This window comes from Mercurialis annua, linkage group LG8 (assembly GCF_937616625.2).
Source record: "Mercurialis annua linkage group LG8, ddMerAnnu1.2, whole genome shotgun sequence".
NCBI classification, from domain to species: domain Eukaryota; kingdom Viridiplantae; phylum Streptophyta; class Magnoliopsida; order Malpighiales; family Euphorbiaceae; genus Mercurialis; species Mercurialis annua.
Genome location: NC_065577.1, coordinates 43,017,940 through 43,090,028, shown reverse-complemented (window position 1 = coordinate 43,090,028; position 72,089 = coordinate 43,017,940). Strand labels below are relative to the sequence as shown.

The 72,089-nt window shown below is 31.8% G+C and overlaps 4 protein-coding genes across 7 annotated transcripts; 3 read left to right on the top strand and 1 right to left on the bottom strand.

Moving 5' to 3' along the window:
• Positions 1-32,716: 32,716 nt before the first annotated feature.
• Positions 32,717-35,441, bottom strand: LOC126662240 (pentatricopeptide repeat-containing protein At5g16860). The gene has a single exon (XM_050356149.2). The coding sequence runs from the start codon at positions 35,389-35,391 to the stop codon at positions 32,866-32,868; it is 2,526 nt and encodes an 841-aa protein (XP_050212106.1). The 5' UTR covers positions 35,392-35,441; the 3' UTR covers positions 32,717-32,865.
• Positions 35,442-42,757: 7,316 nt separating this feature from the next.
• LOC126660291 (potassium transporter 2) lies at positions 42,758-48,612 on the top strand. 3 transcript variants are annotated; one of them, XM_050353704.2, is made up of 10 exons: positions 42,758-42,865; positions 44,416-44,510; positions 44,709-44,943; positions 45,023-45,265; positions 45,351-45,404; positions 46,180-46,440; positions 46,564-46,616; positions 46,715-46,832; positions 46,970-47,224; positions 47,359-48,612. In XM_050353704.2, the coding sequence occupies exons 2-10, from the start codon at positions 44,472-44,474 to the stop codon at positions 48,465-48,467; spliced, it is 2,367 nt and encodes a 788-aa protein (XP_050209661.1). In that variant the 5' UTR covers positions 42,758-42,865; positions 44,416-44,471; the 3' UTR covers positions 48,468-48,612. The 3 variants fall into 3 exon arrangements, with proteins under 3 accessions (XP_050209661.1, XP_050209659.1, XP_050209660.1); XM_050353702.2 differs by lacking the exon at positions 42,758-42,865 and adding an exon at positions 43,648-43,959; XM_050353703.2 differs by lacking the exon at positions 42,758-42,865 and adding an exon at positions 43,999-44,309.
• A 16,408-nt stretch (positions 48,613-65,020) lies between these two features.
• LOC126660891 (uncharacterized) lies at positions 65,021-66,183 on the top strand. The gene is made up of 3 exons (XM_050354596.2): positions 65,021-65,357; positions 65,561-65,624; positions 65,786-66,183. Exons 1-3 carry the CDS (start codon positions 65,076-65,078, stop codon positions 65,950-65,952), a joined length of 513 nt encoding a protein of 170 aa, XP_050210553.1. The 5' UTR covers positions 65,021-65,075; the 3' UTR covers positions 65,953-66,183.
• A 664-nt stretch (positions 66,184-66,847) lies between these two features.
• LOC126661423 (mini-chromosome maintenance complex-binding protein) lies at positions 66,848-71,339 on the top strand. Of its 2 annotated transcripts, none has more exons than XM_050355278.2 (14): positions 66,848-67,141; positions 67,254-67,367; positions 67,525-67,632; positions 67,795-67,926; positions 68,202-68,246; positions 68,432-68,551; positions 68,661-68,807; positions 68,900-68,974; positions 69,115-69,228; positions 69,348-69,550; positions 69,663-69,798; positions 70,009-70,236; positions 70,875-70,942; positions 71,049-71,339. In XM_050355278.2, the coding sequence occupies exons 1-14, from the start codon at positions 66,974-66,976 to the stop codon at positions 71,161-71,163; spliced, it is 1,773 nt and encodes a 590-aa protein (XP_050211235.1). In that variant the 5' UTR covers positions 66,848-66,973; the 3' UTR covers positions 71,164-71,339. The 2 variants fall into 2 exon arrangements, with proteins under 2 accessions (XP_050211235.1, XP_050211236.1); XM_050355279.2 differs by having other exon boundaries at positions 66,849-67,141; positions 67,795-67,920.
• The last annotated feature ends 750 nt before the right edge of the window (positions 71,340-72,089 follow it).

Sequence of the window (72,089 nt, the reverse complement as noted above, 5' to 3'; positions counted from 1 at the left end):
TCTCATATATATAAATTTATTTGTAAATATAGTCTACTATTGGATGGATATATACGCTCTGATCCGGCTTGTGGAGCAGCCGAGCTTATAATCTAGCAACGGTTATACCATTTGATCTATAATTTATTGATAAAATTTTTTTAGTTTGAATCGACTTTAGAATAGTAATTATTTTATCAAGCTCAACCCGACTCTTCATAATAAATTTATACTAATTATTTTTGATAAAATTCCATATAGATCTAGAAAATTTCAAGCCCATTTGTGATCCATACTCGTCTAAACCGGGTCCATGATCAAGCCTATTAGTTACTTGTAGAAAATTCATTGTTGTTCAAGTTTAGACCCACAATCACTTAGGTGTCATTAGGGTCCAATTTCAAAAGTTGTCAATTATACAGTCTTAATTGTTTAATCAAAGGATTATACTTTATAGTGTCCCACACCCTCTTCTACTTTGGGTTAGTTGTTTTTCTTTTTCGATCAATAATATCATCTTTTTTGCATGCAATAATAGAAGGAAATGTATGCTAATTGTGGAATGGTTTTGTTTACACTCAAAGTCCAATAACATTTGAACCAAAAAGAAAATGAAAGTGTGTCTCAACAACTGTACATAGATGATCAAATATCATGTCAAAAATATATATCCAATCTTTACTCAAGAGGCAATGGATCATATTTTCTATCTAAATTTTAATTCGGACTCAATTTGGTCAAGATGTAACTGCTTTTTAGCGGTACTTACATCATTGTTCGAATAATTATTAAACGCACAGTTATGTCATGTCGTTCGTATAATAAACAAATAATACGTTTATAATATTTAAAGTATTAGTGATAAAGAATAAACAAATGTTAAGTGTTCTCCTATATATCTCAAACATCTCATTAATTAGTTAGTTGTAGGCGGCACAATCGTTGCATATAACAATTACTCTCAAATCTCATCGTTTACATTACATTACTTTTTTGGTATGGGTATATAAATTTAGATTAATCTATCATAAGTGACTCTATCTAAATACTAATATAAATATTCAATATTCGTGTGTAATTAATAGATTGATTATATGTGATTCACTTAATTTCATGTCGCATTAAATTCAGTTATGAAGTACGAATATACAGTATCTCATGCAATATAAGTAAGGACTATTTTTTTTAATATCAAAATTTTACAGGTGTCGTCAATTATAATCAAAATTTTCAAAATCGGCAGGATTAGTCTATTATGGGACAGTAAAAACCTTTTCTAACTATTTAGACTACTTTTGCATGTAATAACTTAGGATTCGATTTTAAAAACAGCTAGCAAAGGTCTTGAATATCTTAAAATAGACTAATTCTACCGATTTTGAAAGGTTAGACTATAACTGCAAAGATTAGGTATTAATTAAAAAAAATTAGCCATTTAAGTAAATTAGTCGAATAAAAAGGGAATCTTTGATCCGATTGATTTATAAATAATCTATAATCGTATAGTAACCATATATATACACAATCTAACATAATTGATCTTAAAACCAAAAAACAAATATATAGTAAAACAAAATATATGAAAGAAAAAAAGAATAACAAATAGAAACAGAAACTTTAAGACGCCAAGTCAAACATTTGTCTTAGTCTTTCACGTCATTTGTTCCTCGGCTTGGTCCCGACCCAGGCACTGGCCCTTTAGGAAGCATGCTCAGAAATGTCGACGGTGCATACCGTCCGATAAGTCTCACCGGAATTTCCACATCCTCAGGACTGTTCCTTTTAGAACCCATCATTTCATCATATAGTGACAATAAACCAATATTCTCAATATCTTTCTCCGATGAGACACTGACCGGAAGCACAAGATTCAAGGCTGGTTCTGTTGCCGGCAGGGTAAAGCGATCATTTAGTAACCTGAGCCTCGCTGCCGACGACGGTGAAGAAAGAATAGTTAAAGAAATGACGAAGAACGAGAAAAGGAGTGGTTTTAGATTTGGTTTAGACGCCATTGATATGAAGAATGAGATAAAGAATGTGAGAGAGTTTGTTTGTGTTTTTAGTAATAAGGTCAAGTGTTGCTTAGGGTTGAGGGTTAGGTTTAGTTTTATATACAAAGTTAACGTATGATTCGAAGTTGACCAAGTAAAAGGGAAGGAAGGTTTGATATATAGCAGTCAAATGATGTAACAATTATTGTACACTCACGCGCTTATTGACTCCATAGCAGTCGTCACCAGATGGAGTCAAGCCGAGCCAAGTCGAGTATTTACATATATTTAAACTCGAATTCGGACCTAATTTATTAAATTTAATCTAAAATTATCGAGATTGATAAGATTATCTAGCTAGTTTTTAACAAACTTTAATCGAATTTAAAAATTAATGGATTTGACAATGTTATTATAAAAATTATATTTTAATGATAATCTTTTTTTTTGTCAAAGGTGGTAATCGACTCTTTAGAGTCTCAATTGTTAGTTTGTTAGTTATCGAGGCGTGGTTAGCACCCACAACCTCTTATTATACTTAGAGACGCCTTAGAATTATTACAACTTATAAAGGTAAATTCCAAATTCAATAAATTCGATAAGGCTTACGAGACTATGGAATTAATTATTTTAGAGCTCGAGTTCAATTCAAACAAAATTATAATAGCTCGGGCTCGGAACCCTGACCTTGTAATTTTTTTAATAACACCCTATTTCGTATTTTTCGGTTTCAATAGCACCCTAAATCAGCAAATTGAACTTTTTTTCATTTGGTTAATATTCAAAAAAATCCTTCATATATATCATAAGTTCTAAATATTCTACAATATTTTAAATTATACATAAAGCCCTCTTCTTCACAATATAAAAAAAATATGAATAAATATTTAATTAAATTAGACCTGTGGCCGAATCCTGAGACGAGCTACTCATCTTACATGGATGAAGACCAGCGAGCTGGTCTTCCGAGGAAAACGAGCTGCTCGTCTTCCTCCGGAGTGGGTTCGTTCTTTTTTAAAATTTTAAATTAAATTATTAATATAAATATATTTATTTATTTGGATTTATTTGAAAAGTTTTTAAGTTAAGGGACTTATTTGAATTTTTCCAAGTATAAAAAAGTATAAAATGACCCTTAAATTTAATTATTTTAAAAAGTTTAATCCTTATAATAATAAAATCATTTTTTTTTAAATTTAGGGTGCTATTGAAATCGAAAAAAACGAAATAGGGTGCTATTGAAAAAATTACAAGGTGCGGGTGCTATTGAAAAAAATTGAAAGGTCGGTAGTTTTTCCAGACCTTTTGCCTATTTAAAAATATGTAGAATAATCGATTTAGAGGAAAAAAGAGTGTTGTATATGAAAGAGAAAATGTGAGTTATTATGAGAGAGAGAAAAAAGTGTGTGTATGAGAGATAAAAAGTAAAATAAAGTGTGGGTAAAAATAAAATGTGTGTAAGGGAGAGAAAAATGAACACATAAGATGTAAACATGTGTAAAATGGGACCACATAAATATTCTTTTGACAAAAAAGAAATTTTTTAGTCTAATTTTTCTGAAAACCGGGTTTGGCCGGTTTTGGTCAAAAACCGGATTTTTCCGGTTCAATCCGGTTTTTGACCGGTTTTTAAAAAAGTTGACTTTTATATCTAACTGGATTGGACAGGAGTCCGGTTTCCGGTTAATCCGGTCGGACCGGCCGGTCCAGTCCGGTTTTGATAACATTGCTTACATCCCTCACTAGTAGTGACCTTACTTGGCAGTTGCTTAGGAAGTTGCTATTGTTTCATGGACCATAATTAGGGGAAGAATTGGGGTTCATTAGGAGAAGAATTGAGGTTAATTAGTGGAGGTTGGACTGAATGTTTGTCTTAAGTGTGACTTAGTTTTGATATTGCAGTTGGAGTAAAGCATTTATAGATAGACTTTGAAATCTGACTCCTCCCAGTCCCACCAACCATAAAATCAAGAAAATAATTCAATTTGTATATAAAAGCTATATAAAGTGATTATAAATTCATATAGATACCTAAACATGGATACTCTATGAATTTACTACAACAGTTCTATAAGCTATAATCCTCTTTAAATCATTTTTAAATTGCCAACATGGCATAATAACTTATGTATATTAAAATAGAAAAAGAATACTACATTTTTTTGTAAAGTTTATATTAATGGTCAATAAATTATTTTTAATATTCAAAAAGAGTATATTTATATTTCATGACTGAAATTAAAATACTTGAACAGTTAAATAATGAAAGGGTTTGAATATTTTTAAAATTATCTAACTATAATAAAAGGGGACAAAGAATGATCTGACTATCTCTCTGAACATAATATATTACCATTTAAATATTCTATTTTCTTTTTTTAATAAAAGAATTAGTTAATGTTGATAAATATTTTTTTATTTTTTAGAAAAGAATGATGCAATACAAAGTCGGTCTCTCATGATAAATACCACAACACGTCACCGTTTGACTATTATAAAAGTGAAAAATTTACTTAACGCGTTTTTGTAAAAATTTGAGACTTGATGCCCACGTTTCTCCCCTCTAACCTAAATCTACCTCACCGACTAATTACCATACAATAAAATTATACAGTTAGTCATATTTCCAATTCGTTACCAATGCATTTAAATAATTTAGGGTATAAGTACTAAATGAATCCTTTCTTCCTTTATAAAATAAAATAAAATTTACATATATCTATAGAGACATTTTCATTTAAGAAGCAAAACTACGACTTGATTTGAAATATAAAACTGATTGTATGCAAATTTACAATTAGGCTTGCAATAAATCGAACCGAAACAAATTTTAAACTGTTTATATTAAACTTGTTACATAAATAGAGTATTTGGCTCATATTCATTCGAACTTTAAATAAAGTGTTCATAATCTGTTCATTTAAATGCTTATAATACTCACGATCGGTTTATGTCTAATTCATGTTCGTTCGTTTAGCTGCTAAGATTTTATTTGTGTTTACTTCGTGTTTGTTTAGATGTTAAACAAGTTGAAGTAATGTTCGTTCGTTTAGCTGCTAAACGAGTTGAACTCGTGAACAAGCTCATTTAGCAGCTAAACAAACGAACATTACTTCAACTTGTTTAACATCTAAACAAACACGAAGTAAACACAAATAAAATCTAAATTCAATTTTAAGATTAGAGATTTATAAATTCACAATATATAACTATTAGCATTTTCATGTAGCTAATTTTTGTTGTATCAAAACTACATAATTTTACTTAAAGCTATGTAGTTTTAATGAATTAAAATTATTTTATATTACGAGTTAGATCGCGAACTCTTTATTGAGTTTTTATATATGAGCTCATTTGTAAATTATTTATCAAGCTCATATACGACCAAATTTACGAACTTTTAATCAAGCTAATATACCAGTTTGGTCAAAAAAATCAAATGACTTTATATACGAGCTATTTGTGGACGTGTAACTACTAATATGTTAATATTCAACTCTTTTAAATAAATAAACGTAAAACTTAATTTATTTAGGATACAAATAAACACAAACCGAACTCTTATCGAGTCAAGTACCTTCGTCTTTTATAGCACTAATTACAATGCACAATTAGCATTTTTAGTATTATCATAAATAACTCATGAACTCTCTAAATATTCATGTTGTGTGAGTCAATGAATCATGATAAACCAGTTTTTTTTGTCAAAAGTTAAAATTTCTATTGATGATAATGAAAATTATAGAGATGAATAGTTCCTCAACAAATTGAGTGAATTGACGCCAACCTTTGAATTTTTTTTTAATTTTAAACACCTGAAAAAAAAATGATTCAACCATAAAATCAAGAAAATGATTTAATTTGGTTGGATTGGATTCACTCATGAGAAACTTGTTTCTGATAGTCTTGCAAAAACTTTAGATTGGTTCAATGACTTTAAAAGGGAAAATAACTTAAAATGTGTTAGATTCACTTGATACTAAAAGTCAGGAAAATTCTTATCTAAAACAATTTTTCTAATAGATTCTCTCTTAAAAACTCTAATAGTAAGATCTTAATAAATTTAACAGAAAACGTTTTACAACCTCGCAAGGGCGGAATTATCCTGAGATTAGGCTAGGCTGAAGTCTAGCTGAGATTGATTTTTTTTTTACAAGATCATATAATACTGAAAAATTATTGCACGTAACCGTTGAGACATGTCATCCGTGCAACAGACCAATGATGCGTTAGTCATGTGGAAAAGTTAATGATAAAAAAATTAAGTTATAATTAAAAAATTCCCTATCGCAAATGCTCATTGGCTTGTTGTAAATATGACATGGCGGAACCATATAAAGCTGAGCACCCAATTAACTTTCAATATAATTATGACAAGTGGCTTCCTATAATCCTGCCATATGTGCTTCTATTTAAAACACTTATATAAAAAACGGTTGCCAATGTAACGTATAATCCTTTGAAATTTAACCAGCAAGTTACTTTCAGACCTTTGCCATTCACCTACAAGTTCTGCCTTTTGGTATTTCATCTCCAACCGTTACAATAACATATAATTTCTTAAGTGTTGATAATATGAATTTTACATGTAATTTCTTTATATGTTATGTGTGACTTGTAATTTCTCCCAAATGCATAGTTTAACATTTATACTATGAAACTACCTTGTCCTGCCGATCCATATCTGTTGGAATATGCCTAGAATTCTAATTCCTATTTGTATTAGGACTCTATTAATGAAGTGTTTGGGAGAAGGATAACTTTGTTATCATTGGCTAACTAGGAAGTATAAATCCAATTAGGATTAATATTCCTAATGCCATATAGACTATTTATTCACTATATATACACTACCTTATTCACCTTTTAGAAGACACCAATAACCGAACACACAATGTAGACATTGATGTGAATAAGGGGAAAAGGGGGAGTGTGTGATGTGAGGAATATAAGTTAATTCTTACCCTTTTGGGTACTTCTTGTAGAGAGAGAAACACTTTGTGAGTTTTTCTTCTAAGAGCATATTTACTAGAGATGTTCTCTATTTGGTGATTTTCCACCAATTTTGTACTCCTTTTGATGATTAGTGGATGGCACGAATTTTTCGCCCGTGGATGTACGCTTTAAAGCAGAACCACGTAAATCTCTTGTGTTATTTATTATTTTGCTATATTATTATTTGTTGATCAAATCCATTATTAAATACCTACCAATGGTTTCGATTCCGCTGCGCATACCAATCCGGTCACGAACCGGTCACGACAATTGGTACCAAAAATTCAACATCGGTATCAATGTTACAACAATTGGTATCTGAGCCAATTTGGTTTTTTCAGATTTAATTTTGGATTATGATTATTATGGCAAAGTATTATTTGGAGGATTTCGCAAGACGAAATTACTTGGTACGAGAAGATTATTTGGAGATAGAGAAGCCACCAAATTTGGAAGTGCCGAAAGTCGTCAATTGAAGACAGACTTGGATATTAAAATTCTTAAGGAGATTTTTGTGATGGAGATCAATATGCTACTTTAAACTACAAAGAAAAAGGTATGACTTTTCTAAACTCACAACTATTTGAGGATTTTATAGAGCCTTTGTAAGATGAATGATTGGGGTAATCTCTTTATACTCTCATGAAATTCTATTAGTGATTTGAATTTAAAAAATTGCTTTTAAGAGTTTATTGAATGAAGAGTTTGTTTGGGCATAATCAGATTTTAAAAAATCATGATATTGCAAAAGAGATTTTGTTTTGAATAAGTAGCAATCTTAGACACAAGATGGATTACAACGTTTGTAATTTGGAATGACGTCACTATTGGATCACTCATAAGTCAATTTGTTTGGAGATAATTAGATGAGGACTGAATGCTAGCGGTTACAAGCGAATCAGGTTAGAGAACCAGTCTACGCTTAAAATTGCAGCATAATTATATTTTATCCGAAATTTATGCAGATTCAGGTTGTTCATATCACATTTGTGCCAATTTCGATTGGTTTTCCGTCTACAATTGAGTTGATAGTGGAGTGTAGTTATGGGTAACGGTCAATACATGCAGAATTTTGGATTTTGGTTCAGTCAAGGGCAAGATGCACAGTGAGACAGTTAGAACAATAATGAATGTTCAACATGATTTCTATATGCACATGTCTGATATCTCAATATATAAAACTACGAGTTTTATGGGTTATTTGGCAATGAAGTGAGATTGGATGCTGCACTTGTGATGTATGCTCATTGGGTTGGTCGACTTATGAAGATTAAGGGATATGCTACGACCTCAACATTTGTTTTTGATTTAATCATTATAGGCTACTAATGACGTTTGTTTCTGGTATCAGTTTTAAGACCAACAAAATTCGAAGCTTCGTGAAATTTTGATTGATACACCCGAAGATAGTAAATCTTCAAGTCATTTTGGTTTCAGCAAGTTCAAGATGTTCTTGGAGCTTGTATGGTCCTCCTCAAAGAACCGCTTTTGGAATAAGTTCAGTTTGGACTTAAATGGAGAAGGTGGAGCACAACAGTAATCACAATTTATTGGAGAATTCAAGTCAAGGTGGAGATTGTTGGAATATGCCTAGAATTCTAATTCCTATTTGTATTAGGACTCTATTAATGAAGTGTTTGGGAGAAGGATAACTTTGTTATCATTGGCTAACTAGGAAGTATAAATCCAATTAGGATTAATATTCCTAATGCCATATAGACTATTTATTCACTATATATACACTACCTTATTCACCTTTTAGAAGACACCAATAACCGAACACACAATGTAGACATTGATGTGAATAAGGGGAAAAGGGGGAGTGTGTGATGTGAGGAATATAAGTTAATTCTTACCCTTTTGGGTACTTCTTGTAGAGAGAGAAACACTTTGTGAGTTTTTCTTCTAAGAGCATATTTACTAGAGATGTTCTCTATTTGGTGATTTTCCACCAATTTTGTACTCCTTTTGATGATTAGTGGATGGCTCGAATTTTTCGCCCGTGGATGTACGCTTTAAAGCAGAACCACGTAAATCTCTTGTGTTATTTATTATTTTGCTATATTATTATTTGTTGATCAAATCCATTATTAAATACCTACCAATGGTTTCGATTCCGCTGCGCATACCAATCCGGTTACGAACCGGTCACGACAATTGGTACCAAAAATTCAACATCGGTATCAATGTTACAACAATATCTAAATAGAGTATCATGTGATTGATGCCCAATGCTGTTATAGTTTCACTTATGAAATCAGGTTAATTAATAGTTCCATTGTTTTCTTTACTAGAAGCACATTATTCGTTTCCAATTTGCATATCAGAGATATGGATATTAGGATTCAATTTCAACTTGTCCACAAGTCCAGTCTGACACTCAATTTTGAAGCTTTTCATTTAGTATATAATCTCCCATATTCTTTTTTTAAGAGTGCTGCTTTCAACTTTGATTAACGGTTTTCAATAATTCATGCACGGATAATTATATCAATATCTTAATCTAATTTTATTTCCGTTCTTTTATACAAAATTTCTTCGTCCATTTATGGTCAGTGTTATATTTGTAGTTTCGACATTTTGCTATTCTAGATTTCAACATATCAAGTTTTCCTTTTCTTCTGTCATTTAGATTGCATAATGCTTAATTAAAAAGTTGATGTGCAATTGTGTTTTTTTAAATCTTATTTTCCTAATTAATGTTTATGTTACTTTTGCAAAATTTGCAGTTCGGTTTTCCCTCATGGTCAAATAAGCAATGATGTTATTGAGAGACCTCAAATGAATTATGAAGTGGATGGGAATGTATAATTCATTAAAGATGATTTTTTTTAAGAACATTAAAGATGATATAGGTACCGTAGTTGTGTTTTGTTATTTATTTAACCTGTCATAATTCAATATTATATTAATTTATGATAAAGTTTAATCTATATTAAAAAGTTAATAATTTAATATAAATTAAAGAATTAGTAAAAATCTAATATTGAATTTTAAAATATATCTTATGCGGAAATTAAATTTTAAAAATAAATTTTAAGAAATTAAATATAATTCTTTCTCACCCGCGCAACGCGCGGGCATCGACCTAGTTATAGTAAATTCAGGACTAGATGGAAGTTAGACCAAGCTGAAAAAATTAGTCTGCCACTTATAGTTATAACCACAGTCAATTGTCATATTTATGTGTCAATTCTGTCATTTATTCAATTTCTTTTGAAAAAATAGCAAAATAAAAAAATAAATTTCTTTCATTGTCATACCAGGTGGACTAAACCATGTGGTACAATTTGTTGGATTGTATAGAATTATCCATATTTAAAATATGTATACATATAAGTTTTAGAGGGTAATTGATCCTGAAGATCACTGAACTTTCGAGTTTTTTCATTTCAGTTACTAAACTATTTTTTTTTTCATTTTGATCACTGAACTTATATTTTTTTTTATTTTAGTATTTTCAAGCCAAAAATGCTTAGGTGGCAGTCGGAATTAATTTTTTTTAATCTGAAAACTTGCCATATATGCATTATTTGATCGAAAAATTCATTTTCAAAGTAAAATTATGTATATATGATAAATTTTCAAAGTAAAACTTATAAAATCCAGTTGTCACATGTCAATTTCCGGCTGTCACCTAAGCATTTTTGGTCTGAAATATCAAAATGAAAAAAAATGAAAGTTCAATGACCAAAATGAAAAGAAAAATAGTTTAGTGACTGAAATGAAAAAACTCGAAAGTTCAATGATGGTCAGGATCAATTACCCAAGTTTTAGAACTTAAAATTATAAAATTAAGAGTTGCATGTGATTATATTATAGACTTATCCCCTTAAAATCCCCCCAACTTTTACCCCCAATTCGTTTGCACCCTCACGTTGTAAAACCATCAAATATACCCAAATTACGACCTTTCACTTTTAATTGTACCCTCAAGCATTAAATTGATCTCTTTTCACTTGAAAAATGTTCAAATCAATACTTTAAATTTTAGCATATATTTTAAAATAGGACTTAATATTTTATTTAAAACAAAAATAAACCTATTTTTTCAAGTGAAATGAGATCAGTTTAATGCTTGAGGGTGCAATTGAAAGTGAAAGGTCGTAATTTGGGTATATTTGGTGGTTTTGCAACATGAGGGTGCAAACGAATTGGGGATAAAATCTGAGGGATTTTTAAGGGGATAAGCTTATATTATATCCTGCAATTAAATTAAAAAGATTCATTGTATGATGAAATATTTATATTTAAAATGAACACTAAATTCATTTTCTTAGTTATAAACAATATTAATTTCATTTTATTTTGACAAAAAAAATGCAATTGAAAGTCGAACAAAAGATCATTTTGACCCCTCAATTTGAGTTAAAATATCAAAAAAGTCTAAAACCAGAAAAACATATCACTTATACTCTGAACTTGTGTAAATCGAGTCAAAAAGCCCCTTTTACTGACGTGACATTTTAATTGGAGAGTGAGTTGCATAAAAAACAAATTTACCTGAATTAATTCTAATTAAATTTTAATTACTCATAAATAAAGCCTAACTAAACATAATTAGACACCAATTGAAACAAAACAAATTCAATTTTTTTAAACTTTTTTACATTCTCAGACGAGGAGCAACGAGGAGTATCTGCTCCTCGTGAAGAATAGATCCAGAGATGCTCCTCGTGAAGAACAGACCCAGTTGTTTATGTTCTTCGTTAACAAAGATGAGACCCAAGAGCTGGGTCTTTTCTTCATGAGGAGCAGATCTACTCCTCGCATGAGAACGTAAAAAAAATCGAATTTTTTTAATAAAAAAAAGTAAAAAATCCTCCATATTTTTAGTTAATATTAATTTGATATATATAGTTTTAAAATTAAAAAAATTAAATTGTTTTTTTAAATTATTATGTGTTAAATTAAAATATGAAAAAATATTTAGGACAATTTTGAACTTTTTTACCATTAAAAACTACTTTGCCAAAAAAACCACCTTCAAAAATCGGAGAGTGCTCTGGAGTGAGAGTGGGGAGGGGGGTTTTTGACCAAATTTACACAAATTTAAGGGATAAATGATTCAATTTTTTAGTTTTGGATTTTTTTATACTTTTATACAAGTTTGAAGGGTAAAATGATCTTTTGTCTATTTAAAGTCGGTCTCATTATTAAGTATTACACCATCAAATCCTCTCCTTGAGTCATTGTGATTAGAAGAAAAGTGGCAAGCAACACGTCACCGTCTTTATTTTTTTTTGCCAAAGATAACAATATATAAATGTATAGAAGAATGACCATCCCATGAAGAAAATGAGCCATTCTTTAAACAATAAATAATAAGTGGACTTTGTAGCTACTATATGAGCCATCCAAATACACATCCATTTAACAAATTAAGATAAACCAAAGTTTAATTAATTTGTTAAACAAACGGTAGAACAATAAAATAAATTGACAATATTAAAAAACACATACCATTATTAGGAGTAAGATGATAATAGTAGTACCTTGTGAGTTTATAGCAACATTTAGTACTTAGTAGCGTAGGTTGAAAAATTATCCAGAATGAATTCCCAAGTATAGTATACCTGCTCATATATTTCTTAAAGATAAAATAATAGTTTAGTGTAATCATACCTAAAGTTGGAGAAGACTTCTCGAGATATCTAACATCGGAGGAGTCTTCTCGAATCATACTTGAGGGGTCATTTCTCCTTATTTGAACCGCTAGGTTCCATAGGTGCCACATTGGTGTCGTTTTGATGAATAAGTGCTGAACATGATGTCAAAAAATCCGGTTTGATTCACAAATGGCCATAAAAGAATCCGAAATATTCAAAAATGGCAATTTGTGCCGATTTTTAAACGTTTGGATATAACTGACCCCTCACGCATACGTTTGGCATTTTACTGTGATTAAGCCTTTCTTTTATTAAGAGCTGCATCAAAAGTAATCTTCATCAAACCAGGCTGGGGGGCCTCCACTTCTGCACCTCCTATTGAGTACTATAACCTCATAAAGAGTACATTAACCTCACAAAGAGTACATTAGCCTCACAAGGAGTACAAATTCTCACAAGGAGTACAATAACCTTACAAGAAGTATAATATTATATTCATTTTTCTTGTTCGTATTTTGCCTTATAACAGTTTTAGATATCAGACCATTGAAGTATTAATCTTTTAAAAGTTTCAATTTGACCGTAATTCAAGTTTAATGTGAAGACCAGAGGATATTCATATCCATTGTCTTGCTAATTAAACTATCCAACAATATTTACCACAATAACTACCCAACAATGAGAGACCCAAAGATTACCAAGAAATAGATGAAAAAAAAACCAAAAATATAGTAAATTATAATCAAAATCAACGTTAATTGAAAAAAAATTCAATTTTTTAAGTAAATGAACGAGTAAAATTTAAATTATGTTAAATGAAGAAATTAAAAAATGCTCATAAGAACTTTAAACAACGGTTGGTAAAATGCAGATTACCATCACCAAATGATTTAGTCAAAAAATCAAGAAATTAAGATATATTTTAAAAAATTATGCCATAGAAGAAAAATTAATTAAACAACAATCTGCAATCTAAAAATCCTAAACTAGACATAAAAACTTATAAAAGATATCATAATTACTCGACTAAACAATCATAATCTACAGAGGACTGCAAGTAAAATGAACTGATGAGAAGTATTAAAGAAGATGTAAACACATCATGAAAATTGAAAAAACACAGAAAATGAAAGAAAAAAATTAGAGAAGAGGCAGTTACCTTCTTTTGCCAATAGTTTGCATCATATCCATACTATATAAAAAGAAACAAATCCAAAATCTTACTTGTGACTTTGAAACAAAAAGGAGAGAAAGACGGTTAGTCTTCTCTACTATATCTGATCTTTGATAAACGAGTGGCAGTTATTAACTTGGCTGAGAAAGATCAAACCATTGCATAAGATTTTGATGTTAGTTATATTAAAAAGGATGAAGTGTGGTGGCATAGATAATTCCGACCACAGTAGCGTGAAACTATGTTGATAATCATCAACACGTCACCGTTTGATTATTGAAGCATTGCTATTTTTAATTGCGGCTTAATGTTTTAAAAAAATTCCGAACTTTTAGTCTCTTTTCAATTCTACCTGATGTTAAAACTAGTCAATTTTATCCTATTTTGTATTTTATCGCTTTAATTATACTCAAAGTTTTTAATTTTTATCAAATTTTTTATTTAAATTATAAAATTATTCAATTAATTGAGTATAAATATAAAATTAAATTCATTTTCATATAAAAAAGTATAAATAAGTCTTTTATTTTTAAAAAACTAACTAAAAATCATAATCAAATTAAAACTAATTTATATTTTTTTAGTTAATTTAACTAAATTTAAATAAATTTTTAATGCATACAATTAATATATGCTAGACATGGAGAACGTTTTTGAATTTTTTTTCGAATAAAAAAAACGTCACTTTTAATATTTCAGGGTACAATTGAAACGAGAAAATGCAAAATAGGATAAAATTGACCAGTTTTCAACGTTATGATAGGATTAAAAAGGGGTTAATTAAAAGGTCGGGTGCTTTTAAGACATTATATCTTTTTTAAAAGTTGTAATTTTATTACAATTTGACCAATTTGCTAAAAAAATTATTTAATTTTATAAAGTTAATTTGATTGTGCATAAGAGGCAACTAAATGTGTAATTTGAAAAAGAAAACAAAATATTGTCAATTGAGATAACATATAGTTTGAATAAATTAATTTTAAAAAATATTAAATTGAGGAGATAATATATAATTTTTGAAAGATATTAATAGATTTTTAAAAAGTTAGAATTCATTAGACCTACAATGACCATTACATATGATTCGATTAAGTTTTAAATAGTTAGAAATCCTACTTTCTTTTTTACCTAATATATATATATATATATATATATATATATATATATATATATATATATATATATATATATATATAAATTAATATTGTGCTAATGTTTGATATGCATGCACAACGCAAGGGTGACGCCAACGAGTATGCAAGATATGGTCAAAAATGGTACTGCTCTTGGAAATGACACACTGGTTGGGTAAGAAAGTAAGCCAATAAAAGTGAAGAAAACACTATCAAAAAATTTAAGAACAAAAAATGAATAAATTGATTAAATCTTTATTAGGTGTAGAAATTGCATGGCCGAAAGTTCATGATTAAACAGCATTACTTTGGAAGAAGTAGAAGAAGATACAAAAAAGAAAGATGTTGACAATTTACAAAGGCAGAATTGTGAGCCCCAATTAATCTTTAGCTTTTCATCATTTTGTTTCATTTTAATCTATGCTCAACTTTTCATTTTAAGGAATATAAAGATAAAAAAGTTCAATGTCCAACACATTAATTTCATATCTACTCATTATTTATAAATATAAACCTAAAATATTTCAAAAATACACTAAAATATTAACTTAGAATATATATACTTCTCCGCCCTAATTCAATTATCCACTTTTATTGTATTTTCGTCTCAACTGTTTTGTCTATTTCTAGTAACTAACAAACCTTAATATTATTTCTCCTACGTTACTATTCTTATTTAAAATTCACTAACAAACTAGTATTTATTAATATCCATAAGTGAATAGAAATGTGTGGCTACATTTATTATATTAAAAAAATAGAAAGAAATTGTAAGAGTTCATAACACTAGTAATTGTGTTTTACCTTTTAAAAAAAAGTAAATGTGTTTTATTAACCTATAATATTGACAAAGCGAATAAACTCTATTGGAACGGAAATAGTAGTATATGAAGAGTTGACATATGTGGTTAAAGATCAAATATTAAATGAGCAACTCAATAAATTAAAATTGTATCCAATCAAATTGGTCCAAATAGGACCATAAGAATCAAACTGAATTGGCAGTTAAACCAGCGATGCAACATGTTGAACCGGCAGTTCAGTCACGACCCACACAAAATTAGGTTAATTTTTTCTGTTTTACGATTCTACTGAGTTAATTGAATTAGAAACCGGTGGCCTCGCCGATTTGGCCACTAGTTGTTTTTTAAAAACACTGGTTGAGAGTAAACACTTCATGAATCAATTAAGACATTAAGTAGGAAATTGTAATCATCATTAGATTAATTGTAATCAATTATAGTTGACCAATAAACTTTTGATTTGATCAAACATATAATAACTAAAAGGAGACAAACAAAAATATTTGTTTGAGGATTCACATGAAGGTGAACCATGCAAAGCTTAAGGATCCGTTTTGTCTAAATTCAAACTATGCCAATCCTCTTTGAAAAAAGTAGAGTGAACTCTAAGTTTTTGCATGCCTAAGCTGATGATCCCATGTGCTATGCATGAGAGTTATCAATTTTATGGAGTTCCAATAAGCTGCAGAACTTGTTTAAATGAAGGACCATACTTCAATGCAAGTACTAACATTGCATTTCCTTAATTACAAACTATTTATAATAAATCGAGAAAAGAGTCGATCTGACCTTTAAATTTATGTTTCAGATCAAATAAATCACTTCCAATCTTTTTAACCAATTAGATCTTAAAATTTGCGTTTCATAATCAAATAAATAAGTCACGAGTTTGAGATATACTGATTAAGAATTATTTGACCTAAATTACTAGATCAGTTTGAAATCTAATAAACTAAAAATTAAAAGTGACTTAATTGATTTGATGTACAAATTTGTCGGATTGACCCTTTGCTCATAATAAATTTACCTCAAATTTAAGGTGAGTGCTAACTTCATGATATTAGTTCAGACATGCCTATTGGCCCATTGGGGAAGAGCATGTAGCTTATAGAAGTATGCAAGCAAATACTTATATTAATACGTAGTATGCCATTATATATGCAAGTCCAAAGATGGTATTTACATAGAGGGTTAAATATACAAAAAACCTTCTAAATTAGGCCACTTGTAATTATAGGTTCCTCCCTAAATCTTAAAAATTAATTATTTCTCCTAAAAGTTAATCAAATTTATTACTACCCTCTTCTCACTAAATTCTAGTATTAGTTAACTTAAGTATAAAAGATCTGCTTGTGTCAAAAATGAAATATAATTTAACCCCTAATTTAGAATTCTTTCAAAAATAATTTGTTTTATACAATTAAAGCCAAATCAATTATTAAAGTTAGCTGATGGAAATGATAGCAATGAAATTTGATCAAATATAAAATATAGAATATTTATTTATATCAAATCGCAACCTTTTATTCTGTATAATTATAACATCTAAAATTCGGTATAAAATAACTCAACCTTTAATTTTTTGACATTTTACAGTCTAAAGATCATTATCTGACGTTGTTTTAGTCATTAAATACCATCAGAATAACATTGTTTGTTGAAGAAAGAAATGCTTTGATGCTAGAACAAGGGGCGGACCCAGTCTTTTAGGGTGAAGTGACGTCCGCTTGCGCAAACTTTTAAAAAAGATTAATTTTAATCTTTCAACTTTTTTTAAACTATAGTTATTACAAATTTTACCAACATTCTAACTATTTAGTTAAGTTTGATAGTATATATTACTATTATTTATATATATATAGTTAAGTTTGATAGTATATATTACTATTATATATATATATATATATATATATATATATATATATATATATATAATTTCTATTATGATTAGCCCCCTCATTTTAAATTTTCTAGTTCCGCCCTTGGCTAGAACTGCTTAAAACACGCTTCTTATCAACAATATTATTAATCAGGGATTATACCAATATAGCTTAGGAAGTATGAAATTGAAGAATTACAATTATCATGCATGTTGACTACTCCTAGATATTAAATGTTTTAGGCAATACATTTTTTTTCATGTACTAATGTGTTTATCTCTTCATAGATTTCTTATATGGAGCTAATTAAAGGTACCTCCTACCTATATATTAAGCTCAGTGTAATCATATCAATACCAACTTCAAGTTCAAGATGCTTCCCAAATCACAAAAGATCGCAATGACCTAGGGTCAAAAAGACAAACTCATAAAACTCATAATTTATTATTTTAATTTCTTCCTCATAAATGCTCACTGCCAAAGAATAAAAAAGAAAAGTTGCAAATTAATGTGACCCTACATTAATAAAATCTTATACTACTATATAATACACCTTTACCTTTCTAAAAATCATACCACCTTGTTAGTGCCATATAAAGAATTCAAATTTTTATAGCCTTTACTTCTCCTAGCATCAAGAAAAAATTACATTAGTTTCAAGAATGAGCAATAGGGCCAATGGCAGTCATTCTAATTTTCTTCTGATACTAATTATGATCTTTTTTTCTTTGATGTTTCAATGTGAAATGGTGGCTACAAGATTTGGCATGGCCTCATGTGGTGTGGCTTGCCATGGTGAAAGAATTTCAGGAAGAGATGATGATCAAAAACTTGTAGACATGGAAGATTATTCAGGATCAAATGGTCAAGATTATGACTACTATAGAAGGTATGGTGATGTTCCTAGTCCTGGTATTGGTCATTGAAGAGTTTGAGAGAGTTTTTAGCTCCCTTAGTTGTATACCTTCTTTTTTCCTATTACGAGTTAAAGTTTTTTGCGGTTATTGACCTATAAGATTATCATCGTTCGTTTTATTATAGTTCGGTAACAAATTTTTTATTTTCACATCAACTAAAGGTTACTACAACAATTCATGTCAATAATTGCTTATGTGGAAATGAAAAGTTGACTAATCACATAATTTTTCGTTATCATATAGCAATTTATTTGACAAATTTATTATAGTAATCTTTCGTTGATGTAAGAATGAAAAATCAGCTACTAAAATGTAGCAAATTCACCGATGGCTATAGTTCAATAATCGTAAAAAAGATTAACTGATTTCCTACTTCTATATGTATATATACATAAGATTTAATCACATATGTTTATTGGTTAATTTTCATCTTGTTCTTGTTCATCATATATACTTGTTGTAATCTTCTGTTAATAAATAATAATAATAATAAGCATTTTCTATAAGGGTTTTTGCAATTCATTGTATAGTATTTCAAGGCACCATTAGTTCAAAACACATGCAACAAATAGTAGACAGTTGATATTTCTTTTGAATTTTTTTATATTAATTCCATATGTTACAATCTTCTAATTATTACTAATATATATTGACCATATTTTTCAATTTTATACTAAATTATAAAATTTATCTCCTTTTAAAAATTATGTTGGTGAAATCCCACAGTTATGATAAAAATGGAAGAGTAGGTAGGTAGCAATATCATTGATGCATGGCCCTATGGTCTATGGCTCTTATTGTTTGTTTTGAAAAGGGATAACATAGTTGCCTTAATCCACCTAAATTAAGTGCATGCTTAATGATTTTTTATGTATATTTTTTTTTCAAAAACTTTATTGTAAAGGAAGCAAGACCCATCGATCTTAGACTTTTTTCATGCACATTAAAGTGGGATATTAAATTTTTAGCAAATCATTATTAGGTCCTCCATATTTATCATAATTCACACTTTACTCCTTTTTATTTGAAAATCAGATGATTTGATTTTCTATTTTTAAAGTTAAGCAACGGAGTCAAAAGGTTATAGGGGTAAATTAATTTTCAAACATGAGGGACAAAAGGTTGACAAAATTAAATGAGGGATAAAATCGTTGACAAAAATAAAAATGAGGGCCATATAGTTTCGTTGATTAGGTTGACTGACACTAAAAATTGACGAATGATTAAATCGTTGACAAAAATAAAGATGAGGGACCATATCGTTTAATTTTCAAATAAGAGAAATTAAAATATGAATTTGCTCTTATTAGCTTTTTTATAATTTTTGAGTTACTAAAAATTGAGATGTCCCTTCTCTTTAGCCTTGTAACAAACATAATCACCATTTTCTATCTAAATTTTTATCAATTAAAACTTTAACAGTTGATAATTCTTCTCCTTCTTTTTTCATCTATGTTTAGATGCATAGAAAAAAAATAGCTTGATCAAGAATTTTTGATTTGTTTGTAAATGTTTTTCTTGTTAAATCAAGTTCATTTTAATTATCAAAAAAAGTTTATTTGAAGCGGTTCGACACACATGTCAAAAACAAAACTATCGAAGACTGTTTAAATATAGGCTTAATGGCAAAAACACCCAAACCTTTACGACTTGTTGCAATTATATCCAAACCTTTTAATTTTTATAATAATATCCAAATTGCATTATTTTGTTGCAATAATATCCAAATTGCACTTTTTATGTGATTTTTTTTGAGTTTTTTGCCATTTTTTGGGAGTTTTACTACATTATTATACATCAAAACATAATAATAGCCTAATATCTTAATTGAAAACAACAAGTTTAGCCATCAATTTGACTATTATTGATACAAAAAATGCAATTTGGATATTATTACAACAAAAAATGCAATTTGGATATTATTGCAAAAATTAAAAAGTTTGCATATAATCGCAACAAGTCATAAAAGTTTGGATTTTTTTTACCATTAGGCCTTAAATATATAATTACATGTTTGGATGTCTTTTGTCTCTTAAAATAATATCCAAAAAAATTTCCAACGAATATGAAATTACAACTAACTTCGTAACAATCTAATCGAGCAAGATTGTTAATTAAGTTTCTTGCTCTAACCGAGCATTGTTCACGATTCATTTTTCTTTGATCACATTTAGTTATTGAATTTGAATTTATAAATTTATATGCAAAATTATATATTATGACTTCATGATTGTACTATTTTCATCTTTAATAAACTCCATCTTCACAAAAAAAATTCCTTATTCGTGATTTACATAGATAGAATGAGCAATTTTTTTTTTTTTTTTTTTTTACCAAAGGCTAATATTCATTAATAGAATAATCAAATGTACAAAAATAAGTGACTCCTCAACAAATCTGAGTGAGCCAGTCTAAATGTAAATGATGATACCGCATAAAGCAATCATCCAAAAGGGCTTTTTCGACCACCAGTGGGCCACCCAAATATGTTAACAATGTAAATAAAATTATTGTTACAAACAATTCTGTCATCACTAGGAGAATGATTTTCTGCATTGTGAAATGATGATAGTCTTGTGAGTAACAACTCTTCCATCATCGCTAACGCCATAGTACAATAATCACATTTAAAAGAACGCCAAATTTTAACCATTTAATATATATGCTGCCATCACATGTGTATATTTTCTATAGTTACTTTATTAATTTTAACAAAATATATTTATTTTATCCATTACTCACCATTAGATGAAATAAATTCATCTAATGGTAAAAATAGATAAAATAATTTAACAATAAAGTAACTATAAAAAAATTAATTATAGCCAAATTAATAAATAAAAATTTATATTAGAAAAACATAATAACTACTTTTAGCGGTTAACATAATTATACTACAAAATAATAATAATAGATGTACTATTTTTTTTGAGAAGATAATAATAGATGTACTAATTTGCATAGAATTTGCCAGACAATTAATATTGGCACATATTACTTAGTCCTATCTTATTATCTCAATAATTTACGTTCAACTATTTAATAACACATTCCATTATTACAAACGGATCATTATTAATAAGACATCAACCAACATTTCCACTGTTATAATTAATAAAGATATTGATTTTTATTTAAACATCTTAACAATATTAAAAATGCCATTTGAGAAAGATAATTTAAATTATCCATACAGATTAAACATGGTAATCTATATATTGTAAGACAAAAATACTCGAACTAGTTATTTTAATTAAAGTTCAAATTTATTATCATTAGTTTAAAAGTTTTAGCATTTATAAAGAAATATAAAATATAATACTTAAATATATCATATTGATAAGAAACGCCAAAATTTGTGAGTTAAGATCACGCCAAGATTTGTGATACAAGATCACGCCAAAATTTGTGATATAAAATCACGCCAACAGTTATGATATAACATCACGCCAATAATTGTGATATATAATCACGCCAAATTCTAGGTAACACAAATACGGAAATGAAAATATTAAAATATATTATTTAGATATACTCGAAACATCCAAAACGATATTAAGCAAAAACGTATTAAAATTAATATATATGTTAACATCAACATAAGATATTAAATAAAAATATATTTATAATTCTTTTATGCACTTCAAAAATATAAAAGAGAATATGATTGATATTATTTTATAGATTTATGAACTTAATTATTCATATATATTAAATTTGATTTATATGAGCCCAAACTGTAAATTTTAGGATAAATAATATTCTATCCGTCTTAAAACAATAGTCTATTTTTCTCTTTTTATATAGTTTAAAAAATATAATTAATACTCTAACTTTTACACAACTTTATCTTTATTTTCCTATCATACCCTTATTAAATGTTATAATTAGTTTATTTTTTAAACGGCTTAATGTCTCAAAAAACCACGACCTTTTAACCCCTTTTCAATCCTACCCTGACGTTGAAAACTGGTCAATTTTACCTTATTTTGCATTTTTGTGTTTCAATTGTACCATGAAATATTAAATTGACATTTTTTCGTTTGAAAAAAATTAAAAAAACATTCTCCATGTCTAGCATATATTAATTGTATATGTTGAAAATTTATTTAGATTTAGTTAAATTAATTAAGAATTTAAATTAATTTTAATTTTAATATGATTTTTAGTTAGTTTTTAAAAATAAAAGACTTATTTGAACTTTTTTAAATGAAAATGTATTTAATTTTATCTTTAAATTTAGTTAATTAAATGATTTTATCATTTAAATAAAAAAAATGTGAAAAATTAAAAAATTAGGGTACAATTCAAACGAGAAAATACAAAATAGGGTAAAATTAAACAGTTTTCAACGTCAAGGTAAAATTGAAAAGGGACTAAAAGGTCGGGGGGTTTTGAGGTATTAGGCCTTTTTTAAACTAATGGCAATACATGATATACTTCAAATAAGGGTAATATGGAAAAATTAACACTATAAGTTTTGATTTAGAAGGAATATGAACAATTATTTGGGACAAAAAAAGAAAGAAAGTGGGCTATTATTTGAGATGAAGGAAGTATTTTTTATTGAGAAAGTTTCACTCTATACTTTTAAAATGAAAATAATTGCATTTATATTTATAGTGTTTAATTTTTACATAAAATCAATCAAGCTTGTAAATTTGTTTACTTGAATCAAGAGGATGTTTACTTCTACTTTTTAGTAAAATTTCTAGCTTTAGATTTCTTTTAAAAACTCAACTTAAATATTTGGTAAACAAAATTGTTAGTTTTGAATTTTGAACAACTGATTGTTGTTTTAATGTTATTACTTATTTAATAATATTATCCCTGTAAAATTTAGAGAAAATTAAAAAAAAAAGCTAAAAGATGAGGTACTTTTCATGCGGTAAGTTTTTTTTTTCAATTGTTTTCGTGCGGTACTTTTTACATGATGATTTTTTCATCAGCACGTACTTGCTGACGTCAGTGTATGTCACTGACACTGACGTCGGTATTTGTCGATTCTGCAGTACACCTACTGCAATGACCTACGCGTGATGGGTCATTCTTTTGATTAGGCACATAATTCACGCGCGGGTCATTTTTTTCATTAGGCACATAATAATTTGTTGGATAAACATTCTGACACCTTATTTCTTGACTTGCATTTGAATTTTTCAACCCATATCTCCTTATTTTTTTACAGTTTCATCCCTTCAATTATTATTCTCCATCTTCTCTTCAATTATTATTCTGCATTCTCGTAAGCAAATTATCCGACCGGCTAGTCTGATCAACCAAATTAATACTAGTTTTTAATTAATTTAATTTGATTAAAATTGAAGACAGATTTAGTTTTAAAGTAACCATATACACTTTTTGATTTTCTTTCTAATTTAATTTTTATTATAAATAGATGATAGTCAAAAATTTATATCATAGATATATTTTAATATACATTTTTATACATATATTATAATTAATATGATAAAATTGTCTTCGCAAAATATCTGTTATATATAGATTTTAAAAATATTAATATTTTAATTTAAAATTATAAATATAGATATATTAATTTTTGTTATCAATTTATAATTTTTGGATACATATTTGATAAATTTATTGTAGTTAATATGATTGAGTTGTCTTCGCTAAGTATCAACAATGGAGGTGGTAAGGTTTGATTTATTGATGGGTTATATTTATTTAATTTATATTTGAAAATGTGGAATATGTTACTTTATATTTTAAATGTAATTCAGATCTCGTAATTAAATAATAAATACATGTGTGATACATATTTGATACATCTCCAATACATATTTGATACATCTCCAATACATATGTGATATATATGTGATACATATTTCATACATCTATGATACATATCTGATATATCTCCGATACATATTTGATATATCTCTAGTACATATTTGATATATATGCGATATATATTTGATATATCTCCGATACATATCGGATATATCTCCGATACAAATTTGATACATATTTAAATATATATATTTTTGATAAATATTTGATGCATCTCCAATACATATTTCGTACATTGATGATATATATTTGATACATACTTGATCGTTCAAACTCTTTTTTTATACATCTTTTTATTTTATTATATATACATATATATATACTAGTTTTGCATTACGTGCTACGCACGTGGCTCGTAATGTGACTCGTCAATTTATATATTAGTTAAACTCATTGTAATTATATCAATCTTTCTACCTATAATCAATATTAAATTAGTTTAAATTTTTATTTTGAATAAATATAATACTTTTGTTTATTACTTTTTAAAATTGATCGACGTCAATAATTTTTATTTATAATTTATTATAACCAGTGGCAGAACCATAAATTTTTTCCAGCCCGAGCTAAATAACATGTAATTAATAATAAATATTTAAATTATAAACAAAAAAAAATAATAAATACTTAAATGATGTATAGATTTTTTAAAAAGAAAATAGTAAATATTAGAGTAGACTCCTACATTAGTTTCGAGAAAATAAAATAAATGATGATAATTAGAAATACTTATTGTAATATATCCATTTTTTTATTTTTTTCATAAATAAATTAAGTTCAAAAATATAAAAAATTAAATTATTGTAATTATTCCCACAATATTACAAATAAAATTAATTATATGAATAAAATATAAAAAGGAAAATACTTACTCACAATTGAAAATTGTTTGATTTTGGAGGAGAATTTGAAATTAGAAAAATTGGATTGAAAATTAGATTAGAAATTGTGACAATTAGGTCATACGAATTAGATGAAAAGTTTAGTGAATAGATGAAAAATTGATAGATTAAGTGAAAAAATTAATGAAATTAATTAAGAGTTTAATAAAAAAAAATTGATTGGTTGATGGTGTGGTAGTGGGGCTTGATGAGTATAATTAATTCTCAACTATTTCTTTAAGTTTGGCGAAGGAGCTGAAACGGGACAAAGCAATTGTAATTATTTAAATTTTGTTAAGTTAATGAAGGCCAAAACGACATGCGTCAGCTACTTCTTTACTAAGAAAATAGTTAAATTTTGATATGAATTATTCTAATTTTTTTTCCCTAAATAGTAAATATTCCACTGCTACGGTTTAGGGCATGATCATGAATACAAGTAAATTACACATAATACAGCTGTATGCCTGTATCAAGATGAATTAATGTTAGACAATAGTAAAATATAAGGAAAATTAGCCATGAAAAGAGCCAACAGAAACCTAACATTGTCTTGTGCGAATAGTGAAGCACTTATATTAGAATTTTGAAGTTATTAAACATTTATAGTTTGCGTGGATAAAATTTATGTAGTTCAATTTGATTTTAATTATGATTCTAATTCAAATATATTTTTAATAATTAATTAAATAACTAATGATTATAAAACTTTAATTTAGTATAAATTAGAAAGAATTATTCCGTAAATTTGCCTGCCCCCCCTCCATCCGTACTTTTATATATAGTACTAGCGTTTTCCCACGTACTACGCACGTGAGCGATATTTATATGACCCGTTATATATATTAATATTAATTAATCTCTTAAATACAATTTATTTTAATAAATTTAATTAATTAAACTTTTGCTTCATTTAAACTTATACTTTTTTTTATTCAAAATTTCTCTCCAATTCTAGAGATGGAATGGAATCGCTCGTGCACTTTTTTCTGACTGATTAAATAACCGATGGATTTAAATCATTGCTAATGGTGGGTTTCATGCAGTGTTAGTTATTGTTCATGAATGAGTCTCATTACAAAATAAACTTTAATTACCAATATTACTTAACATATATTTATAATTAAATTTATATTATCCTCTCAAAATCTATTCCTTATATAATTCAAATTTAAACTCATGCACTTACATGCATATGTGTTTCCTTGTTAAAATTGAACTCTTATTTTATTTTTTCTATTATTGAATTTTAGTTATTTTTATTTTTAAATTTAAATTTGTATTTAATGTTGTATTTATTTAATTATTCAACTCTAGCATTATAACCCGTTAATATATTCTAATTTTTAAATATGATATATTTTAGTATTTTGTTAGATCCTATGCACGTGAGCGATATATATATGACCTGATGTATATATTGAATACTAATAAAGTTATATATATTATTATTTAATTTTTAATAAATATGATAAATTATGTTTTACTTAATTTAAAATTATAGCGCGTGAGTTATAGTTCTACGACCTGTTAATATATTAAATAAGATATATATTGGTTTTAAATATGATATATTTTAGTATTTGGTTACGTGTTATGTACGTGAGCGATTTATTAGTTGATCTTTTAAAAATTCAATAAATAAATATTATTTATTTATTATTATAATTTATTTTATTATTAATTTTCTTTTCGATGTGGATTAAATAAATAAAATCATCATTATTAGGATATCTTTTTTAATTTATGCTTAACACATTTTTTATTAATTAATATATTTGTTTTTAATAATTTGGTGTGGCTTTAGAAAAATTCTCCTTGGCCTTAACATCATCTCGGGAAAACCAATTAATTTGATTCCTAATTAACTGTAACTTTCTAATAAATTATCCTTTCTTGTTATATTGAAATTAAATACCTAACTAAGTTATTTTTATTTGTTTTTCTTATTAATTTGTTAAAAACCTCCCTGGCATCCTATTAACTTGGCAGTTTTATCTGACATTACATGCAAACAAATAGGTCATAGTTGTTTGGCTCTATCTTAACTATAAATTAATCAAATTTACGTTTGGAGCTATTTTTTTTTGTTCAAGTTAAAACTTTACTGAATTACTATTACCTTGATGATTTTTACCTTTGAAATTAACTTCTTTTTTTTTCTATTAAAATTAAACTTATACTAAATTACTATTATCTTAATAAATAAAATTATACCCTTATAAACTCTAATATCTTAATTTTGCCTATCCCCCCCTTCCTACATGTAAGATAATTACTAGCGTTTCGCCACGTGCTACGCACGTGAGCGACATTTATATGACCCGTTATATGTATACAATATTAATTTTATTAAATAAATATCTTAATTTTTATTAACTATTATTAATTATTTTTTATTTAAATTAAACCTACATCATATATTGATATTAATATGACCCGTTATATATAACAAATTATTATATATAGTACTTTCATTTGGTAATAAGTTATTATAATCAAATTCTTAAAAAATATTAAATAGGCAAAGTTTATAGCACATAAATAATATTTATATGGCCCGTCATGTACATTAAATTATTAAATATAATATTTTTATTATTTAAAAGAAATTAAAATAGCCACATACGACGCATGTAAATGATATTTAAGTAATTAGTTATATATTAAATTTTAATTAAATATAATATTTTAATTTTTGATAAACAATTTTAATATCCAATAATCCAACCTAAGGAAGAACAATTCCTACGTTTATTACATAACTTACAAAATGAGTTTGTTTGTTAATGCTTAATACATATCATTGGAACCAAATTAATTCATTGTTTGGGTCCGCATCTAACGTAGGGTGAGAAAGCCATGTTGTTTTTCACGAATCAATGTAAATATTAATAGAGTTTTTTTTTTTTGAAATAATATTAATAGAGTTTTAAATTTACCTAAACACTAATCTTTTTTTTGTATTATTTTAATTAAATTAAATTCCTATTAAGATTATATATTTTTAATATAAATTATACCCTTAATGAAGCCTATTACCGTAATTTTGCCTGCCCCCCCCCCTTCCCCCCCCCCCCCCCCTTCCCACATATAAGATAGTTATATATATATATATATATATATATATATATATATATATATATGTATATATATATATATATATATATATATTTGATACATTTTTCAGATGTGCCAGAATTTGTTTTACATGTATTACATATTTTTATACATATTTGATACATCTCCAATATATGATTTGTATATGATAGATACATTTTTTTTGTTAAATGTATACATGGTAGGTACATTTTTTCTAAATAGATAAATCATAAATACATAATTTATATATGATAATTATTATTTAAATGTATTAAATATATACATCATTTATACATAATTTATACATGATAAGTACATTTTTTACCACATCATTTATACATGATATATATATTTTTTTTAAATATTTAATAAATATGTCTGATACTTAATAAAATTAAATTCAGTGTACAAATAAAATTTATTATAAAGTATTTTGATAATTTATAAAAATTAATTATGATAACATATGCTTATTTTCTATAATTATAAAAATATAGTACTGGTATTAATTTTTGTGAAATACTAAATTGAAAGTATTTTAAAATATAATTAAATTATCTAAAAAGCAAAAAAAGTCACCAAAATTAAACCCAACTATATGTCGAGAAATTCTTATGTAGACTCGGTCTACCACGTCATCCGTAGACTAACCTATCACATTATGACACGTCATTAAAATGATGGCAATCTTGTAAATTCGTTTTTTTACTTATTTACACTTTTGAATAGTAATATTACAAGATTGCCATCATTTTAATGATGTGCCATAATGTGATAGGTTTGGTCTACGGATGACGTGGTAGACCGAGTCTACCTAAGAATTTCTCCTATATGTCTATATAAAAGCATCAGTCCTTAATTGATGGGCGCGTCACGCGCGCGTCAAAAGGACTGGGTTATGTGTCAGTCCTTCTGACGCGCTTGTAAAAGTGAAGAAAAAAAATGTTTACGTGCCCGTGTAATATATAGGGATTACTAAACCCTATGACAGTTCCTGGAGTTGGAGGAACCTGCTAAAAATCAGACTTGCTATTAAACCTTTCTTTGTCTACAAGCTTGGAAATGGAGATCAGTTTTCATTCTGGTATGACCCTTGGATGGAAGGGAAGAGTATGACTGAAAGATATCCTAATATTAGTATTCCTGATGCTGATATTAATAGAAATGCTGTTGTCAAAGATCTCTGGAGGAATAATCAATGGGCCTTACCTGACCCTATTGATACCATCACCCAAGAAGCTTGGAACAACCTCAGGGATAACTACCATGTTAGGCCTGATATTGCTGATAGCATCACCTGGAATGCTCAGACTAATGGTGTCTTTACCATTAAAAGTCTTTGGAGGAAATTAAATCCTGAAGGCAGCAAAGTCCCTTGGTGTAAAATTGTCTGGTATTCAGGAAACATCCCCAAACATTCTTTTACTACCTGGCTAGCTCTAAGGGATAGATTAAACACTAAGGAGAAGCTGTTTAAATGGAAAGTTATTCCTGCTAATGTTTGCAGTCTGTGTAACCAAAGCCATGAGGATGTTAACCATTTGTTTTTTAGCTGCAAGTTCTCTTATGAGATATGGAGTAAAGTTCTTGCAGAAATTGGGATTGCCAGGCCTCCTTTGCCTTGGAGAAGAGAAGTCAGCTACTTCACTAGAAAATGCAGTGGGAGATCCATGAATGCCAGGAAAAGAAGACTTTATTTCTGTGCTTCTGTGTACCAGATTTGGATTGCAAGGAATGACCTCATCTTCAATCAGAAGAATGCTAGTGTTGATCAGGTTTTCAGAAGAATCAAAGCAGATGTGATGTGTAAAACCAGCAGAAATTAGTTGGTTTCGTTTTTGATTGGTTTTGCTTATTTGGGCCTGTTTTTGGTTTAACTGTGTATCAGCTTGTATTCTTTGCCTGTTTCTAGGCTTTAGCAATAAAATTGCTCTTTTGGTGATTGACAAAAAAAAAATATATAGGGATTACTAGACATTAGCTGTAAACTAGACCACTTTTTAGGATAATTTTGTTATTATTTCTAAAATTTATTATTTGCAATTTATAAAAGGTTTAATCACTAAATAAATCTTGACTTTTAGTCCCTCTTCAGTTATACTCGACGTTGCAATTTTGTCCAATTCACCTAAATTCGCAACTTTGGTCTTCAATTTTATTCTAAAAATTAAATTGACCCTTTTTCACTGGAACAAAATATTAATTTAATCCTTTTTTAGTATAATTTTCAAAAAATATTTAATGTTATAAAAGGAATAAAAACTATAAATTCAAATAATAATATAATTTATTATTAAACAATTTTATTAACTTTAAATAATTTTATCTAAATAAAAGTTAATTTTTCAAAAAATTGTTCGTCTTCGTTGGCGAGGAAGACGAAACACTCGTCTTCCTCACTGAGGAAGACTTCGTCTATGATGGATTTATATTATTTAAAATCATTTAAATTATTTGGCGATGAGTTTTTTTGATTGATATTTGTGACGGATTTGTGACAAACTTATTATCTGTCACAAATTCTCGTTTTTGTGACGGATGAGTCGGTCACAAATATTTGTTACGAACACGACCTTTGCAAAATATCAATTTGTGATTGTCTGTCATAATTTCGTCACAAAATTGTAACAAAAATATGGATATAAACTATTAAGAAAAAAAGCGTGTTGGATAGAATCCATGTATAAAATGTATTACACTTTCTTTATGGACAAAATTTCTCTCCATTTTCCTAATTCTAATTGATAATTGAGCATTTGATTCATTTTCCATACAAGAATACATGTGCTTAATAAATATAAAGACCTAAAACATATAAAATTAGGAGTGCTTAATAAATACAAAGACCTAAACAAACAAAAATATTTATGCTTAACAAATAAAAAGTTGATATTCCTAATCCTTCAAGAATATAGATAGTATAAAAATTCCTAATACTAAAAGGAATTGCGCTAGAAACCAAACATATATTGGCATCTAATACCACTATAAATAGAAGAATATAATAAGCTTCTATAAACATTGAATAATAATCTTTAATGGATGATTATGAAATTTTAGGGTTACCATCTGGTGAAGAGGGGGCTAAGCTTACAGAAACCGAAATATCGAAAGCGTACAAGAAAAAGGCATTAGAATTGCACCCTGATAAGAGACCTGATGACCCCAATGCTCATCATAACTTTCAGAAGCTCAAGTCTTCGTATGAGATTCTCAAAGATGATAAAGCTCGCAAATTACTTGATGATCTTCTCCGAGTTAAACGCGAGCGATATGTTCAGAGGGATTCGAAACGAAAAAAGATGGTTTCGGAATTTGAAGCAAGAGAGCGAGCTGCATTTGCACCTGTCCCAGTTTGTAAAGCTCCTTATGTTCAGAGGGATTCCGCCGAACGACAAAAGATGGTGTCCAATCTTGAAGCAAGAGAGCGAGCAGCATTTGTATCATCTGTCCCAGTTTCTAAGGCCCGTCAAGAAGATGAAATTATAGCCAGGAAGCTTAAAGAAGAAATAGAAAGAATCCGTGCTACGCGTACCCATAAAGACGCAGCTGCAGCATCAGCCTCGACAGCAGGAGTGGCAAATGAGAGTGTGAAAACTGCTGATAGTGATAGGGAGAAGATGCTTAAGGTTACATGGGAGAAGGGTGGTGAGGAATACACAGCACAGAGGCTTAAAGAATTGTTCTCAAAATTTGGTGAGGTTGAAGATGTTGTGATCCGCAGTTCCAAGAAAAAACGCTCTGCTCTTGTTCAAATGGCGAATAAAGAAGCAGCTGCAGCTGCTACACGAAGTGTGTCCGGCAATCTCTCGAATCCGCTTCTAGTTTTACCTGTTAAACCAACTGTGCCAGCAGACTATCCAAGCACTGCTCGCCTAAATAATTTGGTTGGTGGCATTGGCTACAAATTATATGAAGATTCTATTCTAGAGAAGTTAAAAAAGGTTAGAACTAGTAGTTAATGCATAGATATGAGATTAGCTTTGAATTCTAAAATTTGATCAAACACAGTAGAGTTGAGTTGCTTGGATTCTAATTTCTAAATATCATTTCTTTCATTATAATTTATTATTGCCTTGTGGCATGGGAATGCCCAAAACGGCTAAACAATTTTATTTACTTAATTTTTACAAGAATATAAATTTCTGTAGTTTCAAAAGCATTTTCGAAATTGAAATGCCGAGACACAGGACTGAAAAAGTTTCCGTGTAACATAGATGATTGCTAATACTTCCTGGTTTGTTTTCATTGTTTATTATGTCTGTAAGCTGAGTTGTTCTCTTACCTTTAAGTAGGTTAGTTCCTACAAGTACTGACTTCAAGTATTTTTGCAATTATCTCTTACAGGTTGATTTCATTTCAATTGAACCCTGAATGCGTTTAAAATTAATTTTAATATTAACATTATTAAAATTATTAATTATTGTTGATATCAAAATTATAATCACTTTAATATAGTTAATTCAATTAAAAATATTTTAAATATTTTTCTAATTAATTAATCAATTTAATACTATACATTATTTTTAAATAAAAAAGGAATGAAAGATATGCATCACTGAAATGTATACATGGAGAATTGCAGCATCACCAGTAACCCTTACAGGAGCAGGAACCGTTCTTGAAATGATGGAAGCGGCTCGAGTCTCTTAATATAATTTCATGGTGAATGATGTTAGATATGTAAGTAATGGCAGTATGGCAATCGCCGCATACACGCAAATTCTTAGTGATCCTGATAGGTGCACCTGGTGCTGATGTTAGGATGCCATAGGCAAGAGCTAACTTCTCACTGTGCTCAAATAATAGATCCCCTTTCTCCTCATCATCAACGTCATGGAGAGCAAAGCTGGTCTCTGGAACATATCCTGCAACTTTAATCCGTCGAATCAGTTCGGACAGAAGTCCGTATATTTGTTTCGATTCTCTGTGACTTCTGTCTCCAACAAAGAAAGTTTCGGTGCCCTTCTTCCCCTGCACCCAACTACAACCGGGCCTCTTCCTAACTCCGCTGTGCTTCATCAATGATCTGATCCTCGTCACGTCTTTCCAACGCCTCGCATTAGCATAAATGTTAGAAAGTAATGTGTATGATCCGTCGCTTTCGGACTCCAACTCCATCAGTTGACCAGCAGCATATTCTCCTAGCTCCACGTTTGCATGTACCCTGCAACCACTAAGCAGACCTACCCACACTATGGGACCCGGTTTCATTGGCATGTCTTCGATGAGCTTCGTGGCATCATCAAAGCGACCAGCACGGCTCAATAGGTCAACCATGCTAGCATAGTGTTCTTCCCCAGGAGCAACTCCAAAATCCTTGCTCATGTTACTGAAATATCTCATCCCTTCATCAACCATCCCAGAATGGCTGCAAGCATAGAGCAGAACAAGCAGTGTTACACCATCTGGATCCAGACCCTCTCTGCTCATCTGATCAAAAACCTTAACAGCCTCTTCACCTTGACCGTGCATGCCATAACCGGTCATTAAAGATGTCCAAGAAACATCATTTCTCCGCTTCATGTTATCAAACACAACTCTAGCTGCACCAATATCTCCAGATTTAGAATACATATCAACGAGGCAATTGGCCACGTGAAGTACATCAAAATCATACTGGTTGCGTAACACGTAAGCATGGATTTGTCTCCCACTCCTCAACGCAGCTAATCGAGCACATGCCATCAACGCACAAGATATCGTAAATGCATTAGGCTTTACCAATCTGTCCTCTTTAATCATCCGAGAGAAAAGTTCTAATCCATCATTGGCTTCTCCATGTTGGGCATATCCACCAATCATAGCAGTCCAAGTCACGACATTCCTATCTTTAGGAGATATTGAATCAAAAATTGCACGACCAGCACTGATATCTTCGCACTTCGTGTACATGTCAATCATGGCGTTAAGTACCAAACCGTCCTCCCTTGGATCACTTCTGTCAAAATTCAAAATGCATTTTATGGCATGACAATGAGTCTCCTTCCCATGAAGCAATGCTCCGATTGAAGCACAACCCGAAAGAAGTGACACAAGGGTAACCTCATTCGGGTTTGATCCACAGACCTGCATTTGCCTAAACACATTTAATGCTTCATATCCAAGTCCCCTCTGTGAATAACCTGCAATAACAGCACTCCAGGAAACAACATCTAACTCGATATTCTCCTCACTCATCTTCTCAAACAGACCAACAGCCTCCTCAAACTTACCAATCTGAGAATACCCAGTCACCATTGAATTCCAAGAAACCACATCCTTAATCTCCATCCGATCAAAAACCTTGTTAGCTTCATTCATCATTCCACATTTTGCATACATGTCCACCAATGAATTTGCAACATAAACATCGTCAAACAGCCCAGACCGGACCGAAAAACCATGTACTTGCTTGCCAGACAAGCAATCACCCATGGAAGCACAAGCAGGCAAAACATTTACAAGACTAACAGCATCTGGTCTAACATTAAAATCACATTCTTTCCACATTCTACGAAACAGCTCAATTCCTCTTTTCGAATCCCCGCTTTGAATAAACACAGCAGTAATCGAGTTCCACGAAACCAAATCAAATATTTCTCTAACAAGCATTTCATCAAACACCTGGCGTGCATAATCCAACGCGCCGCACCGGCCATACATAGCCACTGTGGCATTGCAAACAAACACATTTGAATCAAACCCAGTTGAGACAACAACAGCATGAACGCAACTACCGTGAGAAAACGAGGGTAGTTCGCCACAGGCCTTGAAAATGAAGGGATAAGTATAGTGATCAGGGGACCAACTGAGTCTCCGCATTGTGCGGAAAAGAGAGAGGGAGCGGTGGAGGAGGCCGAGACGAAGAGCGCGGCGGATGAGAGCGTTCCATGAATAAACGGCGTCGGAGGAGGGAGTGAGGCGTCGGAGGAGGGAAAGTGCATGGGAAGGAGCGTTGAGAGCTAAGTAAGTGGAGACGAGGTTGATGGAGAAGTGGGTTAAAAGGCCTTGGACTATGGCTTGTTGGTGAACCAGATTTGCTTGCGAAATGGACTTGCATTGCTTGAGTAGTGCTGGAGAGATCAAATTTATAGCATTTGAGGTTTGGTATAGTAATGAACGGAAGGGCATCGCTGGGTGGGAAACATTTTTGATTGTGTGTGTTCAAATAATAAAGCGAAAAGGTGCAAAAATGACCCTAATGTATAGTCCGTGTTTCTTGTAAGCACCTTAAGTATTACGGATCTTAAAAGTGACCCTAATATCTTTAAAATGCATCAAAAATACCCTTTCGATAACATTTTTGTTTAAAGCAGACCATATTTTTATTTAACGCCGTCTATTTTTTGTGTTTTTTATATGTTTTCACAATGTTAAGGTCATTTTTGAGACGAAAAAATTCATCACTTTACAATTAAATTTCTTCATAACTATTCTATTGTGACAAATTATGCTTGTCACGACGTTTGTCAAAACAACCCCGTCTCAATAACGTTATTATGACGAAATACTAATTTGTCACCATAAATTTTATTATTGTGATGAGATATAATTGTCATAATAGATATGAGTTATGACAATTAATTACATCACAGTAAATAAAGTTTTGTCATAACTAATATTAATTTGTCATAATATATACATATATTTAGTGACAAATTTTTTTTATTTGACAAATAAAATTTCTCACAATTATAAATGTGATAAAAATAATTTTGTCATTACAATTAATTTTATAAGATTTATAATTTGTGATTAATTTATTTTTATTACAAAAAATACTATAATTTTTATATTTCAACTAGTTTGTCATTAAATTAAAATAATGATAATATTTATTATCACAAATATATTTTTAAATAAAATTATTTTATCATAATCTAATTTGTGATGAAAATTATGACCAATTTTTATCAAAAATATTTGTTATTATTGTTAATTAATAAAAATATTCAGTGCAATATTATATTGCTAAAGTAGAATATTGTACACTAAATTAACAGAAAAAAAATTACAATTTTATATTCAATCAAAAAATGATAAATAATTACTTAATAATATTGACTACATAAAATCATAATATATACATTTTTAATATTGTTAAACTACTAAATCATCCAAACAAATACAAGATTTGCTAATAATAAATCTTTATCTGCTACAATATTTACAGCAGTAATCGATACTAACATATAACATGAATCAACTCAAATTTTAAAACTAATTCTGGTGACAACATGCTAACCACCTTGAGGACTGCTGAAATTCACATAACCATAACCCAATGATCGTCGGGTCGTCAAATTCCTACACACACGAACCGAAACGACATGTTCGACCTGATTAAACATATCATAAAGTTGTGAATCTGTCACATTGAAATAAGTATCTCCAACATACAGAGACATAGACATGAACGGGACACCGCCACTCCATTGGCTCTAGGAGTCGGCGCCGCAACCACAGCCAGCCGGCTGATGATGAACCTGAATTTGCGCCATTGTACACCCTTCTAGAACCAAAACACCATTTTAATTGTTTATGTGTAATTGCCCCTCTCTTGTTAAATTAAGATCCTGAAATATTAATGAACACCGAAAAACAAATGGTAATGTATGTAATGATTATACGTAGACAAAAACGGAAATCTGTAAGAACTGAAAAGACCTACAACAACAATTCTAATTTATTAAGGAATAATTGCTTACAGAAAGATACAATAAGGAAAGAAAATTTTCGGCAACTATTATTCCTTAATAATTTTTGATGATTTTAAGAGGGCAAAAAGAACTGTTCCACGATCCACAAAATTGTAAATGTGGAGTAAATATAGTGGGGGGTTAGTGGGACTTATAGTTGGGATTAGTGGGAGAATGAAACCCTAGTATAGTCTTCAAAAGCTTAGTATGAACCGTCCGATACTCTTGACAAAAAAACCGTCCGATACTATATTTTTGAAAGTAATTTTTAAATAGTTATTTAATATTTAAACCACAACCGCTAAACTCTATATCGTTCAAAAATTCATGTTACCATCGGAACTATTTTTTTTTTTGTCAAAGCATCGGAACTAATTAACTATTAAATATATTTTATAGTGAAAAACTACATGATAAAATAAAACTAATCATAATTTAATAAAAAAAATTAGTTTGATTGCTATAATTTTTTTTATCATATCATGACTATATTTATAAATACTAGTTTCGCATTACGTGCTATGCACGTGGCTCGTAACGTAACTCGTCAATGAACATATTAGTAATTTTATTATAATTATATCAATTTTTATTTATAATTAAATTAGTTAAGAATTTTTGTAAAAGTAAATATAATATATTCGGTTATTAAATTTTTTTTCATATTGAAAATTCTTCTTTTGGTTTTATAATAACCATAATTAAATAATTAACTTAATTTTATTAATAATATTTTTAAAAATAATAAAATAGAAATTTAGATAATAATATATTGACCAAATACAATATTTTAATTTTGTATTTCAATCAAACTAAAAGATAGGTATTTCTACTAATTTGGAGATAATTTAGTTATTTTTTACATATTAAAGCTAAATTGGAGATAATTTAGGTATTCCTACTAATTTGGAGATAATTTAGTTATTTTTTACATATTAAAGCTAAATTGGAGATAATTTAGTTACCTATGCTAATTAGGACTTTAATTACAATAGTGATTAATTAAATTATTAATTAGTTAATGACTATAAAACCTTTATTTAATAGTAAATTGAAAAAGATTATTCAGTAAATTTGCCTGTCCCCTCCCCCCCATCCGTGCTTTTATATATAGTATAGATATTGTGATGAAATAACTTTTGTGGAAATTTTTTATCACAATAAATTTTTTATAGTGAAAAAAATATGTCAAAATATAAATTTATCACAATATCATTCAATTTAATCTCAATTGTTACAAAAAGTAAAACTTGTCGCAACAAATTCACATATTATGACAAAATTATTTTATCATCAAAAATATTTTATAATATATAGTGACAAAACAACTTTTGTGGCAAATACGTTGTCATAAAAAAATAATTTTATACTATGGTGACAAAAATATTTGACACAAAATAAATTTATCACAGTATTATTTATTTTCATCTTAATTGCTACAAGAAAATTATTTATCACAATAAATCCATGTATAATGACAAAATTTATTTTATCATTAAGTTTTTTGTCACAATATAACAAATTTCTTGTAGTGATTACGGATCTTAAAAGTGACCCTAATATCTTTAAAATGCATCAAAAATACCCTTTCGATAACATTTTTGTTTAAAGCAGTCCATATTTTTGTTTAACGCCGTCTATTTTTTGTGTTTTTTATATGTTTTCACAATGTTAAGGTCATTTTTGAGATTCGAAATATATGAGGAGCTTACAAGAGACGCACCCTATACATTATGGTCATTTTTGCACCTTTAAAAATGAGAAAATTATACATATTATTATGACTTAATATCTTATTTGACCTCTAAACTTGTACTCGTTTATCCATCTAAACTTAAAATTTAACATTTGACCAATCAAACCTTTGAAATTATTGAATTATCCTTATAAACCCCTGTAACGGAGATTGAGTCTCAAACGCTCTGACGCGGCAAAAGCCTTTAACTGAGCTGCTAGTTTGTATACCACATCACCAAATATATAACTTAATACATACCTTTGAATTTGTATTAATTTATCTATGTGACCCTAAACTTTTTATTAACTCATCACACCTCTAACTTGTTAAATTATCCTTCTTAATCCCTAGAGTGGAGAGTTTTAAATTTATTTTAATTTACATTTTATTTTTAATATATATATAGTTTAATTAATAATTAATAATAAAATATTTTTATATAAAATATTTTTATTTTTTCATATTTCATATGCTATTTATTTAAATGATACCATCTATTTTGTATTTATAATCATTTCTAATTAAATTTCAATGAAAAATAGCTATATTTTATTTAATATTTATTTTTATTTAATTTAATATTTATTTTAATCTACAACTAAAACAAACGGTATGAGATTCGAATGATCGGGTTGCACTTAAATGGCTGTAAACTATTATACTGCATTGTCAAATATAGTTTTCATATTATAAAAACATAAATATAAAATGGACATATGTATAATAATCATAAATAAACTATGATAATTATAGAATAAATATTTAATAAACTAAAAAATCATATAAAAAATATTAAAAATTAACAAAAAAATATAACAAAAATCATATTAAATAAAAATTATTATTAAATAAAATATAACTATTTTTCATTAGAATTTTATTAGAACTGATAATGCATACAAAATAAATGTAAATAAATGGGTATATATTAAAAATAGTAGTATATAAAAGACGAAAAAGAAATAAATATCTTATTTAAAAATATTTTTAATTATTAATTATTAATTAAATTCAATAGATATTAAAAATGAAATATAAATTAAAATAAATTTGAAACTTTCAAGTTTAAGGTTTAAAAAGGATAATTTAACAAATGCTACAGTCAGGGGTCAAACAATGTATTAAGTCGTTTTATTTTGTCCACTTAAATTTTGATTTTTTACCCTAACACGCTAGTTTTTGTTTGAATACAAATGCTATAGTCAGGTCAGGTAAGGGATGGCAATGGGGAGGGAATTTCCCGATCTCTATGGGGACCCGCCCCTAATGGGGCGGGAATCCCCACCAATTGTCCCCATGGGCACGGGGATGAGGGAAGATTATGCCCTATCCACGAGGATGGGGAGGGGGTCCCATGGGGATCCCCATCCCCGTTTCTATTGGGACCCGATCTACTTTTATATAATTTGTTACAATTTTTAATATATTGTTTATAATTTTTAATAATTTTATTTAATTATCAGGATATTAAGTAATGATTTTTAACGATTTTTTATTTTATTTTAATTATATTATTTTAATATTTAAAATTGCTGAATATTTTAGATGACTAATTAATTTTTGGGATCGTTTAATTTATAATTTTTTATTATTATTAATATTGAATAAATCATACAGTCAACCCTCTAATAATTAATATATATGGTGACTAAAAATTTATTAAATATAAGAATTATTAATTTATTGAATATTATATAGGACGTAATCTTAAATTTGGTTCCCTAAAATTTTATTAATTATTATAATTATTAATTTATTGAGTATCAATTATTAGAAGGTCTACTGTCAAATATTTCATGAAAATAATAAAAATATTTAAATATTTATATTAGAATTATACGGGAAGGTGCATGGGGATGGGAAATCCACGGGGATGGGGACGAATTAATCCCCATCAAATAAATGGGGACGGGGACGGGGATTCCCCATAGAAGTGGGGACGGGGATGGGGATAGGCATTGCCATCCCTAGGTCAGGTGGACAAAGAGGAGTTAAACGTTGTCAAAAGGGATTATTTAACAAATACACAGGTTCGATAGGTCAAACTTTAAAATTAGAGTTTAGTTGTGTAAAGGGTACAAATTCAGGATCAAACTATATAATGAGCCTATTATTATTCTAGTCCTTCTATTGTATTAATTGGGAGATTTTTTTTAAAAATACTTTGTTATAACTGATAATTATATTTATATTGTATTGTTTATCTTCTTTCTTATTAATTTAAAGAAAATTTTAGTAAAATATGACGTATTAATGAAATAGATAGATATAAATTAAATTAAATTACATTTGATAAGTTACCTTAAATAATGTGTAGAAATAGAGAGAGCTATTGGCCGGTTCAACCCGTAAAATGGCCTGAAACCGGCTCGATCAAATCCGGATCGATATTGCTCAAACACAAAACTAAGCATATTTAAAGATAGTCAAAGGGGTGGAAGATGTCCCCCTAAAATTCAGAATCATATATCTGACCATTCAATTCTTTTTTTCTACTTAATAAATTTAACTTCCTTTTTATTTCTTTTATAAAATATTAAAATTTTATTAATAATAATAAAAATTATATAAATGAACGATTCTTCAGCAAATTGAAAGAACTATTCTAAGATAACGATGAGAACTGTAAATACAGCCGTAAATACAATTATCGATTAGTACTTTTCAAACCTCTAAAGGATCACCCAATACATTTTATGATCTAAACATTGAAAGTACGATTTTGGAACCAGTCTACCCTTAAAACTTTAAACTTTTCAAATATCATTTCCAACATGAATCTAAAAATTAGATATAATAAGATACAAGCACAACATTAAAAAATATATTAAAAAAAATATCCACAAAGATTTTATTATTTAAATTGAGGATTTAGACCCGATTAAAAGAGCTTTCAATTTTTTTTGATAAGAGTAAAAATCCTTCAAATCGATAAAAGAACTCCATTAATAGATTTTTTTTAAAAACCACTAGTTAAAATTAGAAGGCGGTTTTCCGGCACTAAAACCATCTTCAAACTATGTTTTTTTAACCATCTAAAAAGAGATTTTCCAAATAAGTAGTTTTATATATTAGATAATAATTAAATAAGATCACAGAAAAAAGTAGAGATTAAAGGGTGAACGAGGTGGTTTTCCGGCCAAAAGGTCAAAGCCATCCTTTCATAAAAGGAAAAGATAGTCAAAGTACAATTTCAAAAATCCAAACAATTAAACTTAACCAGTTTCTATCATAATAGACCATAAAAATTGAGCAGGTTACGAAAACATCACTTGATCAAAATGTTGATTTTATTTATTTATAATCCGCATCAAGTTTAGTCCACTAAAGTTATGGGCAAAGGAAGGGCCATGAATTGTCTCTCTATCTGCACGAGTACATTATAATATTAGTTTGTTCAACTTATACCAACCATTTATTGTCTAGACCGGCCAACTAAGTTCCAAAAAAATGGACTTAGCCTCTTGAATTTATTAAAATATGACGTAATAAACTATAACTCAAATGATATAAATACTGTCACGCTGTGAGTTTAATATTTTTACAAACGTTCTACCCTTATATATATATAAAGAAAGATGATACACTCGTACGTGCTCTCGGAATAAAATTTATAAGTTATTTTATATAAAACTCCATTCCCATAAAATTTGTGGATGAACCATGTCCTGAATTTTAAGAAGAAAACAAACTCTAATGTGGTGCATGAATGGCAAGATTTTGATCTATATTATATGCAGAAAAATTTGATTGATTGAAATCACTAAATCAGAACATTCCCTTGTACTAATATGTTATGAGAAACTGTATTAATATGAGCAACTTGTAAAACAAAAATGAAACTTCATGCAATTCTTTATTACTTTCAAGAAATATCCAAATCTTTACCAATCTTTCTTTTATTTTTTAATAATATTTCACTTACCTGAGCAACATTCGCCACTGTCGGTTGTTGAACAGCTTTAATTTTTGTCCATTCAATTAACCCTTCAAATCCATCCAAAATCTCCATTCCTAGCTGTCTAACCTTGTAAACTTTTCATATCAAATCCCCTTCACATGCCTTATGAAATGCTCACTTATTTATTACTATTATACAAACATTAAAGAGTGAAAATTTATTAAGATTAAAGACATCCTACCCTTCAAGAAGTAATGGAAAATGCAGGTAAAAGTATTAGATTTTTATGTTTTTTAGTTCAAATTTTACTTTAGTGGGCACAAATTTATGATTTTTTTTGTTTGTAAAGTACGCAAAAATGAGATGGATAAGTTGTAAGATGCTTTATTATAGAGTGAGGTATGAAATGCTAAAAATAGAGATGAAGTCACAATCTTGATAAGCTGCCTGAAAATAGAATTAATGAAAGGTGATGGTTGATGAGGCTAGTAAAATAGATTGTTTAGCTAAGATTTTAAAAGAGGACAAATACAATGGTGGGTCTAAGGAAGAAGCCAAGTGGGTATAAGAAAACAGAAAAAAGCTGAGCTTTAAGTGTCAAGAATTATAAATGGCTGGTGATAATTGCATTTTCAGAAGCATGTTTAGTTTTTGGTAACTCACATGGATCTGCCCTTTAATGGAGGGGAGCTTTTGTGGGAGGAATTGAAGGCACGACCTAACGGTTTGCTGCCTAGTGCTTATACGATTTGAGTTACGGCCCGTTGCTATAGTTTTGTTAATTTAGTGAATTGCTTTTTGAGTGTCTTGCCGACCCTTTGACTATTATAGCAAAAAAAATTCTTCATTTTTTTAATTTTAATGGCGAATTGAATAAAGTATCGAACTTTATAAGCTTTTACAAGCAAACAATGAAAAGGGTGTCATTAGGTTGGTGAGAATCTTGAAATTTCATTAGTAAAGAATAAAACTTGGATAAATTAATTAGTGTTTTAAGAGACTAATGTATGTGTGTGTCTAAAGAGAGTGGGGTCTGTGCAATGGTCCTCAAAACCGGCTTTATTGCCGTGGGCTCTTGTTGCTAGTAGTGGTGTGATGGCTGTGTGACAGTAACTGCCCTTCAATCACGTGATCGTGCCTTTTCTGTGCCATCACTTGGGATTTTTCTATTGTTTATCATCTTTTTTTCACTGTAAAAAGATGCAATAGTACTAATAAGTTATAACCATGGCCCTTTGTAAAGCTGTGAATTCCCATAAGTTGCTGTTTTTATGTATATAAAAACACTTACTTCGTGATGGATTGGCTTTCTTGGTTGATTGAAGTTCAAGAAACAGTGAGGTACCAACTAGAAAGATAAGGTAATCATTGAATTCTAATTTTACTATCATGTAAAAATAGTGCTGGTGTAGCTTTTAAAATGAGGGCCCTTTTGGTTTTAAATATGAAGCTTCTAGCTTAACAGTGTTAGTGTGCAGTTGAGCGTTGAAATTATGAGGACTCAATTACATCATGAGAAATTCGGATGTTAATATTTCTTGACTTTAAGAGTTTTCTTTGCGTTTTTGTAAAAAACTTAAGAAAAAATATCCCATCTTTTTCCTAAAAGAGTTTGGTGGAGATGTGATAGAGGTGTGGATGGCATGTGAATTTATTGGAAAGTGAGCGAATGCGACCTGTTTCTTCATCATCTTCGTCTCTGTTTTAGCGGGTATAAAGCAGGCATATGAATGAGTGCCTTGGAAAATTCATGTAATTGTTCTTTCTGAGTGTGTGTATGTAGATTTCTATCTAATTGCACATTCAATTCATTGCAGACCAGAATTTAATTTTTTTCAAGAATTTTAAGTGCGAAGGTTGAGGCATAAGGATAATGGATCTCGGGAATGCCAAATGTTGGGATACCTCAAAGGTCTGTTTGTTCATTGGTTCTCTGAGCTCAATTTCATTGATTTGTACTTATCGAAATGATTAAGCTTGTCTGTTTATAGTTGGCAAGATGTATTTCGGTTTAAGATGTAGACTTATTCATAGAAACTGGGTTATTTGATATGCTTCTGCAACTTGTCTAAAATTTTGAGAATTATTATGTTTGTCAATGGCATTGCAGAAGGATTCTTGGAAGACACTGTTGATTTTGGCTTATCAGAGTCTCGGTGTGGTATACGGCGACCTTAGCACTTCGCCTCTCTATGTTTACAAGAGCACATTTGCGGAAGACATCCGTCATTCTGAGACTAATGAAGAGATTTTTGGTGTGCTTTCATTTGTTTTCTGGACTCTCACTTTAATCCCACTGTTCAAGTATGTGTTTGTTGTCCTCAGAGCTGATGACAATGGAGAGGGTAAGTACCGAAGCAACTGTATGTGCTATGTTTTTATCGTTTGATCATCTAATTGAAAAAAGGTTTTATTGATTTGCAGGTGGTACTTTTGCGTTGTATTCGTTGATATGCCGGCATGTGAAGGTTAGCCTTTTGCCAAATAGGCAGATTGCAGATGAAGCAGTGTCCACTTACAAAATGGAGCACCCTCCAGAGAAGAAGAACTCAAAGATTATAAATTACCTTGAGAAGCATAAGTGCCTGCATACTGCTTTGTTGATCTTGGTTCTTCTCGGTACATGTATGGTGATTGGAGATGGGTTGCTCACTCCAGCAATTTCGGGTAAATCTCTTTCAAGTTGCACTTCATAAACTTCTATTTTCCAATAATTTAATACGATTGAACATATTGTTTGTCGCTTTTGCAGTTTTCTCCGCCGTATCTGGCCTGGAGTTATCCATGTCCAAGGAACATCATCAGTGTAATCTTCTTAACCTTCAATTTTCCTAATTTCTTATTCTATCATCATAGTCAATGAAACAAAAAACATGAAAATGTAGTTAGAAGTTGTGGTTGAACTATCAACATTAATTATAATTGTGTTTAGAGTTAGACTAGTCATGTTTATGAGTAAAAGTGACGTTACCAAATATTGACAAAGTGATGTTAAAGTTCAAAGGCCTAAGCTAAAACCTGTATTTGGCGATTGGAAATTAGAATTGGACTGTTTCTTTTTCGGGACGGCGTGGTCCACTTTTTGAACCTTATTCTAGTTGTTTTGCAACAGCCAGTTGGCCTGAGTATTTAGGACCATTCCTACTGCCCATACTGTGTGGTCTTCAATAGTCTTAGTGCTGCTGACCACTTGTCAGCACCACATTTGACAATTTTGTTTGTGGAATATGGAGATCCTACTGCATAAATCAGAGACTAATGAAAAAAAAATACTGTAATTACTACTGTAGATTTGATTCTTAAGGATAGTTCCAACATGATTATGCATTTATTATGTGATGGTGACACAAATTGTAACATTGAATCTATTAGTTTGTTGTGCGTTAATGATCTTTTTCTTGACATGGTAAATTATGTTGCTTGTGTAAAATTTCAGATTACATCAACTTCTTTATCATTTTTTATGTCTACTTAGGTGTCGGGAGAATATTGGTATATAGTTTAGGCAAAGAACAAAAAACGGAGACTTAATTTCTCAGAAAATATATTGTTGAATACTCTTTGCCCTCGCCCTTTTGCAGATGCTGTGATTCCAATCACTTGCTTCATCTTGGTGTGTCTTTTTGCGCTTCAACATTATGGAACTCATCGCGTCGGATTATACTTCGCACCAATTGTTTTGACATGGCTTCTATGCATTAGTGCTCTCGGCTTATACAACATAATCCATTGGAATCCACATGTCTATCAAGCTCTTTCCCCATATTACATGTTCAAGTTCTTGAAGAAAACAAGGAAAGGTGGCTGGATGTCGTTGGGCGGAACACTATTGTGCATAACAGGTACATTAGAAACATGTACATGAGGAGTTGAAAATTTATCCAGCTTTGAATTTGCTAGCGTTCTTATTTATATAGTATACATTGGCCAAGGCTCGTCGATAATATGCATTGCTCCATTTGCAGGTTCAGAGGCAATGTTTGCTGATCTTGGTCATTTCAATTATGCTGCAATTCAGGTTAAGTTAAAACATTTAAGTCACTATTGTGTTTGGTTGCGGAAAATTCCATTCTACCTACCAGTTATGTATTCATCTGTTTATTTTTCCTAGTTCAGATTGCTTTCACATTTCTAGTGTATCCAGCACTTATATTGGCATACATGGGGCAAGCCGCTTATTTGTCACAGCATCATGATAACAGCCATCATATTGGCTTTTATATCTCTGTCCCAGGTAATACATTCATCATTCTTGGCGTAACAATGCGCATAAAATTAATATCTGTTCTGTTTGAATTTATGAAAAAGCAAAATCTAAATATGTTCTGCAAATGATTTCATGATGAGTTAAAAGTTCTCGATTTGGTGCAGAAACTTTGAGAATCCCAGTGCTGGTAATAGCTATACTTGCTTCTGTGGTAGGAAGCCAAGCAATCATCAGTGGAACTTTTTCTATCATAAACCAGAGCCAGTCACTTGGCTGCTTTCCGAAAGTGAAGGTTATTCACACCTCTGACGAGATACACGGCCAGATTTATATCCCTGAAGTCAACTGGATTCTCATGATTCTCTGCATTGCTGTGACTATTGGGTTCAGAGACACCAAACACATGGGAAATGCATCAGGCAAGTTGCTTTGAGCAAGTCTATCATCGTTAAACTATTTTTTTGTGTTACAACTTGGAGGTTTTGGGTCACAATTGATAATCCAATGTCAACGATGCTATCAAATTTGACAATCTCATTGCTTTCTGTTGCAGGATTAGCCGTGATGACGGTGATGCTAGTGACCACAATCCTTACCTCCCTGGTTATAATCCTTTACTGGCAAAAGCCCCCAATTTTAGCACTTGCTTTTCTACTTTTCTTTGGTTCGGTTGAATTACTCTACTTTTCGGCTTCTCTCACCAAGTTCACGGACGGGGCCTGGCTTCCCATCCTCTTAGCTCTCTTCCTAATGACTATCATGTTTGTTTGGCATTATGCTACTATTAAGAAATATGAATATGACTTGCACAACAAGGTATCACTAGATTGGCTTTTAGCCTTAGGCCCAAGCTTAGGAATTGCTAGAGTGCCCGGTATTGGTTTAGTTTTTACCGATCTGACCTCTGGCATCCCCGCTAACTTCTCACGCTTTGTCACTAACCTCCCTGCCTTTCATCGTATACTCGTCTTTGTGTGTGTGAAATCTGTGCCCGTGCCTTATGTGCCTCCTGCTGAGAGGTATCTTGTTGGACGTGTGGGACCTCCATCTCATCGGTCTTACAGATGCATTGTCCGTTATGGATACCGTGATGTGCATCAAGATGTTAATTCTTTTGAATCCGAGCTTGTTGCTAGGCTGGCCGATTTTCTCAACTATGATTGGTGTAAAAGGAATCGGGCTAACTCTTTTACCGAGGATGATGCATCTCGATCCAACGAATCAACAAGTGAATGCAGATTGGCAGTGATCGGAACAATGGCGTTTCCGAACACACCAGCTTATGAGATTGAGGAAACTGTGCAGCCAGCTAGTGTATCCTGCGGATTTTCCACCGTAGAAAGTATATCCGATGTTATTGAAATGGAACCGGTTAATGTGGTCCAAAGAAGAGTGAGGTTTGTCATCAACGACGAGCCGGAAACTGAAATGGATCTTCAGTTAAAAGAAGAGCTAGAAGATCTACTGGCAGCTCAACAAGCTGGTACTGCATTTATATTAGGGCACTCGCATGTTCAAGCAAAACAAGGGTCTTCTCTCTTGAAGAAGCTGGCCATTAACATTGGGTACAATTTTCTGAGCAAGAACTGCCGGGGACCGGACGTGGCTCTGAAAGTGCCGCCGGTGTCTCTTCTGGAGGTTGGTATGGTTTATGTTGTGTAAGAATGTCATGTAAGTAGATTTGTCAGTAAGTATAGATAGCATGAGTGTTTAAGAAGCATGGTCTATAGTGAGGAACATGCTTCTTTGCTATAGAGAATTTATGTAATCCCATGATAAGATAGAAATATATAATTTATTTTTTACACTTTCCCCATGTCTTCATTTCTTATATTATGAAAAAACACCGTTTTGCAGTATTCGTTCCGTTCACGTGAAAATTCAAATGCAGTTTTCCCGATCAGTGTTCACTTTTCGATCATAATAATGTGTTGTAAGTATATGCATGCATAAAATGAGTTTGTGAGTTTTCTGTTAGACAGAAAAGGAGTGGATCTTATTGTGTTAAAGCAGTTATGTAATTTTGATTTTATTTTTTAAGGCGATCTGCAAATCAAGGTTTATATCTTGTTCCATGTCAGGTCATTAGAAACGGTTATACCCTTTCTGAATTCTTACACCTGTAACTGCTTTTTATTATTAATGAAAGATTTCGATTGTCACAAAAAAAATGAGTAAAACCAAATAATCTATTTTTTTATAAGTTTTGTTCAATTTAATTTGATATTACAAAATATCTAGTTTTGGTTCAATTTGATTTGGATTTAAATAAATAAATTAATTAAGGGTCCGTTTGGTTCAATTTGATTTGAATTTTAAAAAATAAATAAATTAAGGGTCTGTTTGGTTCAATTCTAGTGTGGAATTTATTTCATTTCTAAATTAATTCTATTTGAAGTTCATTTGAAAATTAGTTTTTGTTATTGGTATCATGAATCTTAAGGGTTTTTGATATTGAGGCACCCAAAATTACAGATCAGTGCCTCTTTCGGAATTAATTCCGAAAGAGTGCCTGGTCCCACCTGTTCCGCATTCCTAGATGCGGAACAGATGGGGTTCCGCATTCCTAGAATGCGGAACGGGTGGAGCAGCTGATTAACTTTGTTAATCAGCTTCTTAAGCACGTTCCGCATTCTAGGAATGCGAAACGTGCTTCTCCCCAATGATTGGAGAGACAATTTTGTCTCCCCAATCATTGGGGCTGCAATGATTGCGCATTTAGTGCCCAATCATTGCTGAACTTTATTAAAAAAAAATCAAATATTATTTAAATTTTTTAATAAACACTATAAATTAAATACAATTTTAAAACAATTTTATCAAACGATTTAAATGCTTGTTGATTTAACTATTGATTTCAACAAACACTTATAAAAAATAACAATTTTAACAAACGATTTAAATATTTGTTTTATTTAACTAATGATTTTAACAGACGCTTATAAAAAAATAGCAATTTTAACAAACGATTATAATATACAAAATATAGTAAACATACAACATCTACTAAAATATAAAAATCGATAAATGAACAAAAATATGAAATCTAATCCTGATATCTGCGAGTCCTCGGTCTCTGTATCCTCAAACCGTGAGTCTCTCGTCGGTGCCGCGAGCTGTCTGTAATCGAGTGAAACTGTCTGGGTACCGGAGGGCCCTCGCTGTCATCGTCGTCCTCGTCTTGAGCTGAAAGCTCAACGTCTGCTGGTGGTGGTGCAGTACCGGTCTCCTCCTGTGTGGGCGGTAGGAGTCTAAAAGATGGAGGTGTGATATCCGGTCGTGATAAAAGCTCTTCGTACGCCTCTGAACCGATCTCCGTACCGAATAACCAGGACTCTGACAGTGTAAAATGTAGCTGTGATGGATCCTGAGCCTGGTGAGAAGAAGATGGCCGCGAATGTGACGTCGACGGCTGATCATCCGGAGGCAGCGTGAGACGATAACACTGATCGAAAGAAGTGAACTGTTGATCATCCGTAGATAGCGCTGGACGGTAATACTAATCTGATGCAGCAAACGGCAGTGGTGTGGCCTGCCGAAACTGAGACGCCGGTGGTGTGGCCCGCTGGAACTGAGACGCCGGTGGTGTGGCCTGGTGGAACTGAGACGGCGGCGTGCCCAGAGGAGTCGTATATGCTGTCTGTCCGTACGACGGCTCAAGAAACGGCATCGACGAAGGCGGGACCTGATACGATGAATACATGGGGTCCCTGAAACACAAAGTAGAAAACGCAACATTTAGATTATATATTTAAATACGAGTTAAAAAAGCAATAAAATAATTAATAAATGACATGAAACTTGTGGGAAAGAGGTCTGAGGCCACAGAGGCTGTGATGCTGAAGCGGAGGTGGAACCGTAGTACTGAGTCGGCCCATGATACTCCCCCCGTCTGTCTGAAGTGGCTGTAGGATCGAAGTGGTAGTAGACCGGTGGGGGGATAGGGTCGTCCGGGCGCTCGCGAGGCTGGGGGGCTCTAGGCTGCCGTCTACGCGCTCCCCTGATGTGAGCCAGATCGATGGTTAGGGGAGGAAGAAGGTAGTACGTAAGCCGGAACTGCTGGCTCTGGTGGGGGCAGTGTGACGTCACGGCGCTCCTCTCCGTAAGCTAATTGGGAACTGCGTGCAGCAGTCCCAATCCTAGACGCACGCGCCTCTCTCTGAAGGGCGATCATCTCGAAAGTGTCGCGTTGTTTACATCAAACAAACAAATTGTCAGTGTATACAATAATAAGAGAAATTTAATAATAAAATAAATACGTACACTCTGTCCGATGCAAAACTTGTGAGCGACACTGGCCCATTCAGGACGCTTCAGAACCGACAATATTCCAGCGTGCCGATCAGATATAATGGCCACCTTCCTTTCGCAAATCACTTGCTCACGCAAATTTTCAAAAAAGTACTCATAACTGGCACTACTTTCAGATTCAACAAGTGCAAATGTGTCACGACCCAAAATTATTGAGCCGCAACCGGCGCTAGGGAACGGGAGTGGTAGCTCCGGAACCCGTAGCAAGCCTAAAATCACAGTTTATTTTTCGCAAATATAATATAAACAAATAACAACAAACAACGGAAGCAGATATACATATACATAACATATACCCAAATATATATACTAACTGTTTCAAAACCTCGCGAGCTCTAGTTACCGTACCCTGTACGAACTGGCCTCGCGGTACTATATACATCAGTTAGTGTTTCAAACATCTCACCGGCACCTGGGGCCGTGGATCATATACTAAACACGTAGCCTATCAAAATGCATATAAAACAATAACAGCAGTTAATATATACAATCAAAATGAACTGCTGTCTAGGCTACAATACTATCGACAAAGGACCACTACTGCAGCATTCACAGAAGTCAGAAACTAACATATACAGCTGACTTCTGGACTTCAAAATTGGCCTCTAGCTAGGTCCACAAGCTAAGCACCTGAAAAACATCAAAGGTGAGGGGTCAGTATTTGGGGAAATACTGAGTGAGTTGACATTTACTAACAGTATTAATATAGAAACATAGCATCGCATCTCAAGAAAATGTTAATATAAAACATATAAACATGTATTTGATCCGTACGAAACTAATATCCTAGCATGCGACACATCTCTCGAATAATCATATATCATTCAACCCAATCGTAAATATCAATTGCGAGTCCAACTCGCTGGTGGCCTAGCCACTAGATACGGGGACTTCCAGGCTACACCGTAGCCGAGTTCACTCTGCGTATCGAAATCATAACCCAATCGTAAATATCATATTCATCAACAGCTCCCAGCTGTGTCAAGTCATTTCTCAATGCAAACATACTAGACTGACTCGATACTGGTGATCACACAGCCTATTGACACCCAATAGGTAGCTAGTTTCTTCGGATCGCATACTAGTTCTCGCATATGGAAATTAAATAAACATATAACATCCAATCAGTTGTATATAATGCGATGCATGAAAACAATATATATATATATATATTTTCATAAAATAATTTTAATATATATAATACATGAAAGTAAAAGTACAACTCACAGTGACCGCTATCCAATCAATAACGAAGTCAATATGATAATATGCCCGTGCTAGACCACGTCGGCTGACCCCACCGTTTGCTGACACGTCTGATACATATAGATCAAATACACGTTTAATACATAAACGTGAACCTTAAAAACCTAAAACCCTAGGTTATAGATTTAAGTTATCACCCCTTTCATTTCGTATTCGTTTCTCTCAATTTTGATAACTTCTTAATCGGATTCTTACTTAATCGATGTACTTATCTTGACTATTTATTATGTTAATGTTCATTTATATAATGTTTTATATCTATTTCAAAACATTTCACTGAGTTTCACACTCAAATCAAGCTATCGGAGGTCCTTATTCACTCCCGGAAGTCCCACGGAGATCCGGGTCGAGTTAGGGCACGTCGTGTCACCTTGGCACGTCGTGCCCTTCAATTTTTGTGAAGGGCACGTCGTGCCCTTCATGGTGCACGTCATGCACCCCCTTGGTGCACGTCGTGCACTCTTGTGGTGCACGTCGTGCACCCTTGTGGTGCACGTCGTGCGCCTGCACGACGTGCTGAAGTGCAGCACGTCGTGCACCAACGTGTGCAGCGTTTTCCGACATTCCTCGATCATTTCCGGAGCTCCAAAACTCCTACAACTTGTACCAATTCATACCCACTTCATTTATACACAAAATCTATCAAGAATCCTTACAAAAACGATGAAAAACGACTTGATTCTTGACGTATCGATTCAAACTTAATTTCTTAACAAAACAGCCTATAAAACACCATTTTCACCACCAAAAACCGAAATCTTACCTTGATATGATGCTTAAGATCAGTAGAGCATTCAATTCTGAAGAGATTGCCGCGAGAATCGTCCGAAACGGACGCCGAACGGAGAAACGGCGGCGAAACGAAATCGATCGGCGATTTTTTTCACTTTCTGGAGCCTTCTTCTTCTTTCTTTCTGATTTCTTCATTTCAAAGGAAATCCTTATATATCATGGCTAAATTCTATTTTTCATCCTTGTTTTCTTTAATGAATACAATCTATCCTTTAAACTTTTCTTTCGTACGATTTAGTCCATAGCTAAATCGTTAAACTCTTTTATTACGACTTATACGTATTACTTATATCCGATAAATAATACGAAGCTCGATATTAACACTTTCCCGTCAAACTTATAAATTTCCATTTTTGAGACATAGTGGCTAAATTACCACTTTGGTCCCTGAACTTCATTTTGGACTTTCCTTGACATTTTTCCTTTTAATTCCAATTCTAACTTTAGAATTGAAATATAACCTTGATTTCCGCATAACTAATTTCCCAAAACCGACCTACTAAAACTTATTTATCTTAATTTTATCGGATAACTTTCCGATGTCGCCACTCTGGCGACTCAAAATTGGACACGTGGTCCAATTAGCTAATTAATTATTTTGGGGTATTACATTCTTCCCCCCTTATAAAAATTCGTCCTCGAATTTTCATAAAACTTGTTGGGATCTTAAAATCGTCCTTATACTTTCCTTGACGTACATTACTACGCGTTAGTTGTATCTTTCTTTTACATAGCTCTTAGCTCTCCACTTATAGCTGTGACTTCGTACCCATCATTAATCGATTATCTATCTTGCTCATAGTAGTTCCTTGTCGTAGCATAACTGAGAATCTTCTCATTGCTACTTTTGTTTCATTTGTTGTCTTCCCTGAGATAGAATAACCTTGGACGTATCCTTGATGTCGTAGTCCTTGCGTCATTGCTATCTGATTGTTACTAATCCATGTCTAACATTTTCTCGTTCCATCATTTCATTCCCAGTAGCCATGGGGTTGCTACTTGTCTTCTTTATACATGAATAGTCACGACGTGTTGACTCCATCTTTAATAACGTACTTACTTTATTCATACTCCTATGAGTATTTTCCTTTCGTAATCACAATCTACGACTTTTAATCTTTACTACATCTAACGATATCATCCTTCTTTCTTACTGATTATCGTCGTTTCTTACTTCTTTCTACCGTTATCTGACTTCTCACTCCTGATTAACTAATCTCTTTCAACTTGTACTCTGTCTAGCACAGTTATTATCTCTTAACATAGCTAAACTTGATACATCCTTCACTATCTTCCATTTCTTATTCTTTCGCTTCTTTAAGCTATCATAAACTTCATGTCGTTCTATTGGTCGTGATCCTTTGTTCTTTATCATTATCTTAGACACGTAATTCACGTTACTTCTGATCGTATGGCTTGTACAGTCTCCCTTGTTCACTAATATTACTCATATTCTTATCCCTTTCACTTTCACCTAATTGTTTCTTTGGAGTTTACCTTAAATCTCTTATTGAATTTTCATTCAATGATGTTCTTCCTTTATGTCACAGTTCCTTATTCAAGATGACCTCATAAGAATCTTACATGCTTCTTTAGCATTTAACTATTTCGAGAACTTTTCTCATTAATCAGCTTTCTTTCTATTTTACACTTCTGCTTCTTACTGTCAATTTTTATTTTCACTTTTTACAATACAATCTTGATACTGATTGTAATCGTTCCTTAACTTATTCTTATTCTATCTCTCGTCTTCTTTTGAAGGGTTTTCTGATTGTTCTTAACATTTATATTGTACTTACTTTGTAAATCCCAAAGTCAGGGAACAATTTCAATTCACTGTCGTCCTATACGCTTTATGCTTCCTTAGCACTTATATCTTGATTCTAATTGTCTTTAAATAACTTTATCTCTTTGTACTAGTATCGACTCTTGTCTTGTCTTTTACTTGTTATATTTGTTACGTCTTTCCTTCGTTTATGGCAGTTCTATTGTTGCTACTCTATTCTGACAATCCTTATGACGTATTTCTAGAACTTTCACTTCTCTAATCATCTTACTAAATCTTGAGGGTATTTGAATTTTACCCTTACACTTTTTTTTTTTTTTCATATCATCCACCATTCTTACATTTACTGATACGTATGTCTATACGTGTACCTTTCTCCTTTCTGTTAACGCAACTTATAATTCTTAGTGCTTATATTAGTAACTTTACTTAATATCAGTCATATAGCATCATTATCTCTTTTAATCTATTCAACTTCGAACCTTCACATCTTACTGGATTATCTTCTTCATCCTTGCGTACTTGTACGTTTCTTTCGCCTAACACAACTCTCTGTCATTTCATCATTCGTTTTATTATAAGGATAAATATCGTATCCTTAAGTATTTCCAGTGCATTGCAGCCTATCTGCATATGCTCTCCGGCGATAAGTCCTTATTCACATTCTTCTGTAGCTCTACTAGCTTCGTTGCAATAATTATTAACATGGCTTTATTCTGTTATTGGAGTTTCTTTTACAATTTTTATTCTTATTTAATAAGAATCTTTTACTATTTGTCGCAGGGCTTTACATCAGAGTTTACTTACTGAATAAAACGATTTTTAAAACTTCTTTTGGCTGCGCAGCTCTTTCTAAACCACTTTTCATAAATCATTTAAAATCGTTAGTACAATTGTTGCTCAGAGTGATGACATCTCTCATCACCAAGGAGTTGCTCAAAATCGCAGTTTCTTTTTCCATTACAAAGTTATGATGCATGATCTAAAATTTTGAAAATCATTCTTTTATGCATTTCTATCGTGGTTATGCAATGTCACATGCGATGCCTGAGCATAATTGTACCTTGAAAAATCATAAAAACTTTCAAAATCTTCATAAAGTCGTAAGTCTTACTCTAGATGATACGCTCTGCGACTCTTAACGGCTTTCTTTATACTTATTGGGTATAATTCAAATTTTTATATTGCTGTCAAATTTTGTATTGCTGTCATTTACAGACTGTTCGTCTGTCACATCACTTCTTTCTCCGTATCTCCGGTAACTCAATTAAATTTAAAGTTCTCTATTACTGTAATCACCATATCCACTTCTACAATATTCTATTCTACGTCATATACAGACGCCAGTGCCGATGTTCCACATCGACTTCTTGTAAACAATCCATTTCTTTCTTCAAATACCAAATCGTAATATAGGAATTACGTTTGCGATAATTATGTGTTGTGATGTTTATTGTATTATTGTTTTTGTGTATTATGTTTATATGTTCTTTTATTAAGCGTGTGTTTAACTACAACGTTTCTTATAGGTTCTCGCTTTCTAAGGTATTATCCCAAAGGCAAAACCTATTACTGACATTCTACTATGCAATGCAGCAATTATATAAACACAATAATGCAAACACATAAACACAATTACTTAAAGCACGTAAATCACTAATACCTGGAGGTGCCTGACGCGGGATGTTAGGTTCCCTAATAACTATGCCTGTATGTCGGCCCCTAACTGTTCTACCTGAGTTTCGTCCACCTCTTTGCACAAAATAAGGGTTGGTTGTAGTTCTGGAGGACGTACTGACGTAATCCGGGTGGCACTCACGTCTAAAGTAATAAGGTCGTATCGGATCACCCGACCATTCATGCTCTGTTTCAATCCTACGGGCCATTGTAGTAAGCGTGCTGAAATGTTCATCCACGTGCTCATACAGCTCATCAAACTGAGGTCCTAAACCCCTGACATATCTACGATTAATGGTCATATTGTCTTCGTTCAGATTAGGGACTCCCTCTGCCATCCGCAGAAAATCAGTAGAGTACGCCCCTACAGTCAACATCCCTCTAGAAAAAGATCGCATCTGCCTTCTAACTTGATTTAAAGCTATTTGCGCCTGACCGTTAACTATGTCCGCATCTTCCCTCAAATTGCGGTATCTCCGCACACTTGACCAAAAATAGTCACCTCTGTATTCCTCGACATCTAATTCATCTAACTCTTCTTCTTCTTCATACTCTTCTTCCTGAGGATTTTTTTCTCTTCTGCTTCTTCTTCTAATTCTTCTTCTGGATCCTCCTCAGGATCCTCCTCAGGGTCTTCCTCAGGATCTTCTTCAAGATCCTCTTCCGGATCTTCCTCCGGTTCCTCTTCCTCTTCTTCGCTGTATTCAATTTCCGGCGAATGTTCTCTAACTCTGTTTCTGGAAGAACTACCTATTTCAGACACAGACATAAAACCATTTTGATATATTTCTGGCGATGTTCCATGATCTGCGTGGAATCCATTCTGATGGACCCCAGATGGTTCGCCTACTTCATTATGAAACCCGTTTTGAAATATAGGAGGCGCTTCCTCCCGTTCTTCATCAGCATGCGACTGAGCTCCGTTTTGCCCAGACATGCTGAAAAGAAACAATTTCGAACGTAAGCGACCATCTGAGCCCATTTCACACGCAATCCCAATCATCAATTTATAAATGCTGTAAACATTTAGCATTTAATCCAGCCGTACGTAATTCGCAAGCAGATAGCCATTTAATAATCTCAGCGCAAGTAATAATCACGTAATTACCTCAATCGTTCGTAATTTGCAAATATATAACCACTCTCTATCTCTTAACGTAAGTAACAAATACTTAGTTACCTTAGTCGTCCGCATAAACAGATACTATTCACTTACTAGCTTAATAGTCCTGGTTCGCGCATGTAATGCCACGTACTACTAATGCACACATAACACAATTACAGACAACCACGGTCTGACTCTTGCTGCAGTAGTTCCTAGGTATACTTACTGACAAATACTCCCAGTCAAACAAGCAATCAGACAACTCTAGCAGTGGTAACTGGACCAAACTGCTCTCAAACAAGCATTGAAACAACCTTGCAGTGGTAACTGGACCAAACTGCTTTGATACCAACATTGTCACGACCCAAAATTATTGAGCCGCAACCGGCGCTAGGGAACGGGAGTGGTAGCTCCGGAACCCGTAGCAAGCCTAAAATCACAGTTTATTTTTCGCAAATATAATATAAACAAATAACAACAAACAACGGAAGCAGATATACATATACATAACATATACCCAAATATATATACTAACTGTTTCAAAACCTCGCGAGCTCTAGTTACCGTACCCTGTACGAACTGGCCTCGCGGTACTATATACATCAGTTAGTGTTTCAAACATCTCACCGGCACCTGGGGCCGTGGATCATATACTAAACACGTAGCCTATCAAAATGCATATAAAACAATAACAGCAGTTAATATATACAATCAAAATGAACTGCTGTCTAGGCTACAATACTATCGACAAAGGACCACTACTGCAGCATTCACAGAAGTCAGAAACTAACATATACAGCTGACTTCTGGACTTCAAAATTGGCCTCTAGCTAGGTCCACAAGCTAAGCACCTGAAAAACATCAAAGGTGAGGGGTCAGTATTTGGGGAAATACTGAGTGAGTTGACATTTACTAACAGTATTAATATAGAAACATAGCATCGCATCTCAAGAAAATGTTAATATAAAACATATAAACATGTATTTGATCCGTACGAAACTAATATCCTAGCATGCGACACATCTCTCGAATAATCATATATCATTCAACCCAATCGTAAATATCAATTGCGAGTCCAACTCGCTGGTGGCCTAGCCACTAGATACGGGGACTTCCAGGCTACACCGTAGCCGAGTTCACTCTGCGTATCGAAATCATAACCCAATCGTAAATATCATATTCATCAACAGCTCCCAGCTGTGTCAAGTCATTTCTCAATGCAAACATACTAGACTGACTCGATACTGGTGATCACACAGCCTATTGAGACCCAATAGGTAGCTAGTTTCTTCGGATCGCATACTAGTTCTCGCATATGGAAATTAAATAAACATATAACATCCAATCAGTTGTATATAATGCGATGCATGAAAACAATATATATATATATATTTTCATAAAATAATTTTAATATATATAATACATGAAAGTAAAAGTACAACTCACAGTGACCGCTATCCAATCAATAACGAAGTCAATATGATAATATGCCCGTGCTAGACCACGTCGGCTGACCCCACCGTTTGCTGACACGTCTGATACATATAGATCAAATACACGTTTAATACATAAACGTGAACCTTAAAAACCTAAAACCCTAGGTTATAGATTTAAGTTATCACCCCTTTCATTTCGTATTCGTTTCTCTCAATTTTGATAACTTCTTAATCGGATTCTTACTTAATCGATGTACTTATCTTGACTATTTATTATGTTAATGTTCATTTATATAATGTTTTATATCTATTTCAAAACATTTCACTGAGTTTCACACTCAAATCAAGCTATCGGAGGTCCTTATTCACTCCCGGAAGTCCCACGGAGATCCGGGTCGAGTTAGGGCACGTCGTGTCACCTTGGCACGTCGTGCCCTTCAATTTTTGTGAAGGGCACGTCGTGCCCTTCATGGTGCACGTCATGCACCCCCTTGGTGCACGTCGTGCACTCTTGTGGTGCACGTCGTGCACCCTTGTGGTGCACGTCGTGCACCCTTGTGGTGCACGTCGTGCGCCTGCACGACGTGCTGAAGTGCAGCACGTCGTGCACCGACGTGTGCAGCGTTTTCCGACATTCCTGGATCATTTCCGGAGCTCCAAAACTCCTACAACTTGTACCAATTCATACCCACTTCATTTATACACAAAATCTATCAAGAATCCTTACAAAAACGATGAAAAACGACTTGATTCTTGACGTATCGATTCAAACTTAATTTCTTAACAAAACAGCCTATAAAACACCATTTTCACCACCAAAAACCGAAATATTACCTTGATATGATGCTTAAGATCAGTAGAGCATTCAATTCCGAAGAGATTGCCGCGAGAATCGTCCGAAACGGACGCCGAATGGAGAAACGGCGGCGAAACGAAATCGATCGGCGATTTTTTTCACTTTCTGGAGCCTTCTTCTTCTTTCTTTCTGATTTCTTCATTTCAAAGGAAATCCTTATATATCATGGCTAAATTCTATTTTTCATCCTTGTTTTCTTTAATGAATACAATCTATCCTTTAAACTTTTCTTTCGTACGATTTAGTCCATAGCTAAATCGTTAAACTCTTTTATTACGACTTATACGTATTACTTATATCCTATAAATAATACGAAGCTCGATATTAACACTTTCCCGTCAAACTTATAAATTTCCATTTTTGAGACATAGTGGCTAAATTACCACTTTGGTCCCTGAACTTCATTTTGGACTTTCCTTGACATTTTTCCTTTTAATTCCAATTCTAACTTTAGAATTGAAATATAACCTTGATTTCCGCATAACTAATTTCCCAAAACCGACCTACTAAAACTTATTTATCTTAATTTTATCGGATAACTTTCCGATGTCGCCACTCTGGCGACTCAAAATTGGACACGTGGTCCAATTAGCTAATTAATTATTTTGGGGTATTACAAAATGCCAGTGGCATGATGTGACTGTTCCCATCCATTGCCGACGCGATCAACAAGGTCATTTTGTATTTGACATACAAATGAGTACCGACGACGAACAAAACTGGCTTGCAAAAACAAAACCCATCAATTGTCGGTTTGAAAGTCCAGAACATTCTGATGAACGTTACGACTTTCGGCTGAAGGATCCCGTCAGTGTACACCTCAGCGCCTACATATCACAAGTTCAACAAAATTAGAATTATTACTTGAAGCAACTCGTTCTATAACAAATTAGAGTTATTACGTATACCTTCTGCATGCCAGAAAGATCCAGGGTTGACATGCATCATCTTGTTCATGAACTTGTGAACCATAGAAAATGATTCATACCAGCCACCGTAAACATCAGCCTTTTCCTTTGCATTCCAGGTTCGTATATACGGAGGCCTAACTCCATATTGTTGCCAAATTCCAGCTCTGAGGGTATCGATCCGTATGTCACGTTGCAGCTTTACTTGACCCTTGATATAGTCTGCGATCGGACCAGACCCAAAATTCCGATGGTTTGGATCAGGTAACAGCTGATTGCACGTGTGCGGGCCAATATATTTTTCAACATCCACGTCTGAGTTGATTGCAGAAGTGTAGCGCGCAACCACCATTTGCAGAAAGGGTTGTGCCTACAAACCAACACTATTGTGGAGTTGGTAGTCCGGCGACCCTTGTACTCCCTTCCCACCCCGACCGAATAAGAAGTCGCACAAGCTCGGACGGCATCGCGATTTGGGAAGACCATCCCTACTCGGAATTCCATCCCAGGATCCCACATAATCTTTTCATCAGCCTCCGGGGCGACGTCAAAGTCGCAAAGATCCGCCCTTCTTACATGCTCAGGAAGTTGCGACTGATATTGTGAATCTGCTCCTAAGTCTTCCTCGACCTCCTCTTCGTTGCTGTCATAGAAATCCTCTTCTTCCTCTTCATCACTACCCCTCTCAGACCCGCTGTAATCACCTAAAACCAACTGGTCCAGTAAAGTCTCGTTGCGAACCACAGCCTCGTATTCCACGTACAATTCCAAAATATCCAGTTGCGGATACCGCACAACCTCGTTCAAAATTCCAAACACATGCTCGTTATTCTCCACAGAAAACAACGAGTACGAGCGTATCGTACCCCCAACTATTCTTGGAAGCCGGAAGTAGATTTTTGAAATTTCTACTTTCCCGTCGGTAGATACTGCTTTTCTGCAAATATTTTGTAATTCTTCGAAACTCATTCTCTCGCTAAGCGCCATATTAACAGGACGACCCCCATGATATTCTATTCCACACGGAGAACTCACAATACGGCCATCACACCATATCAACAAAGATATATTTGAACTCGTCATTTCTAATTAATAAACAGCAAATATATCACCGCTATATTTAAAATGCGAATCTTAAATTTATAGCATGAACATATCAATTGCAATTACTGTTACTTTATTTCTAATATTTTTTTTAAATAAAAATAAATTAAACATATCCTAATATAATTGTATGAAATTTCTAATTATACATTTTCTTATTACATGAAATTTCTAATTATACATATTCTAATTATATCCTAATATAATTATATTAAACATATCCTAATTTTTTTATATTATACATGCATTTCTAAATTACAATTAAAGTCTAATATTTTGCTATATTAAAATTAATTTTATAACAATTTTACATATTATTAAATTTCTAATATTTATTAACACTAAAATTATTTAAAGCAATAATTAAAAAAATTACACGTACTAACCTCTTGTAGTCCTTTAAAATAATTAGTATCGAATAAAAAATATAACACTTCACGAAGAGATCCGTTTAGCTCCGAAATATAATTTCTTCCAACTTTTTTCCGTTCAACTTCAAAATATAATACCTTGAAACTAATTTTTTTCTGCCTATACTCTCATTTTTCACTCTCTTAAAATTTGATTTGTTTTTTTTAGTAAGTAAAAATGGAGTTTTCAACCCTTTTTATAGGCAACCGTTGGGGCAGCTCCCAACGGTTACTGCGTTCCACATTTCTAGAATGCGGAACGCATTTAATTTACCGTTGGGAGCTGGTCTCCCAACGGTAACGTGCAGTGTTCCGCATTTCTAGAATGCAGAACATGTGGGTCCTAGCTCATTTGGAATTAATTCCAAAAGAGCCACAGGACTGGAATTTTGGGTGCCTATGAGGCACCCAAATATCAAAAATCCGAATCTTAAATATAAAATTCTTTTTATGATTTATATTTTTAATATCTTGAAAATAGTAATAAACCGGAATTTATTAACATACCAAGCACATATTTTATAGAAATTCAACTGAATGTTAAGAAAAATATGAAATTTATTTGAACCAAACATATCGTAAGTTTTAGTGGAAAATGAATTGAGAAATGGAATCGAAAGGTCAACCAAATCGACTATTCTAATTTAATCCCATTTCAAGAACTTATATCCATATAAATTTAGCTCTTTTAATGTTGCAGGAAAGTCTTATTTTTGAAACAAATGACAAAACAAAAAAGATTCTCTTGGCAGCCATTAGAATAAGATTTAGGCTAAACTCATTTTAAGATCTTTAAATTTTCATTTTTTAGTTTATCAAGTCCTTCAACTTTTATTTAGCTTTTTTAAATCTTTAAACTTTTATTTTTTGCTTCATCAGGTCCCTCAACTTTTATTTGACTTTCTCAGGTCCTTAAACTTTTATTTTTTGGTTCATTAAGTCCTAAACGAAGATCCATTTAAGAACCCAATGAATCAAAAAATAAACAATTAGGGATTTGAGAAAGGCAAATAAAAGTTGAAGGACCCGATGAATCAAAAAATGAAACTTTAAAAACCCGAATAAGTCAAATAGAAGTTAAGGGATCTAATGAACCAAAAATATATAGTTTAGAGACCTCAAAATAGGTTTAGCCTAAAATTTACATAAATCATTTTCTTTAATTAACAAAAAATACTCTTTTATGTTATTGGTGAATCAGATAATACTTGTAAATTTGACTTAGCTCAAAACCAAATACTCTGATTTTTTTTTCCCGAATATAGGGTCAATTCGATCCTTAAATTTATGACTTATGATCAAATAACTCACGTCCAACTATTTTGATCAATTCAATTAAAGATAATACTGTCAATTATTAGATTAATTAAAGAGAATACTCTCTTTTTAAGTTAATTAAAGATAAAATTGTGTCATTCCGGTTCTTCATATTATGTCCTTAATTGAGCCAAAAATGGAAATGTATTAACCTTAACCAGTGACGGATACACTCAAGATTCAAGGGGTTCACTGGAACCCCCCTCAGATCCAACTTTTCCTTAAGTACTATATGTAGACAATGGCTCTTGTATATGTTGTAATTTACCGCCAACCCATGTATATACTAATATAGTTCACCAATTATAACCGGTTCTTAAAGATTATTTTGACTATTTTTTTTTTCTAATTTTAAAACATGTGTCTTTTTTTGAATTTTGATGAGTAGTTCACTGAATATCACATTTCTTACACTAATAGTTTTTGAAAAATCATTGCAACTATTTATTTTGGACATCCTATTAAAATAATTGTAAAACAATGAATTTAACAAACAAAAAGTTAGTATAAATTATTACATCAACTTTCAAATTAATTTATATGCACGATTACTTATCGTATTTAATTAAAATATTACCTAAAAAATCTACCAAGTTATCTTGTATATTTTTTATTAAGTAGGGTTTTGTTGGGTTGATTAGCAAAAATTTCAAATTAGTCTTTCAATCTCTCAGCTGAACTGATTGCTCTGGTCTAATTTTTAAAACACTAATTAGAACTAAATTAATTAGTCCAATTTCTAACACATTGTATTTATCTGATATTTTAAGAACAAAATCAGACCGACAATTCAACTAGTTCGACCAAAACTGACATTCATTCCATTTCAATTTGTCTAAAAACTAAAAGTATAGTTTAGCATATTTAAACAGAATAAAATTACAAAAATAACATTAATATAGTTAAATAAAAAAATGATTGCCATACTATTACATTTTTAAATACGTGTTTATAAACATTAGCAATCAATAATTTTTTTTATTTAAAAATGTATTATAAATTTTAGTTTATATAATTTTAAATTGGACCCCCCTAAAAGAAAACTCTGTATCCGTCACTGACCTTAACTGATCAAAACGTCCAAAATCGATTATTTAACCTTGAGTCACAAGTTGAAGAACCAGATTAATCCTTTGTCCAAATTTTATTAGTCCAACAAAGAACCACGTATTATTCCATCAGCCACCAATTACTACGAGTGGCTCTGCTTTGCAAGCAAACACATAGCCACACTTACAAACTAAATAAAAACAGCAACTTAATTACAGAGTAGAAATAGAAACTGCAACTGTACAGACAGACATGGGACTTAAAACTCTTCCATTATCACCTTCACAAAATTATTTCCTTCCGCAAAGAATCTTGTCTGAAAACAGATTTGTAAGAAACTCTAACGTTGTCAAGGTTTTTGCTGCTAAAGCAGAGAATGATAATGAGGAGGAGACAAAGAAGAACAAGCAATCTTTGTTCAGTAGTATAACTGAAGCTCTAGATTTCTCACAAGTTCGGTCCGCTAAAGATGCTGAACTTCTTGAGGAGGCAAGAGAAAACACCAATTCTGGTGGAAAAATGACCAGAGAACAGGTACCGATGAATTCAGTTTGATTTTCAGTTCGGTTCGGGTTTAGAGATTAAAAAGTTCAGTTCAGTTTCAGTAGAAACTAACTGGAACTGAATTATTAATCGAATCGGCTAGTTTGATTTTGTTTGGTTTATATCTTTATAAATTTAGTTCGGTTTAGTTCGATATTTTTTCATATTGTATTAACTAGCTAGAATCAATGCAGTATGGTGCTCTTAGAAGGAAAATTGGAGGGACATACAAGGATTTCTTCAAGTCTTACGTTGAGGGTATGCAGTAGTGGAGTTAAATTCATTTAATTATTAAAAGGTTTAATTGTTCTAAGTTACGAATTTTATCGTGTTTTGTCTGGACACCAATGTTTTAATTTTTGCAATCCGAAACACCGAACAATTTATTTATAGTGCTGAATAATCTACTTTGATATCAGTGGATGGGGAGTATGTGGAAGAAGGTTGGGTAGACAAAACATGCAAGGTATGCAAAAAAGACACTAGAGGTGAGGCAAGGCAAGTTGACAAGCTTGGAAGATATGTTCATGTGGCTTGTCTAAATAAGCCCAATTCTGGCAACTTTTTTACAAGACTTTTCTCTTGATGAATTTCAATGTAATGCTGCCAAATCAAATTATTATTTTTTTTTCCTTTTCATGATTATATGGTTTTGTGGAAGAGAAAACTTGTACAATTTACAAGGTTGAAGATTTCCAATTGTAACGCTTCGATGATTAATGTTAAATCTTTTCACACTTGTAAGTTGTTCTTTTTTTTTTTGATGAATTTGTAAGTTGTAATATAACACCAATGAAAATCAGTTTGCTTCTCACTATCTCCAAAATCCTTTGTCTCCAATTTTTTTGAATAGATGACATACAAAGAAAGAAAATAACTGAAATCTATATCAACTATGATAACGTAGTATAAGGATAAAGCAATCTCGGTCAACTCAAATATCGCTAAGTCCAACAAAGAACAAGTTCAGTCCACAAGTCGAACAACAATTTCGGCCCACGAGCCAAGATCATAATCTTGGCCCATAAATCATAATCCAAATCACAAATCCGACTCACAAATACTAAAGGCCGAATAAAAATAACAAAAGACAGTCGAGTTAGAGATCAGTAGATCACCATTCTTATACCATACCCCTACTTTAAGAATAGGGCCTATCTTTCGATGTTCTACTCGTATCACATATATACAGATAAAATCATACATTACTTGCTTAAAGTACCTTATATTTGATAAACAGAAAAATAGGAAATTTAAAATTATAAAATAATGATTATTGGATAAATTCATATTTTTTATTTCATTTTTTCAGTTGGATATTTTCAAGATTATTTTGGGCTGGGCTTTCTTGATGAGCCTACTCTCTCTTTCGGATGGCCTTGTATAGCTTTCTGGATTAAACTGAAAATTACACAAAACCCCAAAACGACATGGAGTAGTTATGAATATACCATCATGCGATCAGATTAGGTTACTAAAATGGGCGGGAAGAACTACCCAATTTGGCGGGAAAGCTGTCTCTTCTTATAACCACTTTAGCGCGCGAAGCCGTTTCCACAGTCTCCGCCAAAACAACGAAAATATCAGCAATTATTATTTTCAAAAAAATGGGCGGACCACCGTACGATTGCTTGGCAAACCCTCTAGGAGCCGTCCGATTAACGTTCGACAAGGCCATGGCCTCCGGTTCGCAGGCTTCGTCTCTCGACGGCAAAGATTGGGGCGCCGCTGACCTATTCCGTCACTTCCTCTTTGACCAATCGAAACTCTCTCAGGTACGTTAATTCATTATTGTTAGATCTGCATTTTTTCTAAGCTTATTAGGTTCATTGTTAAGCTTGTAATTAGTTTTTTTAATTAACTGTGTTTATTAAATGACTATTTTAGGTTCCGATTCTTAATCCGGCGAGTTTAAAATGGATTCAACCGAATACACTGGTTAGGTTTCGTGGAATGATTCAAGATATGTTAGGAAATGAATTCTATGTCGGTGCTTACAAGGTATTAAAACATTTTCTATTTTGGTTTACTATTTCATGTTATGATATCATCTGTAGTAGTGTTATGTAGTAGTATATGTTAGGTTTTGTTATATTACTAGTATTGTATTTGTTAAAATAGTAAATTAGATGATAATTGTTACATTTTTTCGGTGAAGGATGATTCGGTTTGGAGGACGAACAAATACATGGATGTTGCTCAGTTTCCTGTAGGATCCTCGCCTGAAATGCGAATTTGGGAACGGAAATTGTTCTATTGTGTTCCGGTTAGTTTCCGCCACTGAAGTTGTTGAAAGTTTCTTCTTGGTTTTGTAGTGTATTAACAACTTGAATTTGCAGTTTTGGAAAAAGAATTGTTGTAGTTTAAAACTGTACTTGCTTGGAGGTTTGATTGTTTTGAGCTGATGTTGTTTCTTGCTGCTCTCTAGGTTCCGGGGCTGAATTCGTGGGCTGATTCTGTTTCCCAGGTAGCTAATGATACACATGTGAATTGGATATCCCAACAAACAGATAAGCGTGGAAGAATGGACTTTGAAGCTGTGGACCACCAAAATGTACATGTACTTTTCACTTACTGACTTGTTTCTTTCATTGTCAAGGGTAGCATTGGCATTTTTCTTGGTAGTTTAAGTTTCAGTATGGCCTAATTAGTCACATGACAATTATTTCAGATGAGCAGTGGTTAATTATTAATTCAATTTAAGTATCACAAACTAACTTCATTGTTCTTGCTGAATGAAGTTCTAAGCTGTGACATTTTAGTCCCCGAGTAATAGATGATGATTCCTGCACCTTGTGCTTTAAGTAATGCTAATATACAATTTTCCTATGACAGGTTTCAGGTGATATGCTTGAAGATATTCCAATCGCAAAAAGGATGGTAAGCATGACTTATTTCTGCATTATGCTTTGAAGATGGGACTTCTGGTTGTTTTATTTTAGAAATTAGACAGGAAAGAAGATATAATTATTAGGCTTACTTATAATAGAGATGCTTCTTCTTTTAGTTTGCACCCTATATTTGATTTGATTATTTTTTTTAACCAGTACTATTTCTCTTTGTAGAGAGAGTATAGCCATCCTTCCCCATCTTCTCAGTCTCATAACTGCATGATTGCGGGCGCATGTTCTAGCAAAGCTGTAGTGCCAGATGTTAACAAAAATTCTTTTCCTTGTCTTGTAAAGGTAAAGAATCCAATTGATTTTTAAGATCTATGTTACGCATATTCCTAGTTTTATGAAATTGTCTTCTCTGTTCATCTCCAAGGTGATTTTTTCTGACTTTATTTGTCAGGTTTATGATTCCCCTGAGTCTGACTTGAAGCTGAACGATGTCTTTGAATTTGTTGGTATTCTTACCTATGATTCGGAGCTTGCTGTGGAGGAGGATGACTGTGACCATTTTTCTGATGATGCATTGGTCCATTTGCCACCTAACACGGTATTGACTTGCTATAACTGATTATTGTGTTGTGGCAATCCCCAGTCTGTTTATTTTCATATGGCTTACAATGTGGGGTTGCATTTATGAAGGTGCCACGCCTCCATTGTATTATTCATCGGAAGCTTGCGCTGCATGACTTCCTGCAGAGTTCCCCTGTAATTGAGGTTATTAGCACTCCTTATCTTTATTTTTGTCTTATGTTGCGTAGTATGTCAAGAAATTGAGATTTGGATTACTTTCTCATGCACTTTCTTTCTTATTCTGACGCTAAATTTTACCATGTTTGCTGTTATTCGTTCTGCAGCCAAAGAGCCATTTGTTTAAAGATGCGAGGGAAACTTTATTGAGACATCTAACAACTATTCTTGGCAACGATGGTGTAGCAGCAAATTTTATGCTGTTGCACCTTCTATCGAGGGTAAGTGATTTATGCATAGCGATATTCACTATACTCGTTCATTTTCCATCATTCATTCAGCCATTTTGATCCTCATTCCTGCTGCCCCTAATAGAAAATATTACCTCTTTCTCAACCAGGTACATTCTAGGGTAGGCAATGTTGCAGTGGGGAAGCTTTCATTAAATCTTACCTGTTTGAGTAAAGAGAGCATTTCCATATTTGGCACTCGTCTTAAAACTGTTATCGAGAACCTGGCTCCTTTTACAACATGCCTACCCCTCAGTGTGGAATATCTTAACAGGGATTATTTTGCACCCAAAAAGGATTATCAGGCGAACAGGTAGCGGCTCTCTTAGTTATCAGAGAACTCAATTTAATTGATGCCTGGATAGATTTTGATTTTGATTCTGCTATTCTCTAGATTTTAATGACTTGCTTGGTTTATGATTCAGATTAATACCTGGAGTCCTGCAGCTTGCTGAGGGAACACACTTGATTATAGATGAGACCCAGTTGGAAACAGGAACCCTTAACTCTGTTGGAGTTGACAATGCAAGGCTGCTAAAGAATTTGATAGAGACTCAAAAGGTGATATAAATCTTCTCTTGGGTGTTTTTGAATCCATCTATTGTTAAAAATTCTTTCTACATTGATTCGAAAGATCAAGTTATTTAGCAAGGGTATGGAAAATGCACGGTTTCTTTCACTAAAATCTCTAGTGCAGAGATTTTTGGTCTTTTAAAATTCATGTATGTTGGGAGTGTTGAGATTGGCTCATTCGTCGAAATGTTTGTGCAGGTTGAGTATGATTTTACATACTATAAGATGGAGATGGCAGCTGATGTCCAACTGTTAATCTGGTCAGAAGGGAAATCAAACATATTGCCGGCTGATGTAATTATTCCTTTCCAGCCATCTTCAGCAGGTTCCTCAGAAGTCGCAATTAAAGAAACGCTTGATTCTTGGAGATGGTACTTGGCTACTGTCAGATCATTGCCCCATTCTATTGAGACCGAAATTCAGAAGGTAAGATTGCCTTACCCTTTGTTTGGTTCAACTCTATTTTAGAATTCATTTGATTTGTAAATGAGTTCATTTGATGTAAACATGGTTAACTCTAATTTTTTTAAAATAAAGCTCTTAAATGAATTTTTAAGTAAACCAAACACAATATATTTCATTTATAAATGAATTCCATGAAATTTAGTAGAATTCATTTGAGCCTAACTCACCATTAATGTTAGTTTGTTAAGAAAATTCTCCAGTCACACTAGTACAATTTCTATAACCTTGTCAAGTCAAATGTTAAATCTAAAAAAAGATATTACAATTCATTTCCAAGCTTGCATGATTGTCCATTTCTATGACATATCTTTCTTATTAGCATAACTACCACATTCTGCATGGGATTTTCATACAATGGTAGTTACAGCTAGAACTTGTTAGCATTTTAGAATTCATCACTTTAGTTTTGCTAGCATTTTTCCATAAATTCTTCGATTCCTTTAGAGTTTGTTGGGGCTTTATAGTGATTTGATACTGTAGCTCATTTTTGTTGATACACTTCATCCACCGGGATCTTCGTATGATGCATAGGACTTAGTTTAGAGTGCAACAGAAACATTTCTTTTTCTGATTTAAGGGCCATTGTGGATATGTTACAGGAGATAGAAAATGACTTGGTTGCTGCAAGGCAAGCCGATCGAAGTTTAGGCAGCGAAGATTTTAGCAGGTTAGAACCTTTACAGTTTGTTTTCTTTCATGGTATCAGGCAATTAGCTTCCCATTCTATCATTGTGGGTAAGGTCAAAGATGTGATATTTGTTTTGGGTGGACAGAATGTTGACAATGGGACGCCTTATATCCGCAAGCTTTGGCGACGTCTCACTGTCGATTGAGCATTGGCAAATGGTGAAGGAATTAGAGAGGCTAAGGAGGGAGAGACTAAATTGAAATTATCCATTTCCATTACTGATTTACTGGCATTGGCACAATTTTTCTCACATATATGTATTTAACTGGTTAAGGTGTAATGTGATGAACAATTATATAATGTATAGTACATATGATTTTGATCATCAAATGTTTGCATTGAGGATCCATAATGTATGGTTACCCGACTTTACTTATGCTTCAAAAGATTTTATTTTTATAAAGAACATTATGCCTTAACAAACATGATCATTTTTTTTGAGTAATAACATAAATTTATGTTTCTTATATTAAATTAATTAATTTATGCAGTGCAGGTACGAATTTTATAAAAATTTAGAACTCTCTATTGATCAATTCCATCTAAAATACTAAGTACCCTTCATGTTCATGAAGGATTAAATGAAATGCAGCAAAATCCTTACAAGTCAAAGAGCAAAAGATCAGTCCGGTCCCTAATTTTTTTTTTGAAATCATTTTTAGCTATTTTAATCGATTAAGAGCAATATTTTATATTTTTAGATCAATTAAAATTTTTATCTGACTAGAAGAGCTAAAGGAAAATCATTAAAAGCAAAGGCCAGAAGATTATGGTTCAATGCCACAGTCTATCACTTATGGAGAGCCAGGAATGATGCAGTTTTTAATCAGAAAGTGCAAAACAGAGATCAGATCTGTGCTAGAATTTCAAATGATGTGAGGAGCAAAATGAGTTAGTTCTGGCTTCTGTGTAGTAGCTTGTTTCTTAGTTGTTCTGCTGTCTGTTGTCTGCAGAGTTGTAATTAGTTAGCTGCTTTTCCCAGTTGGGAGTTGTAATTGGGCCTATTTTGCAATATAATTGCTCTTTTGGTTGATTGACCAAAAAAAAAATAACGAAAATTACATGAACGGTTTCTCAATATACTGAGTCAACTATTTTAGAAAAGATGATGAGAGCTGTAAAAATA

Coding starts and splice junctions, on each gene's coding strand:
- LOC126662240 (XM_050356149.2), bottom strand. CDS start 35,391: ATGCCCTTCCGTTCATTACTATACCAAACCTCAAATGCTATAAATTTG.
- LOC126660291 (XM_050353704.2), top strand. CDS start 44,472: ATGGATCTCGGGAATGCCAAATGTTGGGATACCTCAAAG. Junction 45,405..46,179: donor GTCCAAGGAACATCATCAGT/GTAATCTTCTTA, acceptor GCCCTTTTGCAG/ATGCTGTGATTCCAATCACT. Junction 46,617..46,714: donor TCAATTATGCTGCAATTCAG/GTTAAGTTAAAA, acceptor TTCCTAGTTCAG/ATTGCTTTCACATTTCTAGT.
- LOC126660891 (XM_050354596.2), top strand. CDS start 65,076: ATGGGACTTAAAACTCTTCCATTATCACCTTCACAAAATTATTTCCTT. Junction 65,358..65,560: donor GAAAAATGACCAGAGAACAG/GTACCGATGAAT, acceptor GAATCAATGCAG/TATGGTGCTCTTAGAAGGAA. Junction 65,625..65,785: donor CTTCAAGTCTTACGTTGAGG/GTATGCAGTAGT, acceptor CTTTGATATCAG/TGGATGGGGAGTATGTGGAA.
- LOC126661423 (XM_050355278.2), top strand. CDS start 66,974: ATGGGCGGACCACCGTACGATTGCTTGGCAAACCCTCTAGGAGCCGTC. Junction 70,237..70,874: donor TTGAGACCGAAATTCAGAAG/GTAAGATTGCCT, acceptor GATATGTTACAG/GAGATAGAAAATGACTTGGT. Junction 70,943..71,048: donor GGCAGCGAAGATTTTAGCAG/GTTAGAACCTTT, acceptor TTGGGTGGACAG/AATGTTGACAATGGGACGCC.